At 36.6% G+C, this 72089-nt stretch overlaps 1 long non-coding RNA gene across 3 annotated transcripts; it reads left to right on the forward strand.

Moving 5' to 3' along the window:
• Positions 1-13448: 13448 nt before the first annotated feature.
• LOC131874598 (uncharacterized) lies at positions 13449-47340 on the forward strand. 3 transcript variants are annotated; one of them, XR_009371957.1, is made up of 4 exons: positions 13449-13981; positions 46391-46454; positions 46591-46900; positions 47045-47340. It is a non-coding gene; the product is annotated as an uncharacterized LOC131874598 (long non-coding RNA). The 3 variants fall into 3 exon arrangements; XR_009371958.1 differs by lacking the exon at positions 46391-46454 and having other exon boundaries at positions 46591-46734; positions 46834-46900; XR_009371956.1 differs by lacking the exon at positions 46391-46454.
• Positions 47341-72089: the final 24749 nt, after the last annotated feature.

The following is a 72089-nucleotide window of genomic DNA, read 5'->3' on the forward strand; positions in this document are numbered from 1 at the left end:
AATCACCCATTTCTGAAAAATTGAACATTTCTAGGGTACTATTTCTGGCAGCATTCAGAATGGAATCCGCATTCTCCATAACCGGAGCAGAGCCTACAGACCTAGGGTTTCCCTCCTCCATGTTGTGCTATACATCATTCCTGCTATCTGAGACATAAGGGTTATCCTTCGCTTCTAGCTCTTCAAATTCCTCTTTTCTCTGCTCATCTCCTTCCTCGCCCTCAACCTCCTTCTCCTGCTCATTCTTCGCCTCTTCTTCTACCTCCTTCCCCTGTTCCTGCTCAAAACCACCATTCTCTTCCGTGTCTTCTTTAGCTTCATCACTAACCCTCAATTTCTTATGCAGAGGAAGATTAGAAGAATCTTCATCAGAATCAGAGCCATCATGACCCTAAAAAATGTGGGCATTCTCCACAAAGGGGGCATCCCTATTAGCCCTAGCTTTACCTTTCAAATGCTCATAAATTAACAAAATAAGGCCTTGGTGAGCAATGGGGTAGGATTTAGGTTTCTTGGCATGGTCGGCCAAGCTATCATTAAAGGAAGAAGCCCAATAGAAGGGCAACAAAATCTTTGATCCATGGCAAAAATGGTTAAGGATGACAAAGTGGTAATTGTAAACTTTCAAAAACCTTCCATCAACTGTAAGGTATTCCATTAAAACTTTCAACATTTTCTGCCAGAAAGATTTTACCTAGTGAGGGAGGTAGTAGGACACATTGTCCTTCTTAGCTAGCCGAGCCCTTTCTTCTTCGTTTTTAGGGAAATTCTTGGTAGCTTCCATCGAGAACTTGCGGTCTCTGTAGAATTTGATGCCTTCCTTCTGCAATCTTGTAACCTCCGCCACCAAATCTTCATCTAGCTTCTATGTCTGGCCAAATAGAGTAACTTTATTATTGTTCTAGCCCTTGGCAAAACCATGTGAAACAGACTTCTTACTCCCGTACAGTTTCTCCATGTAATCAGTGAATCCATATCTGTACAACCTTCGCCATATTTTCCTTTTTCTTTTCCAGTTAAGCAGAGGAATGTTGGGTGATGAAACTATCTTGAATTTTGAAACAACATCTTTTCACCAACCCATTATGAATAAATTGTTGGTGAATAGAGTTTGTGGTCATCCCCAGAACATCATTGCAAGATGACTATAGAGATTAATGTATACACCTAAAAATGGTCTGAAGATAGTTAATTAAATACGTAGTTATTTAATTAATCCCCCTTCCCAATTAATTGAATTCACAAGCAATTTGATTAATTTTTCTATTCATCTACTAGTAAATAAATCTACATGATTGATTTATATAGTTCAGTTCATAATCCCCTTTGATTAATTAATCTAAATTAATTAATCCTCCCCTATCTAAATTCATTCTTCTAGTCTCATAATTAGTTAAAACAAATCAAATCATGATTTGTTGAGATTAATTATCTTTTTCAAATATTTGAATTTATAAATTCAAATGAGCACATGGCTCCTAAATTTTAACCACCTAAGCTAACCATCCCCTAACCTAACCCATTCTATCCAATCCTAGGGTCTAACTAACCCTATCCTCTTGCACATCCTAACCTCTTTTATCCTAACCTCTTATGGGTTGGATATTCTCCCCTTGAGACACATGGCACTTTTGCCACATGTCTCCTCCCTTGGACACTTGGCCTCTTATGAGAAAGACTCCTTGACACTTGTCACCACAGAGATGACAAGTGTCCCTTCCTCTAACCTCTTCTCCAACTTTCTCAACCTTGACCCTTGATATCTTCAGATCAAATCTGGATCGTCGATTCCTGCCACCTCAGCTTTGGCCTTGGAATTCCTATAAATACCCCTCATTTTGGAGAAATGAGGATCCCTTGCATTCCTATTTTTTGCATTGTTATCATAGGCATTTTCATTTTAATCATCTAGCATAATCAACATATTGGGTTAATCATGTTGAATTAATCATGTTGAATAGATCATTCTAGCTAAATCATTCATCAATCATCATGCATTTCATATAATTTACACAATCAATCATGAATTAGCTACTCAACTCTTGAGTTGCCACTTTGGAGGTCATTGCTCCACTGAGAGCCAACAATTCTACAAGCTTCAAGGTCCTCAAGGATAAAGGAAGATGTGATATTTGAAAGTAGGCTATGGGTTTGCATCTTTAATTTAGATCTTGTATTTGCTTCCTATTTGTGTTTTATTGTCTCATCTATGTGTATGCTTGTTTCATTTAACCACATCTTTAGCATCACAATTAGAATGAGATATGGGAAAAACATTATGCTATCTCTACCACCTCAACTAAATGATGAAAAAAATATTCTTTGTTAATGACAAATGTCTATTTTGGGGGGTTTTGGGAGTATACACTAGGATATTTGCCATGCTTGTGAGATTGATAGAGATGCCTCATGATCCCCCAATATATTGTTTATTATCATCTATTTATGTGGGATAATTAGTGTCCATATTAGGTTATTGAAATTTCCTTTTAGTTAGGCATTATTATGCTATTGATAGTTGGAAACTAGATATAGATTGATGCATATTATTTTTATCTCTCTTAATTTATAAATACTTTATTTTTTCCTTTTTTAAAAAGAAAATGAGCATTATGTTATTCTCAAATTTAAGAATCTATATTTTCATTCAAAGAAGAACATATAACATTTCATTTCATTTTATTTATTAAAAATTGTATAAAACAAAATATCTAGCCATTTCCAAAAATGATTAGAGGCATATTAAAAAAGAACTGCCTAAGAAAAAATATTATTGAACAATGAATAGTAGATATTACTAAATTTTTTGTCTCCAGAAGAATCTTTGAAATTATATGAACTATAAATTTTCTTACGACAAGAGGCTTTCTTTGTGATTGCTTGAAATTGATAGGAAAACCAAAGTTCCATGTTTTGAGGGAGATACTATTTTATTTATTGTATTTGATCTTTCACTTTTTAAATGAAATTGAGAAAAGAAATTGATTATTTTTTGTTTTGGTATGAATTTTTACACTTTTGCCATTGTAAGGTATTGTTTTGGTCGAATTCATGTAATTTTTTTAGTAATTTTTTTGTCACATTAACATTAGACAAGTCTAACATTGTTTGATTGTGTGTGTGTGTGTGTGTGTGTGTGGATACAATGTGTATATATATATGTGTATATATATACATGTGTATATATACATGTACATATATGTGTGCCTGTATATGCATACAAATACAAATACATATGCATATACATACATACATACATACATACGCATACACATACACACACATACACCCCTTATGATGTCCTTGTGACCCATCCACACCTTACCTTAGGTTTATTTTTATTCTAAGTTGGGGTATGGGTGGGGTGAGTTGTTATAAAATTACTTTTTGTAAGTAAATTGTTTTATAATGGATGTTAAAATGTAAAGTAAAAAAAGTAATTTTATATTTTAACATCCACTATATAAATTTAAAATACTATTAAAATAGCACACATCATAAATTTATATATTAATATTCTATTTACATATTTGCTAATTTTATCTATATGTTTTTTTTAATATTTAAATTATAAGGGAATGCTAGAAGGAGTGAATTTTCGGTGGCTGATGTAGGCATCTTTGTTGGATCTTCGTACGCAGCGTGTGGTGGTGGAGGAGGTTTCCCTCCTCCACATGGTTTGAACTCCCTTTGCTCTCTCCCTTTGCTTTATGTTTTCTCTTAACTCGAATTTACTCCGGCCATTATGACCTCTAAGTCGGATGGTGCCCATATGGCACCTTCTCCCCCTGCTTCTTCCCAACCCATTCTGCAAAACAAAAAATCTTTTAGCGGCGTTGTTTCTAAGGCTTCCTCTGATGTCCTTGAGAGTGCAAAGTTAGTTGCCGCCAATGGAGATGGAGCGTTACCAGAAGGTATGGACCTTGGTTTCGACCTGAACTTTGTTCTCTATTTCCCCTAACGAATCAATGTCTCATGAAATAGCGTTATAAAAAACTAGACTTACAAATACTGCCATCTTTTTGGCCTATGTTGATGTTGATAAATGTCCTCCTTGAAAATTCATGGACGATGGGTTCCATAACTACTGGAATTTGAAGCTAGGTTTTTGAATTTCTTTCTGTAGACAGATTCAAAAAGGGCTCTTTATGATTTTCTTTAACAATCATGAAACACAGGTTGAAATTGTTAAAAGAATGTATTGGAATGTTGGAAAAACAACCTTTCGTGCCCTAGGTTGGACACTGGATGCGATCTCTGATGAAATTTTAGCTCTCTCAAGCCCTCGGTGGGTTTTGGTCCAAAACATTCCTCCTTTCCTCTAGTAGTTTATCCCTCAGTTGGTTGAACCAATTGGTAGGATCATCCGCATGGATGACTCCTCTAGGCTCGTGCCGCATCTTGATGCTAGAATCCTTATTTCTATTAAGCCTGGTATTGACATTCCAAAGGCCCTTAACCTAAATATTGATGGAGAGGTCTTTGCCTGCCCCATCAAAATCCTTGGTGGTTTAAATATGTGTTTTATTTGCAAGAAGGAAGGGCACCTTCACAAAGATTGCCTGATTTTAAGCAAAAAGAAATCTGGAAGTGACCCTAGAAGAAATCACTTGGACCAGATTAAACCTAATTTAAACTCTGATAAATCCCATTCCATTGAAGTCAATTTAGACTCTGGGTTCATTCCCTCAACCTCTTTGGAAACCCCTATTGTTGATTCTTGCCCTAATTTCGAGCAATTTACGACAAACCCCCCCCCCCCACTCTCCGGTTGAAGAAGCTTTGCAACAAATGGAAAATGAGGAAAGTTTCCAGATTGTTACCAATAAGTCTAAAAAAAGTCGAAGGAAAAATGCGCAGCAATTAGCTGTTGAGAAGATTTGATCCACCACTCAGAGCATGAATCCTAAGCATGATGCTATTAAAGATGTCTCCCCAATGGGGAACTCCTTGGTCAAATCCATTAATCCATTATTAAAAACTTCAAAACTCCTGATAAGTCCAGTTGTGATTCCTATGTTGGAGCTGGCCCAGTGAGGACCCCAAATAGCTCAAGACTGGTTGTTCGTCCTAAACTCATTGGTCCCACCCCCTACATAATAACCACTATTGGATCTACTAGGAGTTTTCCAGATAAGGTTTTTAGAGATATTGAAGATGATGTGGTGATCGAAATCATTATTGTTTACTCTAGAAATAATGCCTTCATTCCTACGAATGCTCCCTCCACACAAGTGCCTAGGATGGAGACTGTTGGAGCCACCTCGACTCCTCATGATGGTGATGCTTCTCATATTAAGGAAGACTCGGGTGATGATCCTGATGATCTCACTGATGCTTGTACTAAACTGAATAGGAGAGGGCGCCCCCTGGGTTCTAAAAAAAAAATGAGCAAGAAGAAAAATGGAAGTAAGAAGGACTTGCCCCTCGGTGATAGCAGTCTCCAGACTGCTAAGAGTTCCTAATCCCCCCGCCCCCTCCTTTTTTTTTTGTTTCTCATGAAGTGCATTTCATGGAATATTAGAGGTCTAGAATCACCAGACAGGAAGCAAATTGTCAAGAGGTTCTTGGATTCTCACAAAGATATTGATTTCTTAATGCTGCAAGAGCTCAAAGCTATCAATTTCACCCTCGAAGTGAACCTTAAATTCATTTGGAATGATTCCGTTAAAATTTGTTCTAATCACCTTAGAGGTAAAGGGGGTGTTGGGTTGCTTATCAATCCTAAATGAACAAACCACATTACTAATCAAGGCACTTCCCCTTGCAACAGAGCAGTCTGGGCTACTCTCACTATTAATGTGTCCAATATTGGGATTTGATCCATCTATGTCGCCATTGATTATAAAGATAGAATCACCCTTTAGAATTGGCTTGCCTCCCTACCTAACATCCCCTAGATCCTTGGTGGGGACTTTAACATGATTGAGACTCGGGATGATAAATCCGGTGGGGTTCACTTTGATTGGAAACCCTCTGAGAAGGTTTATTGGGATAAGATGAAACTCCAGATGAATTTGTTTGATCCTCTTGCTAGTAATAAAAATGATCACAAGGGCCTATGGTACACCTGGTGCAATTATGAGCAGGGCATTAACAAAATATATAATAGGCTTGACCACTTCTATGCTAATAAGAATCACTTTTCCTTTATTCTAGATGATTAGGGCAGATTTGTTGTCATTTGGCCCCTACCTCTCTCTGATCATCACCTCATTATTACTCATATCACTACTATTAACCCTCTGACTTCTAATGTTGCTAGGGGTCAGAAGTTAATTCTCAACATGAATTTGCTTAAAGATGTTGATCTCCTTGTGGCCATCAACCTTATTAGCTTGATTAATAAACAAAATAAGAATCTTTCCTCCCATTTAGCCTGGTGGAACATCAATGTCTCCTCTTGGCAAAAACTCCTTCAGACTGTGGGCCAAAAGAAGGCCAAGGATTTTAGATTTGTGGAAAAAACTCTTACTCATAACCTTCATAGCATTGAGTTGGATATCCAACATTCCCCCAATAACCCAGTGCTTGCTTCCCATGTTGCTAAGACCCGTGATGCTCTTAGAAAACACCAGAATGTCAAAATCAGAGGAGCTATGATTAGAGCTCGTAGCTACTAGCTCCAATTTGGAGATAGGGGCTCAAAAAATTTCTTTAACTTGCTTATGTATAAATAGACCAAAGAGAGAATTGATAGACTTTATGTTGATAATAAGGAAATCTTTGATCTTGACAATATTAAGCATGCCTTTGCCTTATTTTATCAAAACTTGTTCACCTCAGAAGACTCTGAGACTGCTAAAAACATGAGGACTAAATGTAGCTCCATTATCAATTGCAGAATTTATGCGAAGGACTCTCTCCTTCTAAGGCAAAAAATTGAGCTTGAGGAAGTTCAAAAGGCCATTACCTCCCTTAGTAATGACAAAACCCCTAGTCCTGATGGGCTTCCAGTCAAGTTCTATAAAGCTAACATAGATTGGATTAGTAAGGATCTGCATGATCTTTATTTGAAAGCTATAGATTATGGCACCCTTGGAGATAATATTAATAAGGGCTTTATTAAGCTTATCCCCAAAGAGGGTGATAAAGCTCTTATAAAGAACTAGAGGCCCATTACCTTACTCAATGTTTCCTATAAAATTTTGGCTAAAATTTTGGCCATCCGTCTTGAAAAAGTCATTCCCAAGTTCATTTGTCCCACCCAAACTAGCTTCATAAAGGGTAGATACATCCTTGAGAACCTCATCACCAGCTGGGAAGCTATGGAATGGTCTAAGGTGTCAGGTCAAAAATCCGCCATGTTTCTTCTTGACTTCAAGAAAGCTTACGATAGAGTCGAATGGGACTTTATCATCATGATGCTTGAAGCTTTTGGGTTCCCTAGAGAATTTTGCGATTATATTAAGGTTCTTCTTAAGGATGCTTCAGCTCAAATTGAGGTCAATGGCTCCCTCTCCTCTCCCATTAGTTTGTCTTGCTCTATCAGATAGGGTTGTCCCTTAGCTCCTGCTCTCTTTGTCATCACCTCTAATGATCTTTATTATCTCCTTAGGGATAGTTCCCTCTCCCCTAGCGTTAATGGGATTAGGCTCCCTAACGACAATAAACTTCTTAATATCTAGTTTGCCGATGATACGACCATGTTCCTTAAGCTTACTATTCAAAACCTTGAGAATCTTAATCTTAAACTTAAAATCTTTGGGAAAATCTCTGGTGCCCAGATCTCTCAATATAAATCTACCTTTCTTGGATGGACGGACTGCCCTCTGGACTGGCTGGAACAATATGGCTTCCAATGGGGAGCCTTGACAAAATTGTTAGATACCTTGGCTTGCCTTTTTCCATCTCCCCCTCCCTCAAGGACGTGTGGTTGTGGATTAGACAAAAAATTGACAAGAAACTTAATAAATGGAACAATAGATACCTCTCTCTTGCCGGCAGGGTCCAAGTCTGCTAGAAGATCATTTCCTCCTATAGTGTTTATTACTCCTCTGCCTGGATGTTCAGTAACTATCAGATCCTTGAGATCCAAAAAACCATCATAAGGTTCTTATGGTCTGATGGCAAAGGGAATAAGAAAATGAATGTTGCAAAGTGGAAATGGTGTAGCATTGATAAGAAACTTGGGGGCCTTGGTCTCAAAGACCTCAAAATCAAAGGCATCACCCTTGTTGCCAAATGGATTTTTCATGCCCTTGATGGTCAGGAACCTTGGAAGGTCCTGACCAGAAGTAATATTGAGAGAGGTGTGCCAAAGTTTGCTAAGTCTTGGAAGAACCATTCCTATGTTGATCTTGTGGCTGGGAGCTTCCTTGTGTCCGTTCGAGGCACTTGCGTATTCAAATCCTTATGGAAAGCATGGGAGCATGTTAGGAAATTATTGGTCAATACTAGTGTCAGCAATAATGATTTTGTTCACGGGGAAAGATCCATTTGGTGGAATCTTTTCCACTCTTCTAAACCTCTTGCCCTCACCCAAGGCTGCTCTACCAAATCCTGGGCCAACAAAGGTATAAACCACTTGATTTACCTTCTTGAGCATGATAACCTCATTTCCTAGGAAGAACTTAGCAATAATTACAATTTACCTCCCACTCAAAAAAGAAGCTGCAACATGATTAAGGCTGCTTGTCTGGATCTTGGCCTGCCTAAGTATTGTAATATTGACTCCCATAGTTTTCTGCCTAAGTGGATTGATGGCACTCTTTTAGCTAAAATTAAAGCCCGAAATATCTATCCCATGCTTCCCTATGACGACTCTGTTATTAGACATGTTAACCTCCTTTGGTATATGGACCTTAGTGAAGTTGCTTGGAAAAAGATTTTTCTCAGAAGCTGGAAATCTCCTATCGCCCCCAATATCAACTACTTTAGATGGCTTATGATCCTGGACAGACTTCCCCTTAGGAAAGATCCTACTACCCTTGAGCTTTGTACCATCTATAAATTAACTGATACCAGTAGACACATATTCTTTGACTGTTCTATTGCTAAGGAAATCTGGCTTATGTTTGGTATCCACATTCCTTTTCATGTTAATATATTTGATATTATCACTGGCTATATTCAAGGTTTAAAGAAATATGCTAATATTTTCTGGACTATTCTTTCTGCTTCTATTTTATGGATTATCTGGAAGGTTAGGAATGAAGACAAGTATTAAGGCCAACCCAGGGTCCTTACTGAGTCTTTTTGCAAACTCATCTTCTACAAAATTTTTGCGCAGGTCTCTATTAATTTGGAGGTGGAGTGAAGTAAATTGATTAGGTTTCTCAATGATAGGGCTACTACTATGTTCGTCTATGAGATGAGAGGTGGATACGAGTGGCGTAGAACTATGGACAACCTCCCAGCCTTTGAAAAAGCTCTTGACAAGTTGATCATGGAGATTAAAAATAACAAGGATCCCTCTTTCAGCCAATTGGAGATGCTCACTCAGATTCAGGATAATAAAAAGATTGTGTGGATGGAAGGCCCTCATGGCTGGATGGCTTACGTTGATATCCTCAATGACATTCTCCTCTGACTACTGCACTTATCTCCTTGTAATCTCTTTTATATTTTTGCTTGGATGTAAGACAACTTTTGTTATGTCTCTGTTGTTGTTGTTGTTTTAGTTGGATCTCTGTATCTAGCTCCTTTTGAGGGTTGTCCTCTTGATCTGTAAAGACTTTCTCTTGATATTTAATATAAAAAAAAATTAAATGATGTAAAATTCTAATATAAAGAATAACATAGAAAATATAATTTAAATATTTACATTCAAACACATTTTACAAATCAAACTATGAATTTGTGAAATAATTGATTAACTAATTAATCATTCAAACAAATTTCAAATATTAAGAATTTATGTATAAAATATTTCTATTCTTATAATTATTCTATTAGATTAAATATTTACCAAATATTTAGATCTTGTTTATTGAGAATATAAAATATTATAGTTAAACATATTGAAAACAAAAATTGAAACTAAAATCAAAATATTATTATAAACTGGTGATTATATATATATATATATATATATATATAGTTAAGAATTCAAAAATAATATTATTATATTATTATATAATACATTATGATTATATTATGTAATAAATAATAAGTTGCATTTACATAACATTCAAATAGATATATGAATAATGCAATTATGAATACTAAATGGGTTTGTTTTAACCAAAGTAATTATCTCATTTGAAAACACTTGAATAAGTCAGTACACATTATAATGAAATTGTGTTTTTTCAAATAAAACAAAAGGTTGATCTTCTACTTTACAAAATGTGATGGAAATAATGCACCAAAAAAAAATCTACACCACAACTAATTTATTAAAGCAACTTCATTTGGCCCATTCATGGGTAGTCTAAGGCTAATCTTAGTGTAGAGAGGGTCAAGGATGTTTGGACAAAACCAGAGCAAGGGTGGATAATAATTAACTTTGATGGAGCTTTGAGGGGTAATCCAGACATCTCAGGTGCAGGGTGCGTTGAGTGTAATGAGGAAGGCAAAATCATATTCAAGGGTGCTCATCGCTTGCAGAATGGAATGAATAATGAAGCATAAGTGCAAGCAACACTACTTGCGGTAGAGTTGGCCAAGAATTTGAAGGCTCTGAAGGTTCATTTAGAAGGGGATTCACAAGTTGTTGTTGATGTGATTGTTAAGGGGTCCTCCCCATGTTGGTGAATCAGTAAGTTTATATCTATCATATGCTCAAAATAACGTACCTTTCAAGATTTTTGAATTTCGCATATTAAAAGAGCAGGAAATGGGGTGGTAGATTACTTGTCCAACATGGCGTGTGAGCTGGACCATTATGTAACCAGGTGGTGGGGGGATGTAGATGAAGAGGTACATTGGGATCGCTTAGGTGGTCGTCAATGATTGGATTGAAAGTTTTTAGAGAAGAAGTTGAAGTACTAGAATTTGTAACAATTGAACTGTGATATCACTGACTTACCAAGGAAGTGTCATTTATGGGGAGATTTGTGAAACTATCCATTAGCATGTTTCCCTCCTAGCGCAGGTACAAGATTTTAATGCAGGCTCCTTTTTAACTCCTTGGGAAGCATGCAAACATTCTTATCATGCTTGAAAGGCGGTGCTTTGAGCATAGAGCATTGATGGCTTTAAATGACCATTATTCCATCTGTTGTGATTTGGTTTTCATCCACTCCGTTTCATTTGAGAGAGTGCATTTTATTCTGTGGCAAGTTTTGCAGATGGACTAGGTAGTCATGGGAGCTAATTTCAAATTGAAGACTAAACCGCAACTTTTCCCATTCCTTGGGCCATTCTCGGAGAGGAGATTGAACGATATGTTTTTGTATAGAGATGAGAGACTGGTAAAATGCATCAAGATGTTGATGTGTGAGAATATTGGGGTGGCAGAGCATCAATACAGGACAAACATTGACACATACTCCCTTATTGTGGCATGGGGTTTAGAATTGGAGCTCTCGCTAGAGCTAGTTAAAAAGGTGGTGGAAGCCATTATTCTAGAGGACTACAAATTGGGGTTAGAAACCGTGTATGAATGGGCCGTTCCTGGTAGAGGATTTGATATTTGCAAAGGAATTTTGAATTTCCACTGAATCTCAAGACATAATACATACCTTTCTTAAGGTGGCTAGATTATTAGCCAAGAGAGAACTTTAGGGAGGAGGCTCAAATTGGGTGGGAGGTGTTAAAAATCTTTGTTGATTTGATGGAGGTGGAGGAGGAGCTGCACTGAGCCATTGAGGAGGCCTGAGTAGTGGAAGAGGGAGAAAATGATGATGTAGAAAGGCGAACAAGGAAGAGGAAGTGCACAAACCTTTCTCTTCATCTGGGTAGTTTGTTTCCTAGATTTTTTCACTATGTTTTTGGTTCGAGGGGTTAATCCCTGATTTTGGTCTTTGAATTTCTTTGCTTTAAGTAGTTTGTATTACTTAGACTTCATAATTTGGCTACTATAACGAGCCATTTTTGAGAGCTCAAACTATAATTTGCATGGCGGTTTGCATAGATGGGTTAGTGGTTTTGTAAAACCGAATGGGTTGGAGGGTGGTCTATAATTTTTGGATGGTGTTTGGTACTTTATGAACAATCAAGAATGTAAAATTTCCTCAATTTAATAAAAATAATACTATTACTAGTTAAAAAAAAGCAACTTAATTTTTTAATCTCTTAGATATCCACTCCTAAAGTTTGTCAAAGGTGTAAGAAGCTCTACAAAGCTCCTTCCATGAGAATAAGTCTTATGAGAAAACTTAAGCATACGTAACTATGACTATTATATTATTGATATACATTTACCAACCACAAGGATTTCTCTTTCAATTTTGACTTCAACTCAATTAAGTCACATGCATTTGAGATTTATTATATTAATATATAAACACCAACAAGCATATGAAAGTGAACTTTTCATACAAGAACGTTGATACAAGACTGTTTTAAAGGGTTTTTTTTATTAGTATAAATGAAAATTGAGTTTTCCAGCTATTAAAATCAAGCATATGATCTAGACATAATTATTGACTATTTAATTTTTGTTAGCAATCATAGAAAGATGTTATTGGTACAAATTGCAAATAACACATATTGTAAAAGACAATTAATGCACACAAAATATAATATACTATAATATATATTAAATAATTAAGAATTAAAATTATATAATATATAATATTATTATATTACATTTTATTATATGATATGTTATAATTAGTAAGGCTAAGATAAATATTTTTGTTACGCAATTCTTTATCATTTTTGTTGTATTGTTCGTTGATGTAATAAAATATATAGTTTATTATTATATGATTATTATGAACAGACTCAATTTTTTCTTGGGATGGAGTGAGACATAATTAAATAAGCATATCCATTTCACTTGAGCATTGACAATGCATATTTGGGTAAATTTATTTCATATTAGATAGTAGTTCTAGCACAATTGAGAGATCACGTTTACTTAATTGTATTGAAGAGGAGGCAAAACATTTGAGTGTTTGTGAGGAAGATAACTTAATGACGTGTCTAAGCATACAAGTGTGCACAAACAAAACATTCTATTAAATTTTTCACAAAGTGATTTAGGTTTGAAATTTAACTATGTCTAGGTTTAGGCTTACAATTCAATTAGTATTAGAGATCAATTAGGATTATGCTTAGAATTCAATTAAAATTGCAATTATATATAAGATTTGAGTTAGGGCTCAATCAATTTAAATGAAATAATTAAAACAAAAGAAAATCAATGACCAAAAATGATATCTCTCCCTATCTTCTACATAAACTTCTCTAAATATAAATATGCTAGTTAAAAAGTATTTAATAAAATATAATAAATCTATTATAATTATAATTAGAATTAAATTATTTGCAAAACTAAAAAGCACTCTAAATGTTGCAAACGAACACATTAGAGCTAGAAAATTCCAGCCTATAGTGATGAGCAAAAGCTACAAAAATCGTTCATCTTTATTGTTTCCCTACACGGTACGCTTCTGATGAAAGACATTTTTCAACTCGCTAAGTAATTGTTTATTGTTTAGCTAATTAAAAAACTCGAGAGCGTGGAAGGTTGCAAAACGCCAATTCAGGCATAATAGAGGCTGCGGCGATATTATTCGCAGCGCGCAGCGTGCAGCGTGCAGCGGGAAAGAGAGGAAGACGAGAAACGAAAATACACAGAATGATGGCGTTATTGGCATCTTTGAGGAGAACAGGTGGCATTGGCTTCAAGAGAGGTGGACTGTCTACTAGAGAGATTCAGAGCTTCAGTTTACCAGAGCTTCCATACGAATACAGTGCATTGGAACGGTTATCAGCGGTGAGATCATGAGTCTGCACCATCAAAAACACCACCAAGCATATGTTACTAACTATAACAAGGCTTTGGAACAGCTTGAAGAGGCTTCTGCTAATAAAGATGCCGAAGCCATTGTCTCTCTCCAAAGTGCCATCAAATTCAATGGAGGAGGTAAGATTAAATTTAATGTTTTTAGTTCTGAATTTGGCTTTGTAGATCAGAGACCTTGGATCTTATAAAGGACGAATGCTCCGGCTGTTAACTCTGGGGATAAATATCTAGGGTTTTGGAAACCTTGGGGTTTTAGGTACAATCTATGTAATAGTTCCTATCATGGGATAATTTTGTTTAAATATTACTAAACGCTTCTGGATCACATTGTTTATCGCACTTGACTTCCAACATTGTCTCTTGCATCGGGATAAAAAGGTAAGAAGCCAGTGCTTGACCCACATGTTGGTAACTGGTTTTTTACTTTACTCTTCTGAGGGTACCTGTTCAGACAAGCTAGGAAGACAGATTGTCCCCAAATCCTAACGCTAACGAGGCTTGCCTGGGCTGTAGGCAGTGTTAAAGCAGAATAGGGATTTGAATTTGGGTTTCCTCTACAGTACCCAATTTTCTATAATATCACACAGCCCTTTGAACTATCGTCATATTGGTAATTACATTACTAATTACAAGATATTTGTTCTAAACTCCTGGAAAAGTTTCGACAGAATTTTAAAAGATAGTGGGGAATTAGGATATTTCAGATTTTCTAATAAATGTTAAAAATCTTTGGATCAATTAGAAAATCTTCAAATCAATTAAAAATTGCCATAATAGAACAAATTGGAGACACAAAACAGAACTGAAATTGGACAAAAACTAATTTGTTGCAAGCAAGCAAACTAAAAATGCACAATTTCACATCAAAACGAAAAGGAATAAATTTGTTTCTCGCTCTCATTTTCAAAACTTGAAAGATAAATGCAATAAATAGTATTATATCTCTCTTTTAGAACATGGAACTTTGACCATTCTATCAGGTACAAGAAATCACAAAGAGAGCCTCCTGTGGTAAGAACACTTACAGCTCACATCATTTCAAAGATTCTTCTACAGACAAAGAGTTCTGCTAGTCTCTACCCTTAAGTGTTTAATATATATTTTTCCTTAGGCAGTTCGTTTTTAAGATATGTCACTAATCGTTTCTGGAAGTTGCTGGATATTATGCTTTTATAGAATATTTAAGCAATAAAATGAAAATGAAATGCTATATGTTTTTCTTTAAATGAAAAGCTATATTCTTAAATTCGAGAACAAGCTAATGTTCATTTAAAATGATCTATTCATGAATTGAAAGACAGGAAAAACAGTTTACATGAATCTGCATCCAGTTTCCAGCTACCAGTAGCATAACAATGCCTAACAAAAGGGAGATACCACATAATCTAAGACGGGACACTACTTAACCCACATAAATGCATTATGATAGACATTCTACAATGAGATCATGAGGCATCTCTTTCAATCTTGTAAGCATGACAAATATCATCGAGGTCATCTCCCAAAACCCCAAAAAATAGATATGTCATTAACAGAGAGTAGATTTAATCATCGTTTAGCTGAGTTGTCATAGCTGGCACAATGCCTCTTCTATATCCTATTCTGATCTCTATGGTCACCTGGCTGTCAGGTTCGGGAGATAACATTGGACTTTATTCACTAACAAGCTTATTCATCGTGGGTTGTTGGAGAGATGTTGTTTTGAAATTCAATATGGTTTCATCATTCAGCATTCCTCTTGCCCAACATGTCATTAGAGTGACCTAAAGGCTTGGTCCACAGAGAGAGAAAGCCTGTACTTGGTACCATACAAATCAGTGTCTTTGAAAAATTTACAGAGGGTATGAAAGTTCTCTTTCCTCCGTTTTTGTAGATTCTCATTACTGTTTTGTTTCTCAATCAAGTTATTAACTTGCTCTTACCAAATCTGAAAGCTCTTTCCAGATTTCATCGAAGTCTGACTTAAGAGCAATGATGTAGTTTTCACCCACAGGCTGTTTGAGATTTGCAGGATTTCAAGAATTAAGGATCAGCATTGGGAGCAGGGGAAGGAGATAGCTGAATTCTAATACTTGAAGTTGAAACCTTAGCAATAAAGGGTTTCAGTGCCTCCTTAATAGATTTGTTGTAGCATGAAGTGTAGACCTAAAGGCCGCCAATGATCCAGGCCTTGTTTAATTTGTTGACCATCACATTCTTATTGAAAATAGTATTCTTGGGTCTTATTGGTTTGAGATATCCCTGACACACTCTCAAAAGAATTCTTTGTTTCTTTTTAGAATCGTTATACTAATATGCATCCAAACTTTGAACAACAGAGAGATAATTAACCTTTGAAGCTCGTGCAGATTGAACACCAGGCATTTTGGAAGACTAATATCCTTGATTTAATTTTCAGCAAGATTCAAGTGTACAGATTTTTAGACAGACTTACGGCAATACAATGATACTGATCTTGTAATTGGTTGGCTGGCAATGACTGCTAAGTACAGAACAAATCATTGGCGTTGGAAGTCGCCAATCCACTCAGAGCTACCCCACGATATATAGAACGCCACTCCAAATAGTCTTTGTCTGTCACAGCTGCCAATAGTTCTTCTGATAGGATTTGTAGTTTGTATATCCAATTACCAGTCTCTGGCTTTGCCCTGTCAGCGACAAAGGCAAAGACATGCTGTATTATCTTCTAGGCAATCAATACACCTCAGAACTGTAATCGTTGCAATTCCTCATCACAATCTTCACTTGCACGTCTCTCCACGATCCCCTAAAAGGCAAAGACATGCCGTATTATCTTCTAGGCAATCAATACACCTCAGAACTGTAATTGTTGTAATTCCTCATCACAATCTTCACTTGCACGTCTCTCCACGAACCCCTGGTTTAGGCTACAGGTTTTCATCTAATGGACTTGCGTAGACGAGGCAGACCATCCAGAACCATGCATACAATGACAGATATTAGAATATAAACCTTTAGTCACAATTTCCTGATCACGAACGGCTTCCAGAATTAATGTTGGCTTTTCAACCTTCATCCAATTTCCACGACCCAGCTCATATACAAATATTAAAGAGCCGGTGAAATCTAGCACACTGACTATAATGTTAATCACAATTTAATTTATTAAACCAAGTGAGGGCTTCTCATCATTAATCGCTAAACATTAGAGAACCATGGCAACGACAAAATAAAAAGATATCCAAATGCCAAAACTATAGAGGAATATAGAATCGGGCCTCACTATAATAATGTGCTAGAAAGGAGTGATATAGAATATAAAGATTACATGTGCCAAGCTCAGATGGTCAGATGTGAATATTCAACCGCAGAAACAAATTATAATAACTTAGTTTTCTCAAAAGAAAATAGCTTTATTTCTGAAACAACATTTGATCCTTACAAATTTGTCTCCAGTGGAGACCTCACAAATTTGGCCCTGAAGTAGAGATTTTTTCGCAAATCCACTCTTTTGGAAGAACTAGGTTTTCGTCCAGCCCTCCTGATCACTGAAGGTTTCCATCCTCAGCGATTAGCTAATGCAAAGCATCAGACAAATTCAACAAATCAAACCTACCTTCCTTCTTCCATCCAGCCTCTTTATAAAGAACTCCAAGAAGCATCTAGAACATTAGGCCGACTTGGCTGACTTAAAAAAAATTCATATTTTGGAGAACTTTATTTATTTAAGTGACAATAATAATATTTTATTATTTAATTGTTAATTAATTAAATTAATTAATATTAAGTCATCTTTTGAATATTTCTTTTATTTTTTTGACAACTTAATAAAAATCAATTTAATTAATTGTCACTAAAAATTGGGGACATGACATGGTTTGTGTGGGAGAGGAGTGGGTGTTTACCACCTGAATTTTTTCAATTACAGGATCTCAAGTCTGGCTTTTCACCTTGTTTAAGAAAGGAAATTTTAGATGATGTTGTGAGATGCACTGCAAGGAAGGGGACTTCTTAGCAGAAGGTGGGGATCATGGAAAGCCTTTTTTGTGTTCTTAAAAGACATAGTTTGGGAAGGGGATATCTACATAAAGCAGAGACATTGAGTCAGTAGTTTTTTTACTATTTGGAAAATCATGAGAGTTACATGTCACCTTTGAATGAAACACCTCTTTGATTTCTCTTCAAATTCTTGCACAAGATAATTCTTTTCTGTTTATGAGATATTTCACTTACCCTTCTAACATCTATTTATACATCTTCCGTGTTTGAGTACAGTCAAGCAGATAGTGGGTTCTCAATAATTAGATTTCTTCACATTATAGTCAAGGTATTCCATAATCATCTTCCTCTCCAAACAGAGATATTAGCATAGAACTTGCATCATAGGCTTCACACATGCAGAGTGCTTTTGAATTCAAGATTCCCCATGCATCCCTTGAGGCATAGCTCAGCATTGGAGTACAGGAAGCCTATGCATATTGTCTGATGCCTAGTAATTTCAACATTGCATTTAGCCTCTGTGATGTCCCCTTCTAGTTGACATCTGTCAGCTGAGTAGATTAGCCTATCATTGACCCTCCTAGCTGATAAGGTTGGGTAGAGGGTCCTCCAGAGTTTGATTCACCACCTTTAGAGCAAGCACTCCAGGGCTGGTCTTCGTTTGAGGTCTCTAGGACTTCGTTTGAGATACTATCTATTTTTAGCAGTCCTGCTATTTATAGCCAGTAGGTTGGGCAAGGATAGATTATGGTTTGGCAATCCCTAGTTCAGACGGCAGGCATTTCAGATGAATACTTAGAGAGATATTAATATTTAATTATTTTTAATTAAATATTAAATGGCGAACTTTAATGTTTTAAAGTTTTAAAAGTCACTTTAAGTTATAACTTAAGTGAGGGTCTATTTCTCATTAGATGGGGCCAGTTTTTATATTAAATGAAAGATGATTTATTTTTTGACACTTCAATAGTCAAAAATAAATAATAAAAGTTAAAACATCATTAAAGGCCAAATTGCACCTTTCTTGGGAATCGTGCCAACCCTAAATGGAGAAGATTAAAGAAGATTTTAGGTCTTCTTTTCATTATGCTAAGTTTTGATATTTTTGTTTGGAGCTCTGAGAGGAGCTTTCAGCCAAGGGTTTCAACAGAAGATTCTTCTACAGTGATCAGAGGTATCGGTACAGGAAAATATGGGATTCTTGTACAACAACATCAGAGGCTGTGAAATATCAGTTGATCTTGCTCTTACAGTTGGTCTCATTCAGGGACCAAGTTTGTGCTTATTAGTCAGAGAGGCACCGTTATTTATCAGTATTTTATTGCTGCAGCAAGCAAGGAAACAAAGATACCCAAAGGAGATATTTTTGATGGCTGTACGACTGCTTGGGGAGTAGCGCCAATCACCTAAGGGGCTGCGATTTGCATGTTGGAAGGATCCAAAAAATAAACAAAATAAGGAGAAGGTGCGCCTAGCCTAGAGTCATCCATTGAGCTACCATACAAGCTGTCTGGGTCAGTCTGGAGTGCGTTATAGCATGCTGTCATAATGGACTGTGTATGACCAGCAAGGAAGAAATAAGGGTTTCCAACAATTCTTGGTATTTTTCAATTCCTATCTTTAATTGTCTGTTTATGTATTGAGGGTAAATAAAGGTTGAATACATGTAATAAGGGTTTGATCAGTTTATTACTGAATTAGAATTGATTTCTAGCGTTTCCCTATTGTTGCTTTTTGTGCTTAAGTTTGTCAAAATTATATTTGCTGCTACAAATTGGCAAAGAACACACTTGAAATGCAACGGGTTCAGTTAAACGTCAGTTGTCTTGGTTGAGGACCTTATAAGGTTCTTACAGCCTCGATAGTCACTTAACCCATCATACAACATGGAACATACAATTCTTTGCAGAGGTAGCAAAATAGTGTCATGTGCCACACATTCAGTGCATTACCAACTTGGGAAAAGTGAGTGGGAAGGGAATTGGCCAGATCAATATTCAAGGGTTTTAATTCCCTAGGACAAACACTTGTTATTTCATAAGAGAATTTGTATCAAAGGGATGAGAACCATCAGTTGCAGAATGAGGTCTATATAGAGAAGAATCTATAGCGTTGTTATGAAGAAAATGATTGATTTACTAATAAAGTTTTGTCAATTCAAAAAACCCATTTTTGAATAATTACATCATCTATAAGAGAGGTACAACCACGTTACAAAGAAGGCGCAGGAAGATTTAGCTGGCAAGGTTACAAAATGTGAAGAGAAGACTTACAAATAAACTTACACATCTCGAATGAAGTTGAATAATGACAAAAGAAATGTGATAGGTTTTGTTTTGTAACAATTTAATCATTTGCCAATTTTGAATAACATTCTAAAGGAATTGGTGTAATGTCCCCTATCAGGAGATAGCCTATTTTCCAATAATTAAACACATCTCATCATACTTATTGTATTTTATTATGCATTTGTTACCTCTAGGGAACAATTAGCATACATCATACAAGGGATAATCAACATAGCCAGGTCTAATCCCTAATCAATCCTAATGATCAATCTTAGCGGAGATTGGGAAGTATCTTTTTTAGGGTGCCAGAAAACCATCCTCCACAAGTATTGCCTTTGTATGATGTAACATATGCCCATTCGACCACAGGCTTTATCCATTGCCTTTGTATGATGTAACACATGCCCATTCCACCGCAGGCCTTATTCATTGCCTTTGTATGATGTAGCACATGCCCATTCCACCGCAGGTCTTATCTACCTTGCGAGGTATTAATACTACCTTTCCCTAACAATTCCATATCCAATCCTCCATGTGGGGCAATAGGTAAAGATTAAGAATTTGGACCAGTAATATACAAATGTATCTTGTATTGCATGTGGTCCCTATTAAATAATTCAACATTGATTATATAATTTGCTATGTCGATATAAAAAAGCATATTCACAAATAAACATATTCAGATGTATATATACATATTTATACAAGTACATATACATATACTTATACTCATGTCTAAGTTAGCAATACAAATACATATACATATATTTATACATATACATATACATATACTTATACTCATAAATATACATATACTAGTAGATATGCCTATATATTTACATATATAATAAACCTATACTTATATTCATGATTACTCCATATAATGGATAATTATATTTATCAATCATTCATTTATTTTTAGTACTTAAATTAGCAACTTATATTTATGAACCATAATGCATACCACAATAATGTTCAGAAATGGACGTCTGCATAAAAGGCCAAATGCCTATATTAATGCAGACTTCCCGTATGATGGCTGATTCCAGATTTATCCTTGATAGATCTGCCTTTCCCAGCTCTAATCGATGCTTGAGAGTCAATTCTTATTAACTGCTCTTCTATCTTATCTGATTGATAGTGATGTCACTAGATGGGTTTGATTCCTTTCCTTTATATCTCTCAATATGAGGGAGGGGTCACATCTCTTCATCATGTATGCCATTTGGCAAGAGACACACCCTTTCACCATTAGTACCCTTTGAAAGAATGCAACTCTTTTTTATTTCTGCCCTTTGAAAGGGGCACAACCTTTCACAATCAGATCTACACTTCTGATTATCAAATTATCCCCCCCTCAAATGAGGTTCTTGTTTTCATTTCATGTCTTTGGACCATTGTTAACTTAATTAAATTTAATTATATATCCTTATATATTTTAATTTAATTTTTAATTTTTTATTCTTTTGTATTTTAATTTAATTATTATTATTTATTATTAAATTCTATTTCAAAGTGGTGACATGACAATTGGTTTCAAGTCATGGAAGGAAATGAGTTATAATGATCAATAGTCATAAAAAAATTGCCAATGCATCAGAAGCTTTCTTGAAGTAGAAGTAAGACCCAAGAATGTTGGTATTGATTGCATCAGAGAGCTTTGCCACACAACCACAACTCATATTAAACAGCTGATGCATATATAGGTTGCAGATCCGGAGATATGACAATTTCAAATGGTATTACTACCAAAACACTTGCACTCTATTCTCCAGCACAACCACAACTTGATCAAGAACGAGTAGTATGGCCAGACATAGGAGAAGCAGCAGAGGAACTTAACTCTGTTCAACAACTAATGATGTTATTAAGGGACCCATTCATAGCACTTCAAGAGGATGATACAATACTCTGTAACATCATAAGGAATCATTATGGAGCAGCTCAACAATCATTGGGTATACCAGTAAGTCCTTTGCATACCCTTCTTCCATCTGCAGGCTTTGTAAATTCTCTTGCAGCCACAGATATGTTTCACAAACATTATTGGATTTTTCTGGTATATTCTTAAAAGTTGTTCTAACTTGCTTTCCAAATTGACATTCCTTACATACCGAATTGTGAGGCTTAACAATCTTAGGTAAATCTCTTACTGCCTTAGTTGTACTGATTTTCACAATGCAATCAAAATTTACATGACACAGTCTCTTATGCCATAGACAACTTTCATCAATATGTGCAATCAAGCATGTCTTCTCATTGTTATTCAAATGAAAGATATTACCTCTAGTTTGATTACTGGTTGCAATTTCTAAGCCAGTTCTATATTACCTCTAGTCTGATTACTTATATTTTAATTTTTTATTCTTCTGTATTTTAATTTAATTATTATTATTTATTATGAAATTCTATTTCAAAGTGGTGACATGACAATTGGTTTCAAGTCATGGAAGAAAATGAGTTATAATGATCAATAGTCATAAAAAAATTGCCAATGCATCAGAAGCTTTCTTGAAGTAGAAGTAAGACCCAAGAATGTTGGTATTGATTGTATCAGAGAGCTTTGCCACACAACCACAACTCATATTGCAAAATCTACATAGCTTCTTAAACATCATTTCAAGCAATCTACCTTCAAACATGTAGAGTATGCATCTCAATGACATTTCCTCGGCCAAAATAGGGACCCCCTAGTAGGGGACATTTTGGGGACTGGAGGATGGGTTGGAAACATCCGTGTGTCGTCCTCAATTTTTTATTGAAATTGGAAATGTCTTGGGGGTATTTGTGAAAATCTCCGAAATGGTGTGGTACCTTACAACTCAGCAAGTTTTCATTTCATTTTAAAAAACAAAAAAGTTGTGGCCCTCCACACCCCCTTACATAAAACCTAAACCTAAACCAAAACATTATGACATTCTAAACCAAAAAGAGAGCTCATTTGTGCATTTGCAAATTGTGAAGAGAAGAAAAAAGAAGAGCACATCTGTGAGAAACCAAGTGAGAGAAGGGAAGAGAAGTGAGGAAAAGGCAAAAGAAGACCAAGTCTCTATCATTTGAGGTAAGTTCATTATTTTTGTTTATTTTTATAAATTATTTTGCATTTTTTTTGCTTTTGTCAAAATTTCAATTACTTAGGAGGATTTTGTTTGTTTGTTTGTTTGTGTTCTATGTTTGCACTAGCAGCTGCCAGTTACATTTTGAACCAAAAATAAAGTAGTGAGCACTAGCAAAAGTTAGGGTCAAGAAATTGAAATTGAACAAGCATGCCATGGAAGTTCTTCAAGGAGTGTGTGTGTTTGAAGGACACCTTGTCCAGACAATCCATTTCAATGCCCTTCTAATCTCTTGAAAAATTATGCAAAGGCCCATTTAACAACAAAAAACCACTTTTACAATTTGCAGCAGCCATTGACATTAAGAAAAAAAATTCAGGGGGTAGTAGAGTATAGTTGTTTCATATTTGCAAGAAGGGCTATAGGGGCAGGTACGCAAGAGTTTTCGTCCATCCTTTAGGCATACCTTGTCAAGGGGTAAAAGCATGTAAAATCATAACATTAGTTGAGAAGACTGAGGTGACAAGGTTGCACATGGAGTGTTAAGCAAAAAAAGGGATTCAAATGGAGTGTTTTGCAATATAGTGGGTCATTGTCTAGTGCCACTGCTATTGAATCTAAAAGTTGTGAACTTGAGAGTCAAAGAGGAAAGAAAAGGTCCACTAGCTTTGCAAGCATATTTAACATGCAATCATAAGATGAAGCCGATACTTTTGTTGCAAAATGTTTTTATGCTAGTGCCATGCCATTTCATGAGGCACACTCTCCATATTTTAAACAAATGTTGAAAGATGCACTTGTTGTTGGTCCTTCATATGTTCCACTTGGAGATAATAAACTACGTACCTCCCTCCTTGATAAGGAGTATTCTAAGGTGAATATAATGATGGAGGAGTTGTGACAAGTTTAGATAAGGGAGGTTTTTTCCATCATTATAGATGGGTGGAGCAATATTAGATGTTGACCACTCATAAATGTCATTTTCACATGTCCAGCAAGCTCTTATATTCTTAGAGCTATTGGTTGTTTAGGGAAGTGGAAGGATGCAAGCTTCCAATTTTAGATTTTTGAAGGACGCCATAGAAGAGGTTGGACCCTCTAATGTTGTGCAAGTAGTGATTGATTCACCCTGAGCATGCAAGTTGGCTGGCTTGATAGTGGAGACTGCTTACATGCACATTTTTTGGATGCCATGTTGTGTTCATGTGTTGAACAATGCATTGAGAGACATTCGGAAAATAGATTGGTTGAAGTTAGTGGTGTCAGAAGCTAGAGGCATTCAGATGTTTATTTGCAAACATCACACATCATTTGCTTTGTTTAGGACTTTTTCAAGCAAGGAATTCGTCAAGCCTGTGGATACTAGATATGCTAGCTACTTTATTTTGTTGGAGAGGATGATTGAGGTGCAAGAGCCTCTACAATTAATGGTGGTTAATTTAGAGTGGGCTAGATGGGCAGAGACTATACAGCTGAAGGAAAAAGTGTCAAACAAAAACTCCTCAATGATGATTGGTGGCCCACAATGAGATAAGATATTGTTGTTTTTTAATGAATTGCTGATTTTATTTTTAACTCTCTGATTCTAGTAATAAATTTCTGATTGTATTATTAACTGATTCATTGTTGGTTTTAGTATTAAATTTGTGGTTTCCATTTTATTATTGATATTAAATTAATAAATTCTTGATTTTATTATTAAATTTATGATTAATAATTTTTATTGTTATAAAGTTTCTAACTTGTAAATTTGCTCAGTTATTTTCATTCTTCATAGATATATTTTCTCCATCATCTCACGATTGTCACTTGTTGTGTGGGTCATTAGATATGCTGATATAGATTCTCCTAGCCTTGGCAATATTTATGAGACGCTTGACAAGCAAGCAATTCATCGTAGTATTGATGTGTCTTTTATACACGATCAAACACAGAATAAAATACCCAAAGGTACCTTATCCTCTCTTGAACAAAGCTTCCCCGAATGTTGAAGATTTCGCCTAAGGATCAATTGAGGCAACTCCAAGGTTCTAATATGTAGGGTCTCTATGTGTGGATAAGCTCTTGTGGTATGATGTGATTATGCTGGAATCACAAGGGGGCTTACTTTCAAATGCCTGAGTGTCTGATTTGCTGGAACTCAAGTTCTATCTACTGGCTGGAAGATAAAGAAATAGCAAAAGATGAAAGGCTCAGAAAGTCTACTCTAAGACCTAGAATGCAAGAAGATAGATGAATGACTAGTTGGAGTCCTACTGGGCTAGGTCTCACCATCAAACTGAACAATTCAACACCAACTCAATGTGATCTTCTAAGGGATGCTTCGAATATGTTCAAATCGTTACACCATCTGATACTGATCACCATTCAAGTTAATGTATGAACAATAGATGCGTAACGACTTGAGATTAAGCTCATTCAATGTCAGTTGACCATGCAGGGCACACTTACAATCAATAAGAGGCTAGGACTAGGTGGATTCCACGCAAGTGCATTCAGTAACTTCTTTCATTCAATCTAATTGTTTACCATCTAAAATGAAGATTCAACAAGAAACCATGCATATTGCAAAGAAATAACACACTTCACCTTAACTTCAATGAAAATGGAGTTCATTTACAATTGAGGCAACAATTTCTTGCCTTTTTCTCCTATTCTATTCTAATTGCTATTTTAATCACTATTCTATCTACTAACTCTTAGCTATTCTAACCTCTATTAACCAACTATTAACCCTTACAAATGAAGAGCCAGAGCTTTATATAGAGAGCTCTTTATATTTCAATGGCTAGGATTACAAGATGCAAACCCTAATTAGGGTTTGTTACAACAAGCTCACCTAGCCAATGAGAAAATTACATTCAAAATTTGAGAACCAATATGAAGCAGGGGTAGGTGCCTTGAAGTTTGTGCCATCACTGGTGAGTCAGGTACATTCAATCTGGACATGTTGATTTGGAGCTATCTGACTGGAGGAATAGTGACTGGGATGCCACCTTGTCTGGTACTTGCTTGTATCTCTTTTGATACTCAATTTGGTGATGCTAAGAAGCTAACTCTGATTAAGTCTTCTGAAAATAACTGCTTCTTCAATGTACCTTTGCACTGACCTCGATGATCCTCCTTCGTCCTTGATGTACTCAATGAATGATGTACTTCCTTGACTCTCATTTGTTTGATCAAGCCTCTTCACGGTTGAGTTACTCCTCCTTTAGTAGCTCATATCGCCTTGAAATGTTTATAAGATCTTTCTTCTTGACATCCTGTGGTTTCTCCATGCGGAAGAATGGGGTCTTTGAGGATGGCTTGGTCTATTACGTGCAACTCCTTGAACACTTGAAGTCCTTCAACTTAGAAGCACCCCGAGTCCTCCTCCATGCATTTGAAGTGTCCTTGATGAATGATGGAACTGGAAAAGGTCGCCCCTGTCCTGGCCTGATCTTCTTCCAACTTGATTTGATTGACCTGCAAAACAAACAAAATATAATTAAGAATACATGATATGTTTATTCTAACATAGCATTTCTTACCTTAAATCATCAACAAGAAGGCATTAGAATCAATTTTCTCTGGACGCTCTAGAAGGATAGGTCCTATAATGAAATTCGCTCTGGATCGTCTCTAGGGACATGCCCTATAATAAAATTCACTCAAGATCCTCTCTAGGGATAGGCCCTATAATAAAATTCCCTCTGGATCCTCTCTAGGGAGAGGACCAATAATGAAATTTGCCTTGGACCCTTTGGAAGGGTTAGGAGCGAAATTGACATTTTACTTGATTTTCCTTCATAAAACTCCATATCTCATCCTTTTTTCATCAAAAACAAGTCTTTTGCCCTCGAAAATGCTTAGGAATAGGTTAGTTCAGAGGCTTAGGCAAGGTACAAGACTTCCTAAAGAAATTCGTTGTGGACCCTTTGGAAGGGTCAGGAGCGAATTTGTTCCTCTAGACCCAATTCTTCCTTCTTTTCACTCATCTTGCTATAGATTTGTCCTTTTGAATCCTTTCCTTGCCATGTATGTCCACCATTTGATGTCCCTAGTGAAGAAATAGGTCTTTTTGGAGGATTTCGCTCTGGACTTTTTGGAAGGGTCAGGAGCTTAGAAAAATTTCGCTCTGGACCCTTTGGAAGGGTCAGGAGCAAAATTTGCAATTATGCTCAAATCCTTCACTTTGTTTCACACATCAATACTCCCTCAATCACACTATAGGGATAAGGTTTATGAGGCAAATTAGGACCAAGAAGGGAGATATAAGGAAATTTGCTCTGGACCCTTTGGAAGGGTCAGGAGTGAAATTTGTCTTTTTGGTCAATTTCCTAACATTTTCATCATCCAATCTTATTTGAATATGCTCACAAGGCATAAATAGGTCATTCCTCATTCAGTCAAGGCGTAGGAGCAAGGATTTGAGGTCTTAGCTAGGGGCAAGAGAGGAGTCTAAGGAAATTCGCTCTGGACCCTTTGGAAGGGTTAGGAGTGAATTTTGCAAAAATGCTAAAATTCTTGACCTTTCTCCAAATTTTCAAGTCTAGGCTTGGTCGTTAGGCATTTCTAAGGGCAAAATAGGTCAATTTTATACCAATCAATGCCTAGAGGACAAGAACTTATCATCCATTGACTTGACCAACTCAAACCTTTAAAGGGAAAATCCTTGATGATAGTCACTCACAAACCTTCATTGACTTCCTTAACTCAAAGACATAGGTCTCAAAAGGCAAGACTCCTAGCAGGATATAAGGACTTCCTCAAACTCAATCAAGACTTAACCTAGAAACAAGAGCAAGGCTTGACCTAGAGAAGGCTTTCAAAGAGACCCTGACTTGGACCACCTACTGACCCACCTCAACTCAAGCAGACCCTGCTATCCTAATGATCTCTCTGGCAACTCTCCACTACAAAGGCTAAAAGCCAAGACCAGACAACTAAGCAAAGAAAACTAACTCTAGAAATCAAAAAGTAGGGGTCCGCATTTGCAATGGGGCTGTGTGAATACATCACAACATCTAGCGCTACCTCGAATAAATGTTCCTAAACATTTTAGAGATAAAGACCCAATCGACACTTAGAACCTCCAGTAGATTCAGTCCAACTTATCAGGCGACTAGAAAATGCACTGAAAGTGGAAGGAGAATCCTCAACCAAATCAAGACACTTGGTCTTTGATTACCCATGTGTGTGCAAGTGTATTCATTCCTCTCGACAAGAGGACTATGACCTTCAAGTTCCCCTGTGTTTGGCTATGTAGTGTATCTAAATGTCATAAGCATCCTGGATAGAGCCTCGCTTCCAGTTAGATGTCTATAGTCCCAACGAGGTTATCGCCGCAATCTCACGAATATTGCTCCATTGCCAGTCGGACGTCCATAACCCCGATGGAGTTACTCGCCTGTTCCCATTTGCCAATTTTGATATTTCATTTCATTTTGTTTCATTTTCTTTTTCTTTTGATTTTTCTCTTTCATTTTCTCATTTTTCTCTTTTGATATTGCTTTTTCGTTCTGTCAATTCCTGTGGTTCATAAGCAGTGAAGCTTACTAGGGTTTGAGGATTGCGGTGGTGCTGAACCTAGATTTTAGATTTTTCACCAATCACAGCTTTGCTTGAAAACCATAATGACTTGGAGTTTATTAATGTGTAAAGATATAGTAACCAAACGATGTCGTTATCAAGACATAGAAAGTGATTCCCTTCCAAGTCAAGTACAAGTCCTGATCAAATGATAAAGCTGGAGAGGAATAACTTCAGATTCAAAGTACTTCATGAATAGATATCTAAGAAATGGACCGAACATAAGATCCAAAATGTCGCCAGTGGGTGAGAAAACAACACAGACGCTTTTCTCACAAATGGAGGCTCCCACTCAAGACATCTAAACTAAACAAACCAACTGACTCAAAAGAAAACCAACCCAAAGCAAACTAAGCTAAAGCGCACACCAAAAGCAAACAACTAACTACCTGAGCCACTCAAGATCATGAGTCAGATGACTCAAGGCAAATTAATAACAAGGCTCAAAAACCTCTAAAGCTAAAACACACAAAAGGAAAACCTACTCTCAAACTATATACAAGACTCTCAGACTTGACACGACTCAAAGAAGCGAAATATATACATGACTTTACATGATTTCTCAGGTTGTGCAATAGGAGCATGGCAAAGGTTATGGTTCTCAGTCGAGCAAATTCATCTTTGAATACGGAAAAACAAGCTCTCACCATGCATCTCTCATATTCAAGCAAGGTTTCATGTAAGATAATTAGTTGAGGTAACTCATTAGGACCATGATCTATCCAAATGCAAGTTGTTTTCCTAAAATCCCCATAATTAAAATCGGAATAACTTTCAAGGCTAGGATTAAGGAAAGAGGCAACCTGGTATTGTTCGTATTCAAATAGAAGTGCATTGTTGGAAGCGAGATCACCAACTGCTTTAGGAGGTCGCCATTGGTGATGAACCATTCCACGAGCATTCATAGTATGTTGATCTTGATTTGGAAGCTCCATTTGAAATAAGCCTAGCGCCCCTTCGAATAGCTTGACATTCTTTTCTTTCATTGTGACATCTTGCATTATCCACCCCTTCGAATAGCTTGACATTCTTTTCTTTCATAGTGACATCTTGCATAAACCATGCATCTTCATGAAATTTTGTAAGCATATCCTCAAAAACTAAGCACTCCTTGATGGATTGAGCTTCAAACATCTCCTCTAGTTGATCAAATATAATCTCTGGTGGCATTTCATCTTCAAGCATAGTCTCAAGAGGCTGGATCTGATGATGGATCACATCACTCACCATAACTTGTTTATCTTGAAAATTTTTTGGCAGTGATTTCATTTGTACTTCCTCCGTGAGATCTTTCAGTGCCCCTTCAAATAGTATGATAGTGATGATGTCTCTGAGCATCCCCTCAAATTGTTCTTCATACTTGGGCTTGCTTACAATGATTTGTAATTCTTCATTCAATATGTCAACTTGATTGGCCTCTTTAAGAATGCTATTTGAAACCTCTTGCAATTCATTCTCAATAATCTCCTTTTGTAGCATGAATGAAAATTCTTCAAGGAATGATTCATCTTCTCCTTTGATTGTTTGCTTGACATTTTGATCTTCCCTAGATACTGCTTGAGCATTCTCAATTGCTTCTTCATCTTGCATTTCACAACATTCTTCTTCAGGTGCAAGGCATAGTGTGCTATCCATTGTAATACATTGATCCTTAGGTGAACTTGTATCTTTCACAATCAGGTGGTGCAGTGATATCTTGTTCATATGTTCTTCTGAATTCTGCTACGAGATGTGCACCCCAAGATTTGTTCACGATGCACTCTTTCTCGGATAAGGCTAGAAATCCAAACTGATACCTGACTTGGTTGATGGCCATTTCACACAATGAGTAAGTAAACTCAGAGTGAGGTGTATTGTGAATCCTACACCATAATGGTAGCAATATACCTTCTAAACGCATTTCACCATTCAAAATAAGCCGACTCTCGATCATCCATAAAAAGCTTTAAAGAGGATCTTTGCTTTCTGGGACACTGAAACTGCCTTCTTCTGCTTCTGGCCTGGGGACATCCCAAAAGAAGATCTTTTCTTGCGCTACCGATTCTATCCTTGATAAGTATTTCAAGCAATGCATTTCATCATGTTCATTTGTCTCATGGATTCGACACTGCCTTGGTCTTGCAAATTCGGAAAATCTGCATGGGTAAAGCTATGTATTCAATTTCCACCAAAGTTGAGGAATATCAACTTGTTGCTCATCATGAAATTGTTGTTGCTCCATTGAGAAATATTTCTTTTTGTCTTTTTTTTTATTTTTTATTTTCTCATTTTTTACTTTTTTTGATTTTCTGGAATAAGAGAGATCTTGAATATCTCAAATTCAACTTGAAAAATCAATTGGTTCCAGCTGCGCAAAGTGCTATCCTTTTTCGCAAGTCCAATTGAAGGGTGACTTCCAGCATCAACTGCTTCATTCATCTATCCACACTTGTGCCTTCCTTGTGCTTCAATTCTGTCGAGCGTTTGAGAAAAGGCTCTCCACCGATTCAAGAGTTCGCATTCGCTCACCTTTCTTCTGCTTTAATTCTGTTGAGAGCGAGAGGAGAGAAAAAGCTCTGGATAACTCTTCTAAATATGACTTAATAAAATCTAGATTTCAGTTGCTCAGTGTTCATCACGATCATGTGTCTTTTATACACGATCAAACACAGAATAAAATACCCAAAGGTACCTTATCCTCTCTTGAAAAAAGCTTCCCCGAATGTTGAAGATTTCACCTAAGGATCAATTGAGGCAACTCCAAGGTTTTAATATGTAGGGTCTCTACGTGTGGATAAGCTCATGGTATGATGTGATTATGCTGGAATCACAAGGGGACTTACGTTCGAATGCCTGAGCGTTTGATTTGCTGGAACTCAAGTTCTATCTGCTGGCTAGAAGATAAAGAAATAGCAAAAGATGAAAGGCTTAGAAAGTCTACTCTAAGACCTAGAATGCAAGAAGATAGATGAATGACTAGTTGGAGTCCTACTGGGCTAGGTCTCACCATCAAACTGAACAATTCAACACCAGCTCAATGCGATCTTCTAATGGATGCTTTTAATATGTTCAAATCGTTACACCATTTGATACTGATCACCATTCAAGTTAATGTATGAACAATAGATGCGTAACGACCTGAGATTAAGCTCATTCAATGCCAGTTGACCATGCAGGGTGCACTTATAGTCAGTAAGAGGCTAGTGGTTTGGACTAGGCAGATTCCACGCGAGTGCATTCAGTAACTTCTTTCATTCAATCTAATTGTTTACCATTTAAAATCTAGATTCAATAAGAAACCATGCATATTGCAAAGAAACAACACACTTCACCTTAACTTCAATGAAAACGGAATTCATTTACAATTGAGGCAACAATTTCTTGCCTTTTTCTCCTATTCTATTCTAATTGCTATTTTATTCACTATTCTATCTACTAACTCTTAGCTATTCTAACCTCTATTAACCATTTATTAACCCTTACAAATGAAGAGTCAGAGCTTTATATAGAGAGCTCTTTACATTTCAATGGGTTTGATTGATTTACAATCAATGGATAGGATTACAAGATGGAAACCCTAATTAGGGTTTTTTACAACAAACTCCCCTAGCCAATGAGAAAATTACATTCAAAATTTGAGAATCAATAGGAAGCAGGGGTAGGTGCCTCAAAGTTTGTGCCATCATTGGTGAGTCAGGTACATTGAATCTGGACATGCTGATGTGGAGCTATTTGACTGGAGGAATAGTGATTGGGATGCCACCTTGTCTGGTACTTGCTCGTATCTCTTTTGATACTCAATTTGGTGATGCTAAGAAGCTAACTCTGATTAAGTCTTTTGAAACTATGTGCTTCTTCAAGGTACCTTTGCATTGACATCGGTGATCCTCCTCCTTCTTTGATGTACTCGATGAATGATGTACCTCCTTGACTCCCATGTGTTTGATGAAGCCTCTTCATGGTCGAGTCACTCCTCCTCTAGTAGCTCATATCGCCTTGAAATGTTTATAAGATCTTTCTTCTTGACATCCCGTGGTTTCTCTATGCGGAAGAATGAGGTCTTTGACGATGGCTTGGTCTATTACATGCAACTCCTTGAACACTTGAAGTCCTTCAACTTAGAAGCACCTCGAGTCCTCCTCCATGCATTTGAAGTGTCCTTGATGAATGATGGAACTAGAAAAGGTCACCCCTGTCCTGGCCTGATCTTCTTCCAACTTGATTTGATTGACCTTCAAAACAAACAAAAGGTAATTAAGAATACATGATATATTTATTCTAACATAGCATTTCTTACCTTAAATCATCAACAAGGCATTAGGATCAATTTGCTTTGGACCCTCTGGAAGGACAAGCCCTATAATGAAATTCGCTCTGGATCCTGTCTAGGGATAGGCCCTATAATAAAATTCTCTTCGGATCCTCTCTAAGGACATGCCCAATAATAAAATTTGCTTTGGATCCTCTCTAGGGAGAGGACCAATAATGAACTTCGTTCTGGATCCTTTGGAAGGGTCTGGAGCGAAATTGACATTTTGCTTGATTTTCCTATATAAAACTCCATTTCTCATCCTTTTTTCATCAAAAACAAGTCTTTTGCCCTCGAAAATGCTTAGGAATAGGTTAGTTCAGAGGCTTAGGCAAGGTACAAGACTTCCTAAAGAAATTCTCTCTAGACCCTTTGGAAGGGTCAGGAGCTTTGGTGAGTTTCGCTATGGACCCTTTGGAAGGGTCAGGAGCGAAATTTGGAAAATAGGGTTTGTCCTTGATAAAGTTTTCTCTTAGCTTGCTTGTTTAGCTTCAAACCATCTTAGGAAAATACCTTGAGGGCAATTTGCTTTAAAATTGTGAGGAAAATACATGTTTTTGAGAAATTCGCTATGGACCCTTTGGTAGGGTCGAGAGCGAACTTATTCCTCTAGACCCAATTCTTCCTTCTTTTCATTCATCTTGCTTTAGACTTGTCCTTTTGAATCCTTTCCTTGCCATGTATGTCCACCATTTGATGTCCCTAGTGAAGAAATAGGTCTTTTTGGAGGATTTCGCTTTGGACCCTTTGGAAGGGTCAGGAGCTTAGAAAAAATTTGCTCTAGACCCTTTGGAAGGGTCAGGAGCGAAATTTGCAGTTATGCTCAAATCCTTCACTTTGTTTCACACATCAATACTCTCTCAATCACACCATAGGGATAAGGTTTATGAGGCAAATTAGGACCAAGAAGGGAGATATAAGGAAATTCGCTCTGGACCCTTTGGAAGGGTCAGGAGCGAATTTGAGGAATTAGTCTTAGAGATCATCCAAACACTCAGACTTTACCCTCTATCACATTGTTCTCACCTTAGGACATGCCAACAAATCACCTTAAGGAAGTGCCTAGTCAAAATGTTGAATGAAAAGTGCATCTTAACAATTTCGCTTAGGTACCTTTGGAAGGACAGGACCTATCTAGGAATTTTGCTCTGAATCCCATGGAAGGGTCAGGAGCAAAATTTGTCTTTTTGGTCAAATTCGTAACATTTTCATCATCCAATCTTGTTTGAATATGCTCACAAGGCATAAATAGGTCATTCCTCATTCAGTCAAGGCATAGGAGCAAGGATTTGAGGTCTTAATTGGGGGCAAGAGAGGAGTCTAAGGAAATTCGCTCTGGACCCTTTGGAAGGGTCAGTAGTGAATTTTGCAAAAATGCTCAAATTATTGACCTTTCTCCAAATTTTCAAGTCTAGGCTTGGTCGTTAGGCATTTCTAAGGGCAAAATAGGTCAATTTTATACCAATCAATGCCTAGAGGACAAGAACTTATCATCCATTAACTTGACCAACTCAAACCTTTAAAGGGAAAATCCTTGATGATACTCACTCACAAACCTTTATTCACTTCCTTAACTCAAAGACATAGGTCTCAAAAGGCAAGACTCCTAGCAGGATATAAGGACTTCCTCAAACTCAATCAAGACTTAACCTAGAAACAAGAGCAAGGCCTGACCTAGAGAAGGCTTTCAAAGAGACCTTGACCTGGACTACCTACTGACCCACCTCAACTCAAGAAGACCTTGCTATCCTAATGATCTCTCTGGCAACTCTCCAATGCAAAGTCTAAAAGCCAAGACTAGACAACTAAGCAAAGAAAACTAACCCTAGAAAGCAAAAAATAGGGGTCCCCATTTGCAATGAGGCGATGTGTGAATACGTCACAACAGGTAGGAATCCTAATTTGGGATTTATGAACAGCACATTAGGCCATTTGTGATGTAGTAGTGGAACACTATGAACACCCCGCTTCATATGACAATCTACGCTCTAAAATTCAAATGGTATGCTACAAGACTTGGGAGAGTGCTTTCATCTGATGATGAAGAAGTGAAAGAAGGCAACTTAATATTATATGTTAAGGTTCTATGATGTGTATGATGTGTATGATGGAGGGACTCTCCTTGGTCTTGTTGCGATTTATCATTAGAACGGGTTGCTGTAACATGCACCCCTGATTTTTTTGAGATTTTGAAATGTTTCGCCAACAACTTAACAATAATTAACGTGCAATATGATAGGTCAACTGCTGTAACAACTGACATTTCATTTAAATCAAGTAAATGTTGATGATATCAACTCCTTATTGGAAAATTTCATTTTGTAAGCATACAACCCTTACATAACATTGAGTTAGTCAAATACAAGACATGTAGTACCTCAATGAGGAATGATAGACAACTTAAGAAGTTTGCAATCACTGAAATGAAATTAACAGGTCTGAAAATGCATTAAACCATCAGCCACAGCTAGGAAACATCCATTGATAACCTCCAACGCCAACCCCAGCATCAACCAAGGACCATCCACATAGATAAAGGTACTTGCAACAGCTTAAACATCCCAAAACACGTTTGAACAATGAATTTGCAGGTCTGTAACTATTATCAGAAATGCCAGGTTTGTTCTAAACACCTAAACAGGGGCGGCTTTTGAACAATGAATTTGCAGGTCTGTAACTATTACCAGAAATGCCAGGTTTGTTCTAAACACCTAAACAGGGGCGGCAAAGCCTGAACTAAGGTCTGAAACTGAAGATATGAGGAGGACAACAGATGAACAAGCTTCTTACTCATCAAACAATCCCGTTAAGTCTGAATAAAGAGTTTTAGCAGATCTGAAATTGCACCAACAACCTCCAGAAATGTTCCAAACACCAAAAACAGGGGCGGCAGGGTCCAAATCTGCTTGAAACTCAGTCAAAACCTGTCCCAAACGAACTCAGGAAAGTCTGCAACAGCTAAGCATACCTGATCGACCTCAGTACAAGCTAATAAACACCTTCAACAACATTTTAATTGCATCATATTGACCATACACAAGTTTCCTAGACAAGTCGCATTCTACAAACTGTGCGATTCCCAAGGAAAAATCAATATCAGCCTAAACACCTGAATACACACCTTAAATGTGGTCGCCTAGTACTTGAAATCAGTTTGGAGAGACCCCCACAAAATTTTATCCAAAATTCTAGCTCCCCACGTCCATTTGAAGGGTTCAACTCTCATGCAGGAGGGTGTGCGGTCTGATCTAAAAACACATAAAAATCTCTGCAAAACACCTTAGAAAATCCCTGATTCAACATCAACACAATCTCCAAAATAAATGAAATTTGAAAACCATATAAATCTTTTTTTTTGAAACCCCAAATCACAAAAACCTTGTGAAAACCAATGTATTTCTCGAGTGAAATTACCAGACCAGCTAGGGTGGGTCTCTCAACACCGAAACCAGCAAGATTGAAGAGGGTTTCCATCCTCAACAACTTGGATGAACTCTTTTGTTCATTCCAATAGCATCTCCTCATGTGTGCAAACATTGAATAAACCAAATGAGAGCCTCAATCCCATTTTTATAACTTTTTGAGAGCTATTTTAGGAAAAAATGTTTTTTCTTTTTTGCTTCTTTCTTGAAAAACTGCTTTTTTGCTTTTTCGAAAAGAAATTTTTGTATTTTTTTGCTGTTTTTTCAAAAATCAATTTTTCTTTTAAAAAGACCTCTTTGAAATATAGAAAACATTTCATGTGCAAAGGCCCCCCTTATGTCTCCTAGTTGTCCACTCGAGGGAAATATACTTTTTTAAAAAATATTCACACTTAAATGAATAATATAAAGTCACTTTATTACTTAAGTGCAATTATTAAAATAATATCAATCACCTTACAGAAAGCTTGCCAAGACACTAGAAATGGAAATCAAAAGCGGAATTGAAGCTAAAGAAAGATGCTTGATGCCAAAAATAGAACTTACTAAAAATAGCAGCATTTTGCAAACTTTGTGGAGAACAACCTAGAAAGCCCAAAACAGTTGCCACCAAAAAGACACCAATTGAACCCAAACTGCTGTCAAAGAACAAGAAACTGAAACTCAAGCTCTCCAAGAACATTGGAACTCTTCCTGCACACTTGGAAACTTAAGTAAAACCACAAAAACTAGCCAACACTCATAGTACAAGATGGTGTACAGAAACTAGCCAACACTCATAGTACAAGATGGCGTAAAAATGGAGACATTACAATTGCCGCCTCCTATCTCACTAGGTGTTGACATTGTTGATATTTTGAGTTTTATTTTCTTCTTTACTTTTTAGAAATCTTATTGATTGACTTCCTCCACTTAGATACTCTTTGTATCCCCTCCTTGGCTTATTCATATTGAGGATGTTGTTAGAATAATAATTTCTTATATTGTTAATGGTCAACTTAGGTTGTTAGATTTCATTAATGTATCTACAGTATTAGGTAGATAGAGTTAGGTAATATCATTAATTTCTACATTGTTTTGTATTTCTATAAATTGTAATCTTTACCAGTTAATATGAACTAAGATAATTTACTAGTGAATCTGATTTTCACATAGTATCAAAGCTAGGGCATGAAACCTGTTTTTCTCAAAAAATCTGCACGTTTTTTAACGACCTAGAGTTTCTGCAACTTCGCCTAGGGTTTTGACCCTTTGCTTCAAGGTGAATTTTTTTGCGATTGCAGATTCTTTTTGGGTTTTTCGAAACCTCAACTTGGTCACCATCAAATTTTTTTGGGTTTGCAGATTTTTTTCGCCAAGGGTTTCTGCAACTTCGCCTAGGGTTTTGACCCTCTATTTCAAGGCGAAATTTTTTCCTGGTTGCATAAGTGTTGTGGTTTTTTCGAGAGCTCAACTAGGTTGTCAGATTTTTCTGCGTGCATCATTTTTTGAGCTCGCAGATTTGACCCTTCATTTTCAGAAAAATTATTTTGATTGCAGATTTTTTTTAGGTTTTTCACAAGGATTTTTGGGTCTTCGTCGGATTTTTTTGGGTCAGTTGAAAATTTTACCTCGAAAACTATGCTAGGGTTTTGAGATTATCTCCTTCGTTTCAACTTAGAATTTTTTTTTATTTGTAGAATCTTTGTGGGTTTTTCGAGATCTGGACTAGGTTGTGATCAATTTTTTTCAAGTATTCCAAAAAATTTATGCCTCGAAAACCATGCTAGGGTTTCAATTTCTGCTTTTGAATCCGACTTGCAAAATTTGTTTCTAAAAACCCTTTGTTTTCATCCTCTAGTTTTCGTGCATTCACCAGTTTGACCTTGGGGTACGCGATGACATCGTTGACGAACATTATGCTCAAAAGCAGCCAAAAGCTCAATGGCCGCAACTACAACACCTGGAAGTAGCGTATGTTGACGATTTTTGAGTACTGATGTCTTGATGTAGTTGTTCTAGGCACGTCTCAACGTCCAGACACTGTCGGAAAAGATCAGGACAAATGGGATGAGCGCAACCAAGAAGCCGTCATGCTCATCAAACTCTCTGTTGCTGATAAGCAACTACCTCAGGTGCTGTACGACAAAACTAGGTAGGAAATATGGGATCATTTGAAGAGTCTTCATGAAACCTCTGACAACAGCAGAACATTCTTTCTTAAGAATATGCTCTTCATGATCATGATGGATGAGAAAACATTTCTTCAGGAGCATCTGACAAAGATCAAGGATATTTGCGATCAGCTAGAAGCTATTGGTCGAAAAATGGAGGAAGAAGATATGGTGGTCATTACTCTGACGAGTCTCCCACACTCGTATGAGCATTTCATCGAAACACTCAATATCATTTCCACTGACGTCGATTTGAAGTTTTCCGATCTTTGTAACAAGCTTTTACAGCAAGATTGGTGGCAACAACAGTTTGGAAGCAGTACCAGTTCTCCCTCCACTGAGGAAGCGTTCTCTGCCAAATCTTCTGCTAATTGAGAACAAAAAGAAGGCTCAATCTTCTTAGCTGAAAGACTCTGGTTCTTCTCAGGACAACAAGAAGAAGAACGTTTAGGGCAATTATTGTCATAAGTTTGGTCACATGAAGGTTGAGTGTCGAATTCGTTTGGCTTCTAAAAAAAAGAAGCAAAGAGGGTCTTAATAGAAAGCAAATGTTGTTGAACACTCCGAGCAGAAAGAATTTGCTTTGTATACTTTTATGGCCAAGAGAACAACAGATCTAGTACACTCTTCTGCCTGATATATTGATTCAGTAGCTTCGCGACATTTTACTCATTGTCGGAATTGGTTCACAAAATTTGAACCATTTTCGGATCCAGTAATCTTTGAAGGAGGAGAAGAGTACAGAGTTGTTGGTAAGGGCACTGTCCAGATTCACTGAGGAGGTAGACATTTAATTTTTCTTTATGTCTACTATGTTCTAGGCATGGAACATAATCTCCTCTCCGTAAGTTTAGATCATGAGGCATTCTCCTCAATTAGATGTTGTCTTCAGTTGGTCCATCTGCAACATCGTTGATAGGGAGACTCATACTGTAATCGCTATGGGACTTGAAGATCATGGTTTGTATAGACTTGTTGATTTCGGTGATTCTTAAGAGCATGCTTTGGTTGCTAGGAGTACATCCATCATAACACTTTGGCATCAATGTTATGGGCACTTAAACACACACTATCTCTCTCAGTTATATCGAGAGGGTTTGGTTGCTGGTCTACCTGAGATCCAACCTCAAAATCATGGAGTTTGTGCAACCTGTCAAGCTGGGAAGCAACATTGGACACGATTCTTGGATGGTGATTCTTGGTGAGCCTCCAAGGTCCTTCAATTGGTTCATGCTGATGTATGTGGGCTAGTGAACACTCCATCTATTACTGGTTGTAGGTACTTGTTATTTGTTGATGATTTCAGTCATAAAATGTGGGTGTATTTTCTAAAAAATAAATCAGATGTGTTCAGTACATTTCAGCAGTTTAAGGCCTTAGTTGAGAAAGAATCCGGTTCTTAGACTGTCACTCTAAGGTTAGATAATGGGGGGGAGTTTTGTTCCAATGACTTCTCTACATTTTGTGCTGCGCATGGCATTAAACACCAACTCACCACACCATACACTCCTCACCAGAATGGTGTAGTTGAACGTAGAAATCGCACCATTACTGAAATGGCTCGTTCTATGATAGAACATAGAAATGTTCCTAAGAAATACTGGGCTGAAGCAGTTTACACTGCAGTCTATCTACTAAATTGGTCACCTACACATGCTGTCAAGAAGATGACTCTTGAAGAAGCCTGGCCAGGACGCAAGCCTAAAGTGGGCCATTTGAAAGTCTTCGGTTCTATAGCTCATGTGTGGATTCCAGACGCCAAGCGTGGTAAGCTGGATTCAAAGAGCCAAACACTTATGTTTACTGGTTACAATGACAACCATAAGGCCTACAAGTTGATTGATGTGGAGACAGATCGTCTCATCTTCAGTTGTGATGTTGTGGTTGATAAGACTATTGGTCCATTCATGCCTTCTACTACTCCTAGTCCTACAACTCTGTTTATGAAGACTTCTGATGTTGGTGTTCGTCTTCCTCTTGGTTCCCATGATGGGAGGGCTTCAGAGCATTTTGACTCTGAAGATGAGGAATCTATCGATCCAGCACCACTTGATTCATCACAGGATTTTTATCCAGATGACTTTGTTCCGGAAACTCCAAGGGATGTTGTTCCTCCAATGCTAGATGTTGGTACTTCTACCCTCAAGCCTAAGTGGTGGGGCAAGACTATCGTAGATCTTCATGATGATGAGCTTATTGAGGGCAGATCCACTCGTAGAAAGAGAATGTAGCAAAATACAGTCAACTTTGCACTTATGGCCAACATTCATAGCATCCATAAGCCCTAGACATATTCCGAGGCTAAAGGCATTCCTGAGTGGGAAAAAGCTATGGAGACCGAATACCATAGTCTTCTGAAGAATCACACTTGGGTTCTTTCTGATTTGCCTCCTGGGAAGAAACCTATCAATTGTAAATGGGTTTACAAAGTCAAGTATCATGCAGATGGTACTTTGGATAAGTACAACACCATATTGGTTGCTCGGGGTTTTACACAGCGAGAGGGCATTGACTACGAGGAGACTTTTTCTCCTATTGCCAAGATGAGTACCATCCGTCTTCTTCTCACCATTGCAACTTAGTTTGGATGGAAACTTCACCAAATGGATGTTAAGAGTGCATTCCTCAACGATGAGTTGCAGGAAGAAGTTTATATGACTCAACACCCTGGCTTCAAGGTTCCTAGTAAGGAACATCAGGTTTGTAGATTGGTAAAAGCCCTTTATGGCCTAAAGTAAGTCCCTCGGGCTTGGTACTTCAAGATTGATCAATATTTGGTTGAATATGGTTTTCAACATAGTCCCTCTCACACTAATTTGTACGTCAAACTTTCGGGTGATGAGATCCTTTTCCTTGTTGTCTACGTGAATGACTTGATCATCACTCGAAATTCAGCACATTTGATTGCTGCAATCAAATAGAACTTGTGCCAAGCTTTTGACATGACAGATTTGGGGCTTCTCCATTATTGCTTAGGTGTTGAAGTGCGGCAGACTAATGACAATATCTTTATTTCATTGTCCAAGCATGCTCGCAGTTTGTTGGATAAGTTTCGAATGCAGGATTGTAAACTTGCTTCCACACCTATAGAGAAAGGGCTGAAGTTATCAACCAAGTCTGATTCACCTATAGTAGATGAAACAAATTCAGACAACTAGTAGGCAACCTCATCTATCTCACTGCCACTAGACTTGACATTAGTTTCGCTGTCAGCTACATCTCTCGCTTCAGGATAGCTCCAAAAGTTGATCATTGGATTGCAGCGAAGCGAGTGTTACGATATGTGAAAGGCACTTTAGACTATGGCATTCTATATACTAGGTGCAACGATCCAAAGTTGATAGGTTATACTGACTCAGAGTTAGCAGGATTGGTGGATGACATAAAAATCCACTTTTAGGTACGTATTCAGTTTGGGTACTGGTGTCGTCACTTGGAGTAGCAAGAAGCAACAAGTTGTGGCTCTTTCCTCGATCGAAGTTGAATACCGGGGAATAGTCAAGGCGGCATGTGAGGCAGTTTGGCTCTGAAGGATGCTCTCTGACGTGCAGATGCCACAGACAGGTCCTTCTCCCTTGTATACCGACAATCAAGGGGTGCTCAATTTGGCCAAAAATCCAATCTTCCATGAACGTACCAAGCATGTTGAACTTAATTGTCACTACATCCGCAAGCTGGTAGAAGATGGATCAGTTCAGTTGTAGTATGTTCTGACAACGGATCAGACTGCAGATATTCTCACCAAGTCTTTGAGTCTGGATAAATTTGTAAAATTTAGGGGGCAATTTGGTGTTTTTGATAGATTGACCATTAAGGGAGAGGGTGTTAGAATAATAATTTCTTGTATTGTTAATGGTCAACTTAGGTTGTTAGATTTCATTAATGTATCTACAGTATTAAGTAGATAGAGGTAGGTAATATCATTAATTTCTACAGTGTTTTGTATTTCTATAATTTATAATCTTTACCAGTTAATATGAACTAAGATATTTTACTAGTGAATCTGATTTTCACAGATGTGAGCATGCAAATTTTAGTGCGGACATTTATAACATATTCAAGTCACTTGACCTCTTTGCCACGTCTACTTAATCATGGTACCATCGTCCAATGTGATTATCTCTACTGCCTTCAATTATACAACTCAAGGGTACCCCTCATACATTTGAGGGTTAGGCCACCATGTTATTTGTAGGGTAGGATTATTTGACTTAGTTCTTTCTTTGAGGTGGGGAATGTGAATCAATTTGTTTGTAGATACCCTATTTATTATAAATGGTAGCATATGCATTGTTGTCTGTAAAGAGATTTAGTAGGCTCCCTATCCAAGTTTTAGTAAGTTATCGATTTGGGTACGAATATAGATACGAAATTGGGTATGGATTCGCAAAATCGACAAAAAAAATAATTTCATTGGGTACGGGTACATCTGTACACACACATATATATTATATATATGGCATAAAATCAACTTGAACGATATAAAAGCAGCTGAGAGCAAATGTAATCTTGAATTTATTTATTTCGTTTATGACAGACTAAAATTAAATCAAAATAAACACTCATATAGTGGATTGCATAGATGCAGCAATTGATTTGATTAATGATGCTCAATTAGGTCTTGAAACCCTCAGAAAATATTGACATTACCAGATCTAGTCATCAAGTTAGTAGGACAACAAAATGTAGTGATAAATAATGCCACTATAGCTATTGGAAGATCTCAGACCTGATTACTAATCAATGTGATAACCAGTTGACCAATAAGAAATCACTAATACCAGTTTCACATCCTTATGACAGTATGAATAAATCAACAAAAATGGAAATAAAGATCAAATTGCACCAATGATGACAGGCTGTGTATTTATGACAATTGCAATTTGAATAGTAGTTTGGGTCATATCACACCCCTTATAAAAGGTTGCAGCGTATATGACATTGCAATTTAAATAGTATAGTTTGTAGCCAACACTACTTTATTAATTTGCCCCAAAATTAGGCACAACAGATGATGAATAATCATTGAGGACCCAGCCACCTGGGAAGGACCTTGGAGGAATCCAAGGGGAATCAGGCTCGGACTAGGACCCGGGCAGAATCAGAATCAGGATCCAGGGGTTTTAGTGAAGAATCGGTAACTTAGAATTTTTATCATCATTACTTGTGATGTTTGGACCTTCCACTTTAGAAGGCCACTACTCTTAGATGTAAGACATTGCATATGGGATTTGAGGCGCGTAGGCTGATTAAACTCCTTTCATTGTATCATATATATAGAATTAGAGTTTCCATTGGTTTAGTTGGTCCACACATAGCTGTTGATAAATTAGCAAGACATCACATACCTTTGAGAAATGCTACTAGGACTCTTTGTGTGTGTGTGATGCTATGCGCCTTGAATATACTTATATACAATGTAATATGCCATTCAATTTTTTTGTAGACAACCCAAGCTATAGCCTCACCTCTCTAAGCTCATTGATATTAGGTTTTAGGAGAGGTACTAGGGAAGTGTTTTGTTTCCTCCCAATATTTGTCCTTACTTGCTTCCACTAGCCTAGGACATTCTCTCAAGAAACTTATTAAATCTTGCATTATAATTTATATAGTGGTGGAGGGTACTGTTATTTGTTTCTAGTGAATTTGTCATTGGCATAGACACATACCAACATTGCCTTCTAGCTTTGGCATTCAACTTGAGTTTTAATATCCATCTGGTCCTTGCCTCTTAAGGGATTCTCTCCTTGCATGGTTATCTATATTGAGCTTTAGGTGTATGTGAATTGGTGAGTTTTAACTTTACAATTGATCTTGGCCATAAGGTTTGAGTAAAAAATGAACATTATTATTTAAGATAAATGGAAATTGTACTCTTTATGGGCTTCCACAATGGGGTTGTCACACACCAAATTGGTGTCTTGCTTGGCAGTGACCTAAAGACTACTTTAACGTTTTCTATAATTGATATAATGGGGTTCTATTGGAGGGGTCCTATATAGGAACCATACCAACATAGTAACTGCATAACCAACATGAAGTATAATAGAGAAAATAGGTAACCAAAGTGATGCACACACCGCTTACATCAAATTCAAATAACTATACAAAAAAATGTCTATCAGATAGAGTAGATCAAAATCAGCTCGAACCCTAATGAGCATCAAATACAAAACATCCACAGACACCTAAAAAACCAGCCATAGAACAATAGATACTTCTTCATAGTTGAAACATAGAATCAACGACTACCTAGAGGAGCCATTTTCCAACACTCAAAAACTTGACCATAAACCCCATTCCTTGAAATAGGAACCACCTCCAATAATGATGTTAACACACCAAGGCTGACATTGCCCCATGCACCTTGACATCTTTGATAATCTTTGTTTGGTGGACAACCCTTGTAAGAAGACATTCTCTAGTAATGGCATCTTTGACCCACTCAACAATTCTAGTGTGCCATTGTGTGAAGTTAAAACTCACATGGTGCATTGACATTCTTAAGTCTTGAAAGAACTCCTCCAATGTTTTTTGGTCCACCCTTAGCTCATGCCCATCTTCCTACAATTGCAAAATAGAAGCTTCAATCTGAATGCTTGATAATAGTACATTACTTGGCTCCCTTCAAAAGGATCACCACCTTTTACATCATCCTCTTCTTTAACCTTGCACTAGGAGCTTCAACAAACAAGCCCTTATCTCTTTGTTCACAACGGCCTTAGAGAGTCTCTCCTTGAATTCAGTGAGAATCATAGTATGACTGAAAGCATCCCATATCTGCCAAGCCTTTTTCCCCTAAAATTGCCTTCACTAGCTGCAAATGGACAACATCTTTACAATCAAAAATCCTTTTTAAGTAGTGATCCAGGGGGACTCACCACCTGCCATTGTGTAAGAAACACAAAGCCTTTGCTGCAATAAGACACCTGCTCTTAATATTCACACTACACCCAAAGAGCCAGCTAAAAAGAAAATTACCTTAACTTCACCTTAAATTCATAGCCTCTTTTAAAGCTTTGGGCGTATGTGTATTGACAAGTTTGGCTTTACCATTAAGCTTGGTAATGGAGAGAAAACTTAGGAATTAAATAATGAACTTTATATAAGGTAAATGGAAAACAACTCTCTTATTGGTTTTTTTAAGGGGGATCTCATATGACTAAATTGGTCTCACTTGGGGGTGATGTTTGTTCTTGTAAATAATGGATAGTGTTTAGACACTTTGATTTTGCTCTCATTATTGTTGTTTTGATGTTGTATGTGTCATTTTTTGAACTCATGGGCGTTATTTCACCACAGTACATTTGTGTTTCAATGAGATATATTTGTTCATTGCCTTTAATATAATATAATTTTTCAATTCTTGTAGTTTTTCTCTATGATTTACAATTTTGGTTTTACACTCATTTGACTTTACTCTTCTATTAGGTCTTTTATTTTTATCTTTCTTGTTCATAGACGTTGCAGTCACTCATCACTATTGTTATTATATGTGCAGGGATCTTATATGACTAAATTTGTGTCACTTGGGGGTGATGTATAATGTTTACACACTTTGCTTTTGTTGTCATTGTTGTTTTGATGTTTTGTCTGTCAGTTTTTGAACTCATTGGGGTTCTTTTTCACCACAACACGTTTATATTATATTGAGATATATTTGTTCATTGACTTTAATATAATATATTTTTTCAATTCTTGTAGTTTTTCTCTATGATTTACAATTTTGATTTTATGCTCATTCGAGTTAACCATTCTATTAGGTTTTTGATTTGTCTTTCTTGTTCATAGACTTTGCTGTAGGAAATCACTCCTTGCTATTGTTATTGGAAGTGGCTAAACTCAACATAAAATGGTAGGCCGTACAGTTTTCAAAAATCTCAAAAGACAATGGATTTTTACAAAATTTTCAGGAGTTAAATCTTCATGCTCTGCATCCCCATTACTGTTAAACCACAAAAAATCTGACAAAAAAACGCTGTGTTTTGCAGATCTGGGAGGTTATTCAGAGTGCCATTTTGCGTGAAGATTAGCCTGTACCACTGTTATTAGTTGCTTTCAAGTCCAATTGACATACAGTGGTTACATGTGGATTTTAATATAATATAATTTCATATTAATAGCAAAATTGACCGGTATTTGTTTGCTTTACTATGAGACATTTCCTTGACTTCTGTTGCTTTTTTATCCCTTACAACTTATGGAGTCCATCTAATAAAATGTTGGTGATGCAGTATAAAAATGTACGACCTGATTATTTGAAGAACATTTGGAAGGTGATTAATTGGAAATATGCAGAGGGTGTGTAAAAGTATTCAAATTTATGTTCAAAATTGGAATGTTAAGGATTTTATCTTTCTTTAATTTCTTAGACAATATTCAATGCTATTAATGTGTGCTCTCTTAGTTATTTCTGATCATGAATTTAAACTTGTTTGGTTGCAGGTGGCTATAGATAATATTTATTGATTTCGATATTATCTTCAGCATGCTTCACGACACATATATAGGCATTGCCTTGACCAGACATGTCAGACATGCCCGATCAAGACATGTATTGATCAAGGGTGGTGCCTCTTCGTGGAGCAAACCGATAACTATCAGTTAATATCAAAAGCTGATTTATAACAAATGCCAAATGGTTTGTGATTAAATGCGGTTTCCTTATCATTGTATCCGATAATATATCGGTTAGATTCTAATGCAATTTAATCATTAACCAATCACCAATCAATTTAATCATTAACCAATCACCAATCGGTTTTACTTAATGCTATTTTGTGTTAATCGGTGGTAAATGTAACCCGATTATGAATCGGTATAAGAGCAAAAATATGTTAAGGTGATAACTATTGTAGTTATCATATGATAACACTAATTAGTGTTGTCATATGCCAACTAGAATAGATATGCAGAACCGATTACAATCACAACATATAAATTAAATCATTGCATAGCAAATACGATCATATCTTGATGCTTATAAGGATGATTACAATTTCTACCATTAGTATGTAGATTTATCGATAGGATAGATGATTGAATGAGAGACTTCATTTATCTCTCATTCAATCATTTATCTTACCGAAGCTATATTGTATCAACACTCCCTCTTAGCTAGGGAAGATAAATAATCATCTAATTATATAACATCACATTTCTCATAATAGAATGTATTACATGACTTCATAATACAAATGATCAAGTCACATATGTTTGTGACATGATGTATCACATAACACGTGATGCAAAAGCATATCACATCATCTCATGATATAGAGATATCACATAACACTTGATATTAGCATCGCATAACACGTGATGCCTTGGATATAAAATAATTTTAGAATATTGAATTGTCTTATATCCAGGTTATAGTATGTGCACTGACATTATGTCACACAATGTCTACCATAACATATCATGACACATCCATGAGTCAAGATGATATCAACATTACAAGATTGTCACCTTGTAATTTTCAGTACAAGTGTTCATTATCTAAAAAGTCGTCACTTCTTAGAAATGGACATAGGGGGAGGAGCCCACAAAGTCATAACACGACAAAAAGAAGTTTACACATTAAACATCTTATATATTAGTACAAATTATAAAGCAAATTACAATTCAATCATACCAAGTCCTTTCCTGAAGTGTTCAACTTTTACTCTGGATAGAGGCTTGGTTAGTATGTTTGCTGTCTGGTCTCCTGTACTAATATACTGCAAATGAATCACATTCCTATCCACCATGTCTCTCACATAGTGGTAAGGAATCTCTGTGTTTGGATCTATCATGAAATATAGGGTTCATAGAGAGTTTTATTCAACTCTGGTTATCACAATGAATTATAGTAGGCTTTAGTGGCTCACCGAATAATCCCACAAGTAGTTTTCTAAGCCATACAGCTTTTCGTGCAGCCATGGAAGCTGTGCGATATATTCGGCTTCTGTAGAACTCTGAGCTATTGAAGACTATTTTCTGCTAATCCAAGATATCGTGGCTAAACCCAAACTGGAGTAGCATCCCGAGGTGCTTTTCTTGTTAGTCACACTTCCAGCCCAATCTGATTCAATTAACCTATGAAGATCCAAATCAACTTTCTCATACTTGAGTCCATAGTTAAGAGTACTTTGAAGATATCTCTTAATATGTTTCACAACCATAAGATGTATCTCCTTAGGTTCACACATGAACTGGCTCAAGGCATTTACTGGATAACTGATATCAGGTCTAGTATTGACCAAGTACATTAACGATCCAATCATCTGTTTGTAGAGAGTGGGATCTATCAATGGGGAATCTGCTGTTGCTTCCTTCAATTTGTGAAGATTAGTTTCCATAGGAGAAGACGTGGGTCTACAGTTCATCATACCAAATCTCTTCAATATGTCTAAGGTGTATTTTCCTTGATTGAACACAATATTGTTAAATTTTTGCCAAACTTCCAATCCAAGAAAGTAATGTAGAAGGCCTAAATCCTTCATATCAAATTCCTTTTCAAGGTCTTTCTTATATTGTTCAATAGGGTGATCTTCTCCTGTAATCAGAAGATCATCAACATATAAGATCAATATCAACATATCACTTTTGATCCTTTTGAAATATAGATTTGGGTCTACATCATTTTTTGAGAATCCCAATCCCTGAAGATAGTTGTCAATTCATTCATACCAGGCCTTGGGAGCCCGTTTTAAACCATATAGGGCTTTCTTTAATCTGCACACGTGTTTCTGTATTGTGGATCTCAAACCCTTCTGGTTGTTCTAAGTGGACTTCCTCCTCAATTTTACCATTCAAGAAGGCAATTTTCACATCCATGTGATGGACTTTCGAACCTTTGGCTGGTGCAATGGCCAGTACTGCTTTGACTGAGGTGTACCTAGCAACTGGAGCAAATGTCTCATCATAGTCTATCCCTTCTTTCTATGAGAATCCCCGGGCAACAGATCTGGCTTTGTGTTTCTCTATGCTACCATCTGCGGCATGTTTGATTTTGAACAACCACTTGGATGAAACAACAGATTTCCCTTTTGGCCTAGGAACAATTTCCCACACATCATTGTTAAGTATGGAAGTATATTCTTTAGACATTGCATTTTTCCAAACTTGATGTTTAAGAGCTTTTGGTACACTGTAGGGTTCTGATTTGGAGAGATCATTCATAAGGGCTACATAGCTAGAAAATCTTCGGGGCCTCTTACTTTCTCTAAAAGTCTTTGAAGGAGCTGCAAAGTCCCTTGCATCCTCCATTGTTTTGTGAGCCCATAGAGGTCTTTTCTTAGGGATTTCTTGGGAGGATTCTGTACTTCATTTTCTTTTGAACACTCCCTCTGAATCTCAGGAGTGGGATCTTCTTCTAGGTCTGAAGATAGAGCATAGGTTTCAGACTCAATAGAGTATTTAGCCCTTTTTAAGGCTATGTCTTCTTCAAATATAACATCTCTACTAAGTTCAATATTGCTATGTCCAGGTACAAAAATTCTGAAAGCTTTAGAGGTTTCACTATATCCAACAAAGATTCCTTTTCTTCCAGAGGGTTCTAGTTTTGTCCTTTTCTCTTTAGGTATGTGAAAGTAAACATGGTAGCCAAATATTCTAAAGTGGGTGATATCTGGCTTTATCTCGGTGAAGACTTCTTTAGGGGTTTTGTCTTCAATGTGGAAATGAGGATATCTATTTTGTATGTAAACAACAATGTTGGAGGCTTCTGCCCAAAGGTGAGTTTCTAAGTTCTGATCAAGGAGCATGGCTTTGGCTGCTTCTACAATGGTTCTAATTTTCCTTTCAGCAACCCCATTTTGTTGGGGGTTGTAAGGAACAATGAACTCCCTCTTAATCCCAGATTTTTTACAAAACTCCCTAAAGATGTCTGAGGTATATTCCCTCCCATTATCGGTTCTTAGGACTTTTATTTTCTTTCGAGAAGAGTTTTCAGAGAGGAATTTGAATTCCTTAAATCTCTTGAGAATCTCTTTAGATTCTTTACGTTTAAGGAAGTAGATCCAGGTCTTCCTGGAGAAGTCATCAATGAATATTATATAATAAAGGAACCCTCCTAATGATGGAATAGACGTTGGCCCACATAGGTCAGAATGAACTAGTTCCAAAACATTGCTCGTTTTTATAGAACTATTCTGAAAGGAACTCTTGGTATTTTTGCCTAGGGCACACCCTTTACATGTACCAGAATGGTATTGTTTTAACTTATGCAAACCAATTACTAATTTTTCCATTGAACATAAAGCACAAAAGTTTAAATGACCTAATCTTCTATGCCAAATTTTATTAGAATCTACAATCTCATGAAGTAGGGCTAGGTTAGATTCAGTACATACCTCATACAAATAGTCTTTTGTATGTCCTAGGGTTATAGCCTTCTTGATGGAAGAGTTTTGTGGCCATACTAGAACTTTACTATTCATGAAGGTTATTTTGTACCCATCATCTTCAAGTGCAGATATGGAGATTAAGTTCCTCTTGATGCCAGGAACGAATAGGACTCGAGTGAGTTGGAGGGATATGCCCGTCTTCAGCTTAATGGTGCAGGTACCGACACCTTTCACTGGATGTGCAGAGTCATCACCAATGGTTACTTCTTCATCAGTTTCTTCCAACATGGAATCCAATAATTCTCTTTACCCAGTGATGTGTCTTGAAGACCCACTGTCAATGATCCAGGTGTTAGATTTATTGGATACTTCGCTAGAGAGGGCAGAGTAGAATACATGCTTCTCGGAGTCACGTTCTTCCTTTTTCACTTTTCCAAATGTAGCTTGTTGTTTGATTCTATCCAGACATCTTGTTGCATAGTGTTTATATTGATCACACCTAAAGCACTGAATGTGAGAGTTGTCTTTCTTAGACGATCTTTTCTCATGTCGATTCTTTCTCTTCTTGAAATGTTTCTTCTTGCTTTTCTTGTTGGAGTTGGTATTTAGGACATGCAGTTCTTCATCTATGTTCTTTTACTTGATCCCCTTTTCATTTAACCTTGACTCCTCTTGAAGACAATTTGCTCTTAGCCTATCAAATTTCAAATATTTAGCCCTTGCACTAATGCCTTGGATGAATGTTTCTCATGTACTAGGCAACCCATCTAGAGCAATGAGCGTTATCTCTTTGCTGTGGATCTCATATCCAAGTGTTGTCAGTTCATCCCTTAGGGCTGATATCCGCATAAAGTATGCATTGATTGACTCTCCTTTGTTCATACTTATATGATTTATTTCCCTTTTTAGAGCCAGGGTTCTACTTGCATTGTTTATCTTGAATGCACTTTCGAGTGCTTTGAACATTTGATAGGCAATCTCATGTGTTGTTATTATTGGCATAATGTGATTTCTCACTCCATCGACAATGATCTTCATGGATTTTTCATTTCCCTCGATCCATGCTGATTTGTCAGGTTCATTCTTAGGTTCTTTAGATTCAACTTTATTCTCTTTTAGAATCATCTTAATTCTGAATTTCCATGTTGAGAAATTGTCGCCTCGTTCAAGTCTATCCTCAAATTTGATAGCATTAGCCATGGAAATGTGATGTCTATATCCTCGATTTGAACTTCTCAAATTTGAATGCCTTAGGTTCGATCACCTTGGCTCTGATACCATGTAAAAGTATTCAAATTTATGTTCAAAATGGGAATGTTAAGGATTATCTTTCTTTAATTTCTTAGACAATATTCAATGCTATTAGTGTGTGCTCTCTTAGTTATTTCTGATCATAAATTTAAACTTCTTTGGTTGCAGGTGGCTGTAGATAATATTTATTGATTTCGATATTATCTTCAGCATGCTTCATGACACATATATAGGCATTGCCTTGAGATCAAGGCATGCCTTGACTGGACATGTCTCATGACATGTCCGATCAAGACATGTCTTGATCAAGGTTGGTGCCTCTTCGTAGAGCAAACCGATAACTATCAGTCAATATCAAAAGATGATTTATAACAAATGCCAAATGGTTTGTGATTAAATGCGGTTTGCTTATCATTGTATCCGATAATATATCGGTTAGATTCTAATGCAATTTAATCATTAACCGATCACTAATCGGTTTATACTTAATGCTATTTTGTGGTAATCGGTGGTAAATGTAACCCGAATCGGTATAAGAGCAAAAATATGTTAAGGTGATAACTATTGTAGTTATCATATGACAACTAGAATAGATATGCAGAATCGATTACAATCACAACATATAAATGAAATCACTGCATAGCAAATACGATCACATCTTGATGCTTACAAGGATGATTATGATGTCTACCATTAGTATGTAGATTTATCAATAGGATAGATGATTGAATGGGAGACTTCATTTATCTCTCATTCAATCATTTATCTTACCAAAGCTACATTGTTTCAACAGGGTGTATATGAGGAGGCCAAACCATGACAGACACTGTTTTGAAAAATTGGCGCAAAATTTGAATAGTTATCTTTATTGATAAATCTTTGGTGTCTATCAATATAGTAGTACAATATTGTTTAAATTGTTCATTATAACTTTGATACCATGAAGTAAAACAGGCTTTTAACTTTGAAACTCTTAATCCTTCAATAAAATATAGAAAGATCTTATGTATTACAAACTGGTATACTCTGGTTTATTTTATTCTTTACTGATTAGAAAACAGTAGACGAAAATTTTGTGCATGCCAAGTTGTCCATATAATTCTATAGAAATGTTTGTTCTAGAAATGTTTTTGAGATAATATATGAGGTTCTATTAATGGTGCCTTGTCCTTGAGATTACTAACAACATACATCAGAAAGAGTGAAACTGCAAGAACAACCCTTCTATTGGACGTTAGCTAGACTACTACTTAATACATATAGCATTGACAAACTTGAAAAAATAATTTAAGGACATTCTACTACTATACCCAATCAACTGATGTTAAATAGCAGTATAAAAACCATATACCCAAGACCAAAATAATACATTGTAAGTTGAACTAAGCATCTGTAAGCACCCCCATTGAGACATACAAGTGTTGGGAAGTGCTATGAGCCATCTATCATATGCCTGATGATATACTCCAACCAACTCCACCTAAGGAACTAATGGCCCAACTACATTATCCAACCCATTGGATTTGAACCCCTTAATAATTTTAATCCTCCGACCAACCCTAGCCAGTTGATCATTTTCCAAAAGTGGTATTTTTTAACCAATTGTAAGCTTCATTATACCTTTATGTTGAGAGATTGCCATATGTTTCATAACCTTATGAAGGTCTGCATGTCTACCATTAATTCCTAGACTGTCTTATCCGTTGCCTTAATAATTAATATCCATCTCCAAACCACCCATAGTCTTCTTGCCCTTGACTTCTTCCTCTGAAATGCTTGCTTGGATACGCAACATCTCTGCCTGCTGAAAATTGTTCTTCAAAGTAGGGCGTTTCAGAAGGTCCAACAAACTCTCTCTTATTGTTGTATCATTCACCGCCACCTTGACTTTAAGAAATCATCGAATACTGTCCCTCTGTAAGGAGTAAAATAGAATAATACTTTTTTGTTATGCTTCAATAATACTTTATTATGTAGTTAGTCGACCATGTGGGTTCTCGTAGGAGTGGTTGTCAGTTATGATGATTGGTATCTTGTTCAACAACCAAGTACTATTTATATTGCAGTGTAAGGGAACCCATGTAGTGATGATCATGCACTAAATTTTTTGGATGCAATAAAAGATATCATTTTGGCCTATGTGAATTCTGTATATTCGGTGAATTGCTGTTTAAATTTTATCTGTATATTTCCATTCTGTTGCTCTGTAATTCAAACTGACACCATAGGAAGCAAACACCCTCCCATTGTTGACCTTCATTTCCTCAGGGGTCAAGGATAACTTCAATAACTTTTAACTTACCAACATTGTTCTGATTAATTAAGAAAAACAGGTTTTTAGGACCCGAAACCTTTAACAAAGGAGATTAAGATAAGACAATAAAAAGTCCAGAGCTTATAAACCGCTTACAAAATGACTGGCAAAAAAGCCAGCAAACCAAAAAGACAGCTAAAAATAAAAACAACAAAGAAATAGGGAAAACACTACACAACTATAGTCTTCAGCAGGTCCTTCGTCTTTTTCACCAACTGGTCATAGGTGGCCCCAACAACTTTGAGATCTTCTAGGTCCTTGTTAGGTTTCTTTTCTTTCTTTTTGTCTCTGGTTTGGGTTCTGGGTCCGTGAGCATCCCCTGTGCCTTCAGTGTCCGGGTGAATATCCAGGGTCTCCTTCTCTTCGTCCAGTTTGTTGATGAGAGTATTAGTGTTGCTAGCAGAAATCTTCAGGATGCTTAAACTTTGTTCAACAATACTCTTCAGGCACTCCTCAATTTTGCTGACTTTATTGGCGGTACCCGAGATAGTTTGATCATTAGCGTCAGTAAGATTTTTCCTTTCCAGCAGATCTTTCTCTATTTTCTCAAATCTGGGGTTGAAGGAGTCTCTTGTGTTTTCAGCTTTTGCAATGGTATTTTTCAGGTCCTCAATGTAATCAGCCATAGTCTTCCCTTCCCCAATGTTGATGGTTTCCAAAATCTGAATTCTATTGTTGAGTTTTTTATTGTCATCCACAACTTTCTTGTAACCAGTTATTAGCCACTCCATAGTATCCATGAAACCTTGCATACCCTCTAGAGGAGGGTTAGGGGGAGGATCAACCTTACGAGGGATATCCTGTTCCTTTTTTGGGGAGTCTCGAACAGTAGTTGTTTCTTCAACCCTAAGAGCCTCGCCCGTGGTCACCTTCTCCAGGTCCTGTTTGGCTTCCGAGGTCCTTTCCTGTTTATAAACCTCCAGCTCCTTCACATTCTCCTCCTTCCTCTTGTGCTTATTTCTAGTCTGGGTGTGAACTTTAGTTTTCTTTTTCAGCGAACCTTGAGGGTTCTCCTTCTCTGAGTCTTCAGAGACCTCCTCCTTAGAGGAAGGGCTAATCTCTCGTGACCTCCTCCTCCAACATTGTTACTGTTGAATTTTTTTTTGAGTTTGTGACTTGTGACCTTCCCATGCCAAAATGGGTCACGAGAGCCTCCACCACCCGCCATTATCACTGAACCACAATAGAATCATAAAAAATTATAAGAGAATACCAATGTCACGAACAACACACAAATGATACCTCAAGCTATAGCCAACATATGGTTCATATTGCCCACATGCTCCACACTAACTTCCTATTTAATTATTGCTTGTTTGTATGTTGATATTTAAAGCTTATACATGTGAAGGAACACATCCGCATGAGCACTGCGGCCAATGATCGCACACTTAACTCAATCTAGACACTGAGGTTTCGCCAATCTACCATCTCATGGTTTTCCATGTACATCTCCTTTTGTTTCAACCCTTCATTTGCTAGTAAATCAACTATATGATTTTACTCTTGGAAACAATGCCACACTTGAATAGATGCAAACTTAATTTTTCAATAAATAACATTCTAGAACTACCTCAATTTTTGAATTAGGATATAGATCCCCTTTTCATTGCATTTATCGCTATTTGAGAACGCCTTTTAACTTTTACACCCGTGTACCTCACCACATATGCAGCTTGAAGGCTTGCTAGGAGGGCTTCTACCTCAACTTCATTCTTGGTTTTAACCCCAAGTATTTGGAGCCTCCTAGCACAAAATTACCATTTCCATCTCTTATCACAAAGTTCACTACTCCTAGGTTCACTTGACAAGCACCATCAAAGTTAATTTTAACTCTGTCAACATTCATCAGTTTTCTTTTTGACCATTACTATACTTTAGTAATCCGTGAACATGGTGTTGTAGATTGTTAGCATTGGTTTTCTTGGTTCTATAAATTGGATCAAGTTTTCCAATGATAAACCTGAAGACATTATATGAATAGTTTTTATGAGAATACATACTTGGGGGAATCTATATGGGCTAGTAATTCTTGATGTAATGCCTACCAAAATACCCCAGAGAAATATAGCTAAAAATATGCTAATTTAATTTTTTTAAAAACAATACAACACATAACATCACTTAAGCAATGTAGTGAGCACACAACAACAATTAAGTGTTATGAACATAGAATAATTCACTCAAGTTATTCAAACAATCATGCAAGCGGAATACAATAAATCATTTTTACTACTCCCTAGGGTATCTCAACAACATTACTTAATCTACCTACATAAGGAATAAGCATTTACTTTCTTCCAGTTCAATACCTCATAATCTTAATCATTATACACACATAGGTGCAACATAGCAATACCTAACACTCATGATATGCAATCTACTTAATCTTTCATTTAACATGAGATTCTATCTTTCAATGCACATCTATTTCCCTTTTCACTTAGATTCATTTTATACACCAAGTCCAAATGTTCCTATTACCTGTAACCAACCTTCGACTATGGACATCACCATTCATATATCAGGATTAACCCTTACATTGCATTAACATAATTTCCATTTACGATTAACTTCCACATAATCATTTATGATTCTATGCTTCTAGCATACTTATTACTTCATCATGATTCCTAAAGTACATAAGACAATACTCACAAACCATTTAACCCATAGCTCGTTTAATACTCATAAAATCTCTTACACTATATCAATTAACCTACAATCATCTTATTAACTACACGAATTCATCTCAACACAAACTAAGGTAAAATATCATAATTCCATAACAACTAATAGCATCCACCAAATGGAGATATAATTCTTAAGCTATAACACATGATACATTCTAATCTTTTCCTAAAAGACAAGAACTCATTTAATCGTCTTCCCATACACTTACTAGTAATTTCCATTAATAAGATTAGCAATTCATTCACTAAGGACATCCATACAATATTTTCATAAGGAACATTCAACTTCATCCCAAGCATTATAAGATTTTCAATCCTACCATTAGATCACTAACTACGAAGTATGATGATATAATTTCAAATTCTTTAATCACAACTCATAAACATGTCCTAAAATATCTTCCAACATTACTCAAAACTCATACATCCTATCAAGACATAACATTTCTTCTACTTAAATTATTAGTTAAAGACATTATTTTAGATCTAATACCATTGTCATAACATTTACACCATTTTACTTTAACATGGCTTATCAAGAACACGAAATGCATCATTAAATTCTAAACCACCATACTTATCCACATCTCATGCATCCATTTCATTTAATATAAATGTGTTACAATACCACTCAAGGTTCATCATTACAATCACATACCATAATCAAAATCTATCACTATATCTAGAACAACATAGTCATTCCTCATACACATGATCTCTTTTACAACTATTACATAAGAATTTCATTACATAAGTCACATCATCATTTACATTCTTGTTGTAATTATTATCCATGAATAATCTAAAGAAGCATCTTCATCCACACAAGAAGAATCCAAAGAAAGGAACATCCCAATGGTTTAAAAGTACCAACTACCTGACCATGTGGAACCAAAGGAACCACCCCTCGTGCACAAGGTCCCAACACACACTCTACATCTAGGTTGACACTCAAAACCAAAGAGACTAACCAACAAGGACTCTCAAGAAAGAACTCACACAGAGCCACAAGAAGAAACTCCCAGAGGCGTAAAACTCATGAGGACATAAATGCATCCAATAAGCATAATCATAAATCATAAAGGGGAACACATGTAGGAGTGGAGTGTCATCACATGCCATCCTCATAACATAATAACACAAGGCACTAGCCTGATGGACATGTGGAGCTATCTCAACCTATGAGAGACCAAGGGAGATTAGCTTACCATCTTCACGACCTTCTCATGCTTATCCTAAAACATCCTCCCTAGGACATAAGTCGTGAGACTCAAAACTATTCATTATCTTGTTTAAGTGAGTTATAATTTTCCCATCCCAATTAATTCATTATCAATGTTATCACTTGTTTACAAATCATAGAAAACTCCAATGTGCCCTAGTGGTCTAGACTTCATGCATCCTTACAAGGAACCTCATGCCAACCTATCTTTCATGACCCCGGTCATCACAAGGAAGCCCACTCCTCCTAACATGGCCCAACAACACATCACAAGAGGCTCTACCAACATAAATACATGAAAATAATACTCAATGTAGCCAATAACTTCCACATGTACTCTTACAACATATGGAAGGCTACAACAACATCAATATAGCAAAATGAGCCTCTTGGCTAGCAATCAACAAAGGCATATCAAGCCATTAAATTTGCTGCCATTAATGAAAGTAAAACCACAACAAGGCCAACTTACTTGTTGCCCCAAAACAACAACACTTCCAACTCACCAATCATAGCACATCAATATGGATGAAAGTACAATTCTTTCCCCAAAAACATAGGAAGGTAAATATGCTTGAAACCAACAAAATACATCAAATAAAATCAGATATAAAACTAGAAATCATCAAAACCCTCAACAATGCCTCTGGTACAAGAATTAATCCGGAAAGTTCTACATAAGAAAGCAACTACCAAATTAACCTACAGGAAAAATTAGTCCAAGCCTTTAATCCAATTTAAATCCAACCACCAACAATCTTAAAATTAATCTTAGAAATTCATTCACCAAAGATGCCAACCCCCGTGAATGCACAGGAAGGCCTATTTATCAAAAATAATAAAAAAAACAAAAACAAAACAAAACCAAGCAAAACCATGCTCCAATCAAAATACTTCAAAAATATTATATTCCACACCTACCTTCCCAAAGTTCAAGAAAATAAAATATATTTTCTACCTACCATAAACTTCCAGCCAATCAATTCCAAGGGTAGGTAAAATAAATTAAACCATTGACCTGGGGTGAAAATAACTTTTAAATAAAAGAATACAAATTACCTCTTTTTAATTACTTAATGGGTAAAATAATATTACCCAATAAATAAAATTCACTTCAACATTAAATAAATAGTAAACACTTGAAGGCCAATATTAAATAAAAACTTCATGCACGACATAGACTCAAAAAAACACAGAAGACTTTCAGCAAACTCAGAAATACAAATATTTCCCACAAACTATAGAATAAAACCTTACCACAAATTTATGCCTTCATATATTTCCTTTCTCACTATAGAAATTTTAGATTCATTTCCCCAAGCCCACACATTCAATATGCAGAATACATCTCCAACCTGCAATCCCGTGTTATGGAAGAAGCTGAAGAAGAGATTCCACCAGCCAAACCAAATCCAACCCAAGCTCCAGCCAAAATCCAAGAGAGAAGAAAACCAAAACCAAGAAGAAAACTTGCTGGAGAAAATTTTCTAGAGAGGAACCATCCCAAGCTCTAGCCAAAATCCAAGAGAGAAGAAAACCAAAATCAAGAAGAAAACTTGTTGGAGAAAATTTTCCAGAGAGGAACCAACCCATGAAAAATTCACGGAAAAGAAAATAAAAAGACAAACATTAACCAAAAACCCTAGTCTCAATCTCAGCCAATCAAAATATTCCAATCTATAATATAGTTTACCAACCCCACCATATAATATAATTTTACCTCCCTTTTTAAATTCAACCAATAAGAGAAGAGGGCAGGTAAAGTAAATATAAATCATGCTTTTTACAATTTGGTGGGAATGTTTTATCATTTTATTATTTATACAACCCACTTAATATAAAAGTCAAACTAATAAATAAAACATGAGCCACAATTAAATTAATTAATTGGGGAAATTAAATTAAATAAACCAAAGGCTTATAAATGAATTAATGAATTAGATAAATATTAAAAGCCAAATAAATATTAAACCATATGCGATTAAATAAATAAATACCAATAAAGGTCAAATCACAAATAAATATAAAACACATCATAAGCTAAACAATAAAAATTAAATAAATATTAAATCATCATTAAAATAAATAAACATTTAAATATAAAATAATCAAATAACCTAAAAGGCAAGAATCCAATATATTAAATTAAACATTAGATAACCAAATAATCAAATCGCTATTAATCAAAATAATTAAAATAAACATCATTAATTATTTAATCTCGCATCAATAATCAAATAGTCAATCTCAACATAAAAGGAATAATCAGCCAATACTAACATACTTACAACATAGAAGAAACCTAGCTTACTAACTATCATGATGACTTGCGCCAAGACATTGACGACTCACAGTGAACAACTTAGACCTAGAGTATGTGAGGGGAAATTGTGCCAACTCCGAACCACATACCATTGGGATTTAAAGACACACTCAGACCTGTGGAGCCAGGTGGAGTCGATGTCTAGTACCTGCAAATCCTGCATCCACAAAGCAACGATATATATATATATATATATATATATATATATATATATATATATATATATATAGATATATATATATAGATAGATAGATAGATATATATATATATATATATATATATATATATATATATATATATATATATATATATATAACAGATAAGGGTTAGAGAATTACAATGACACATCCTGCTCGCAATGAGTGATGTGGAATTGTCTCTATCCCGAAAACAGTCATACAACAATCAAACACACCATAAGATCAACTCATCATAGATAATAATTAAATATGGTTAGTACATAAAAACATCATCAAGTGCATGATTAGTATTATTCACGATTATAGTAAGGCATGTAAAATCCATCAACAATTATTCTCATCAAATCACATGATCAATATAATATTTTGATAGTCAATCACATAATAAACATATAGTGTCTAATAAATCACACAATCATTAATGATAGTATCAACATCCTATAAATCATCTGAAATAGCCTATGCCCAATAGTGTCTATCACGCATGAATTAAAGGTCAACTCTAGTCAAACAAGTCAAGTTAAGGGTGGACACTACACTTGAACAAGGTGTGCTAGATTGTTAGCATTGGTTTTCTTGGTTCTATAAAGCGGATCAAGCTTTCCAATAATAAACTTGAAGACACTATATGAATAGTTTTTATGGGAATCTATATGGGCTTTTGTCTGAGAATATAAAACTTTTATGAATGCTAAAAGGCACTAGCATAAGTGGCTACGCAATGTCCTCTTTTTAAATGAGACTAAAAAAACAAAATATAAAAAATAATATAATTAAAATTTAATTAAGTTTAATGAATGGTCAAAAGGCATGAAAGAAGAATTGTGACTCCCTCAAACATGAGATATAAAAGGGAGATCATTTGAGGACATCCATAAATCATCAATGCGAGTATGAAGGAAATCAATTTGAAAAAAAATAATTATTCATAAAGGCAGCAATGAAGATTGGTGACTCAATTCTTGTGTAGGGTGGTGACTCATATCTTGTGAAGGGTCGTGTCAACTTCAAGAAATGGGTATAAAGGGGAAATCAATCCTCCAAGCAAAGAATGAAAGATTAATAAAGGGTGAATCATCAATTCAAGAATTCATCATTAAATATCAATTTTTTATTAGCTATATACAAATTCAGATATCCATTCAAGAACCAATTTATAAAATCATATCATCAATCAAACAATTATATGAACTTCAATTATTCATATATCGTATATTCATATATAATTCATCAAGTAACATTTAAGAATCCACTCATTAACCCATCAAGAAATGCCAATAAAGAGAGATCAAACAATCAATATATCAATTTTGTATTCTAGTTAGTACTTGTCAACCAAATGGGGTTTGGGCTGATGGGGTGGCCTAAGGTTTGGAAGGATAGGGTCTTTTCCTACTCTTTGTCAAGTTAGGGACAAGGTCCTTGGTATTGTCACTGGACGACATTTGGGCTCATGAGTTGATCTAGGGTTTAGAGGGAGGGGTTCTTTTCTTACCTTCGACAAACAAGGGATGAGGTCCTTCGTTTTGTCATTTTTGAGCTAGGGATGTGGTCTTTTAGCTTAGTGTATTTGCAAGGTATTTATGTGAAATTCATGATTTGATCAATTCAATATTGTGCTATGATTTATTGATTTGAGTATTGTTGATCTTTGGCAAGACAATTTGAAGAAGAATTATTGCAGAAAAATAGGATATGTTCTACTTTTAGAATTATTCATAGATGTATAAATATAATACAATTCTAATATTGTGTTGGAATTATTGTTTTAGGGCAAAATTCAGGAATATCCCAAAAAGGGACACTATAGGCCAAGCTGCTATTGAAATGGTCTACTATAATATGCTAGTAAAAAAAAAGCCTAAGATAACCCCCATCGCCACAAGGATAGGGCGGCCACTCAAGTACCAGAAAAAGCTTCACATTGATTAGCAACCATTCATTGAGAGCATAACACTAACTAGCAACCATGGATTGAGAGCATCACATAGTGAACAATCAAAATTCTAAATGCAATAGAGCCATAAAGCTGATTTGGTAGTGACTAAAGATCACCCAAACAACACCAAAATCCCATACATCCAACCAACCAACACTAAAAAAACACAAACTACCATTAGTTGATGTCAATGCATGGCCCATGAGCCCTTGGTAGACATAATAACAAAGATGCTAACGCAAAACTAAAAACACAACTAACCTCCACAATCAATTAATACTCCAATGACCAATCCATAAAAAGAGGCAACACCCCAATCAACAATTTCTTCCATAGTAGAATCTGTTGGAGGTATCAAAGTTTCAGCTTTAGAGCCACTGTGTTTGTGTTATGAGCCTAGGGCTTTAAGGCTTTACAAGGGTTTCAAAATGCTGAAGTTATCTTTGTTTTTCTATGGGCCTTGTTATATTTTGATGTTGACCATTGATTGCCGGTGTTCATGATTTAAGTTGTTACTTGATAGGTCCATGGTCATGGGTTTACCGACCTTGTGTGCCTAGTTTCCCTTTTGGGTTGGTCGTTAAAATGTTTCATGTTTGTATTTTCCTCCGATGCCTAGGTCACAATGTTTAAAAATGTCTTAATATTTCCCTAGGCCACAACCCCTTTACCCTTCACAAGTCTCTATGTGCACAAAAGTTTACTTAAAATAATCATCTTCATAGCTCTGGTCACGCGGGATACTGAGAAGTATTACTGCTAATAGGAAGACTTGCCCCATAGACTTTCTCATTGGCAAGGATGCCCGTGAGGGCTAAGAAATCAGGACGGTAGTAGTGCAAATGCTTATCTCCCATGATGTTGTTTTAATGAAATGAAAGGGTAGCTGGATTATCCTACGAGACAATGGGAACTAAAGAAAATATGCCAAAATCTTTACCCTTCTGGGTTCATGGGTTGCGCTCATAAACGTCGCAAGCTTAGCATATGAGCAACAAACAAGTCTTCCTGCTATCTCGTGTGACTCTCCAAAAAGATGAGGGCATCCTTATCCTACAGGAGTTAAAAAAGCAGAATATTGGTGCTGCGGGCTAAATGTTGAAAGGAATTGGGTGGCCCCGCCATCCCGCGGGAGCATTGGTGATGTTCTACCAAGAATGAAGAAAAGTGAAGACATTATGTCCCATATGGGAGAGCAGGAAGAGTGAGGTTTTAATGACCTTCTTATCTCGCACAATTGAAAAGACCCTACAAAAGATGATGCGGGGAAGGAAATGGCCTACAGGTATATGCTCCCCGCTATCATGCGACAATGATGAAGAACAAATGCCAATAAGCCCTTTATTGAAATACAATGCCCACGTGGGCTGGCAAGAACTATGGGGATTAATGAAAGATGTTATCCCGTGAGAAGATGAAACAAAGGGAAGTAGTGTTGCAGGGAAAGAGGTGGTGATTGAATGCATTATTCCCACTATCGCGTGACAACAAAAGGGTTAACAGCTAGGGATTCCCTTGCAACCAAGGGGTAGAAGATTAATGTCAATGCAGGACAATGGGAACAAAGGCGATTAGAAGAAGCACATGCTCCGCAGGGTTTAGATGCGAATAAGAAATGTGGTGTGGTGAATGGATGGTTAAGGGATTCAATACTCCCCGCCATCCCACGGCGATGAAGACAAAAATATAGAAGCCAAAGAAGAATCAAGTCAAATGGGATGACTTGTGGGGCAACAGGGAACGTATGAAAAGTGAACAAATGTTACCCCACAAGGGTAAAAGAAGCTTGTGAAATGTGATGCAGGATAAGAGGGATAGAAGGGGATGGTTGTCCCCGCTATCTCGCACTAGTAGAATGTGGTATAGGAAACAAAGAATGATGCATTCTTTTGGAATGAGGAGATGTCCAATGCCGGCCAATGAGATGTGCAGCGATGAGGAGGAGGATCTTCCCCACAGGAAAATAGTTCATTTTAGGAAGGTGATGTGGGGTATTCAAAGAAAGAACATAGTTCTCTCCGCTATCCCTTAGGAGAACATAAAAGGGCAATAAAGTTTTGATTTCTCAGAATTTAAAGATGGCCAAAGGAGATTGATTACGTGCCATGCCAGCAATGAAAAGGACAATTAGGGGGTAATCTTAGCCATTCGTTCGTGCAATCAACAATCGAATTCAAATTTCAAGCCACCAACCTTAGGTGCCATGCACGTATGAATTAATGGCGATCAATGTATGCTCCATAAAAGTGAATTTCAAGGGTCATTTGCAAGCACACAACATCCATAGAGTAACTAGAGTGATTTCCAGGTGATCAAAGAGCGAACCAGTGCATCCAAAGCAACCAAATTGCATCCTAAACTAGTAACTGATAAAACCATACATTGTCATTCTGAAAAGGTTTTCTTGAATTGTTCAAGGGTGGGGGGGGGGGGGGGGGCGTTTAGGAAACAATTTTGTTAATTGCCCTAGTTGTGGGAGTTTGCTGTTTGCTTGAATTGTGTTATTCTCATTTATATAAAGTGAAAATGGTATCCTCCTTAAGCGCTCCCACCTCGTCTGCCTCAAAAGAACAAGCTGCAACAAGCTCCTTTGACCTTGGAATTACCCATGCCATCCCCTTTACCATAGTTTACCCACTGCCTGAGATTGCTAATGTACCTGTGAATAATCCAATCCCTCCTCCTGCAGCCACTACTGCCATTGAAGTTGAACCAAGCGCCCCGTCGAAATAAAACCCTCCTAAGCCAAAAAGGAAGAGGGTAGATAAGACTGTTGTAGTCTCCACTGATGATGAATCATCAGACGAGCCTAACCCTCCTCCAAAAGCAAGAAAATATACCCCAAAGAGGAGAAAACCTAATGCAAAGCCCTTTGCCCAAAAGTTGTCTATAGAAGCTTCATTTGTTGAGAATCCACCTACTGATGAACAAAAACTACAAGGAGAGGCTTCTGAACCTAAGAAGAGGAAGGCTACTACAAAGAAGAATACACCCAAAGCTTCTAAGAAAACACAATAGACCTCTGCAGAAGGGGAGCAAGTTCCTGCCCAATCTAAACAATCCGCAGAGCCATTAGTTCCATTAGCCTCTCCAAAGACTACAAACAAAATTGAGGAGGAGGTAGAGGGACAATTGGAGGAGATGAAGCATAGGAAGAAAAGAGAGGGAAGGAGCCTCCACCAAGATTTGTTAGAGTTTTTTCAAGGCTCTACAATGCAGGAGGACATGAAGGTTGCATTCGGAGATAATGAATTAGGATGTAGAGATGCCCACACCACTGATAGAGGGTGGGACATATTTTACAACTTCTATGGAAACAGGGATAAGTCTATCCCAGTGAAAAACCCCATGGAGACTAAATTTGGGGAATTTGGTGATCCCTAATGTTTTTGTGGAGCCAATGTTGATTAGGGAATTGGCCAAAAACTATCAAAATCAAAGTATGACAGTGAAAACAACTACATGCCTTGACTTGGTGGATGTATCAAAGGAGGCTATCATTGAGTGTTTTGATTAGGATAGGAGTGCTCTTAGAAGAATAGACAAGGATAGGCTAAAAAAGGAATACTATGCTAAGAGGGACTTCTACAGACAAAAGATTTTACCCCTCTTTTTAAAAAACATGTATAAAGGAGGAAAGAGTTTCCTTGTAAATTCAGAAATGGAGCCCATGGACATCACCCTTTTTGAAAACTATTTTACTAAAACCTACTATGCCCTTTGTCAAGTTTTGGGAGAGGACTTTGGATTCACAGTAATGCCAGTAGATTACATGATGATGGCAATAAGAATCCAACATGCTGATTACAATGAATTATATGATTTTGCCGAGATTATTCAGGATAGTTTGCACGAGGGCTTGATTAAAGAAAGGAACCTCAAGCAAGGATTGAAATTTAAAAATTATTTATTGTTGTGCCATTTAATTCTTTATTAGAATAGACTTGGATGGGAGGAGTCCTTCAAGGTAAACCTTTTTGAGCCAAGTACACATAGAAGCTGGTCAGTGCAGAGGTAGACCCAAACATGGGATAGGGGTTCAAATATTCAAATTATTGTACATTCTTTGATTACTTTGTTATGAGAATTTTGACGATGATGGGAGTCAAATTAACTAGTCTCCCAAGGGACATTGTACAAATTTTAAGGGTCAATAGTGCTAGGGATGAAGGCATAAAGTATGCTAAGGGTGCCTTCACCCATAATTTTGGAGATTTCTTCTATTCCAATTGTTCATTAATAAGGGTGTATGGATGCAATCAAGCACCACATATTTTTCCCATCACAGTTTCACCTAGGCTTGCATTCATTGAGTTTATTTGGCAGATGTTGTGGTCAGAGAAAGAGAAAATAAGAATAGAAAGGAATGGGAAACATCTTCCTCAGATGGTGAGATATAATGAATTCAATGTAGGGTGTGACACCCTGGATAAAGTGTAGGAATTCTTTGTAAATAATTACAGGCTCAAGGTGGTCAAGCAAGACATTATGACCCTGAAGGCTACATAAATGATGTTAGAACAAATAAGCTGAGGGTGAGGGGCTTCACCCACCATTTTGATGAAAATGAAGACCTAATCAGAAATGATTATCCCTTTGAAGCCTTGCAGAGAAGAAGGAAATGGGATTATTTGAGCAAATTGGAAGGAGAGAGGAAAGAAAAGAACCCGAGTTCCATGGATTTTGTGCCAACATCCATAATGACTTTGCCATGATGTCTTACAAAGTCAGAATGTTTGACAAACTGATTGAAGATGAGTTGGCTAGGAGGCAGGTCAAACAACCTGACAGGGTAGAAGAAGAAAGTCTCACATTTAACCCCTCAGTAAGATATAAGGGGAAGGTAGTTTTAAGGGGAGAATCTTCAAAGGATACACCACAACAGGGACCCCAAGGAGAAGAACAACCAACTCCCAAGGTAATTAGGAAGGTGGAAAAGGGGAAGGCAAAGATCTCTGACTTTGTTGATATAATAGTAGAAGGAGACACCAATGTACCACCTCCATCTCCTCCTCATGATGCATTCAGGGAAGACGAAGCTTCCAAGGTTTTGGTTGATCTAGACAAGGCAACCATCCAAAGTGTGATCACTGAAGATGATGTCACAGATGAGAGGGTCATTGCCTCCAAAATTTTCATGTCCGATGACAATTTTGTTAATATAGATGAATTTAAGTCTTTTTATCCGAAGGAGAAACTCAAAGATCTATCTGAGGAAGAAATCAAAATTTTTGATAAAAATAGTGTCAAATGTACTTCTAAAGAGGGAAGAGAGTTAGTGAAGAAGAGCGATATTCTCTTGGTGTTAGGATGGGACCTTGAGAATTTTTTTCTCTTAGACCAGGTAATGAGGCAAGAGGACCCAATATATGCACAAGAATTTGGGGAGCATGGGCTAGGAATAAATCCAAGTTTAACCACTTTTTCCATATGGTCTAAAGCTCCTACTATGGATAAGTATATTGTTTTGAAAGGAGTAGAGAATAAAACATGTGATGCAGTGATTAGAAATATTTTTGATACCACTGTAACAAAGGCATCCCCTATATCTATGCATGTTGCACATTTTACAAAATTAGTTGTAGAGGAACAAGAAAAACAACATGAAAGGCTCAAAGCTTTACATGTTGCATTAAATGTTGATCATAAAAGGATTTTCATTGAAAATGCTAAGTTGAAAAGTGACTTAGCAATAAGAGATTCAACAATTGGTCCTAAGCCCGAAGAGATGGAGAGGATGAGAGAAGAACTACAAAAGAAAAAAGAAGAGGTTGAGAAAAAAAAATTCGACATTAGAAAATCTACAATTTTGCAGATCTCAAATAGGGTCCTTGACTGTCGAGATGAGGTCCACGCCTCTTATTTTGTAGTGTCACAATTGATAACATTCTTTCATTCTTTCAACTTGTTAGGACCACATGGTTCCACAGGGGGCAATGATTAAAATATTCTTTTTGCAATAAAAAATGATCCTACAACACCACAACTTGTGGGAACCACATGGAAGAATTTCAATTTATTGATTAAAGAAGTCCCCCATGTAGAAGAAGAAAAGAAGGCTCTGACATAAAAGATTGGATCATATAGAGGCCTGCAAAAGTGGGACATTCTCCCAATCCTGATAGATGAGGGACAAATGAAAGATCTCACTGGTGGAGAGATGATTTTGCAGCTGCAGTAAATAAGGTTTTGGACATGTTGGCAGAAGAACCAAATCAAGAGAATGCCTACAACCTAATTATTGATAAAATTATTGATGTGGACTCCCTCTATCATAAGTTTTCATTAGAAACAATAACTATGCCCTCTCTGAGAGTTAAAGAGGCAATGAATAAGTTCTAGGGTCTGAAATCCTTTGTTTGGCCAATTAATGATAGATATCTGGCACAAGAAATATTGTTCTTTAGAGGAAGAACAACTAGAGGAGGAGTAGGTAAGATCATATTTATTTCTCCAGTTATAGGTTGGCATTTTTGACAATATAGATACAAATTCTCAACTACTTCCTACCAGTTGAAATGTATCAGACCCAGCTTCGAGAATTTTGATCATAACTACAGCTGATGCGAGTGCAAATGAGTAACCTGATAGACTTCATCAATAGTGCGGCTCTAGGCTTTATATCAGGTCTATACAGGTTGCTGCATTTAATGAATCCTGAAGATTTGATATGCAAAGAAAACTTAAGCTACTTAAACACATTTTGTAAAAGATAGTATTAGGATTTTTGACAGATGTCACAATCAACTTGAAGCTTGTTTTCTCCCTTAATGTTATAAAAGGGAATTCAGGACCATTGTGAAGATGATGATAGGATGATGATGGAATGATACTCTAACTCTGAGAGTTTTTATAATGTACATAGGTCATAAGAAATACAAAGAAGGATGAACATTTCCCTTCTACAGATGTCCACTTGAAGTGTAAATTCTCATTTTGATGATTAATGAAAAGGAGATCATTTCCTGTGAGTCTCATATTTTCTGTCCATGTGTTGTATGAGCTTTTATATCAATGATATATGAGTTTGTCTTTTTCTAGTAGGAATGTGTAGTTGAATGTTGGTCTCCTTCAAAAGAGTTAAATTCTATCTTCATACTACTACAATACATGTTTGATTGGAAAATATTAGTCATTCTGTTTGGTTTTGTGAACAAATTATGCAAGTTATAATATGTTCAAATGGGGGTTGAATGTGTTTATTTTGGATGTTGATATCCTATAGATTTGACTCTGTTCACCTTATACAGGCACTGATCAAGTTCAAAGCTCTCAGACTTGAATCCTTATTTCACCTTTTATATTCTTATTTCACCTTTTATATTTCCATAGTACGAGTAGTTTTAGTTTAGATAACCAATCTCAATGCATGCATATGAAGTGTGAATCATGGTTATAGCCAAAGCTGAAGGTTTATCTTATTTTCCTTGGTATATTTTCATTGAGATATCTGTTTTATGTAACAGTGTAAACCCATGAATAGTTATGAGAATCATTAGACACTATTAAGGTACACCCGCCTTGGTCTTGTAGAGCTAAAAGTGCTGAAGATGCAGTCTTGGTGACTAAATCTTGTTCGTTGGTCAGATCCAGCCTTAGACTTGTTGATAGGAATGCGGGTTTGAGGATCTTTTTATTTGGCAACCAGTAGATTGGTGACTCTGTTAGGGAGTTAGTGTGTCAAAATACTCATTGTATCTTCCAACCCAGTAGCTTGTCTGAGTGCTCAGAGTCATTGTTGTAAACAAAAGCAAAGAAAATTACCCCCATTTTGGGTGGCGACTTCAAAAACATATTGAGCTTATTGAAGATTATGAAGTTCATATGAGTAGTGATAGAGGAACCACTACTGGTACATGAAGGAGTGAACATATTGCTAGACAGAAAACTTTAGACAATAAGCGTAGCTCAGACTGAGAAGCAGGAGGTGGGGAACAAAGAGGCCACCACACAAATTGAGCTACAACAAGCAAAAGGTGGACTCTCAAAATGAGAGGTAATATTGAAACCCTAGCTATTGAATATTTTAGAACTATTAGCTCAGAAGTTCCTCTAAATATAGTTGAGAATATTTATTAGTTGCAAGTTAGGGATAAAGGGAAGCATATTTCAGAAGGATATTATTCTGCTAGGGAAGTAGAGGATACCAGTAGTGATGACTCACCTCTAAGGGAAAGTGTCTTTGCTAGTCATACCTTGCCAGCCATGGATAAGAATATTTCCAACCCCTATTATGAAGATCCTATCCAAGCTAAAGCTAGGAAAGATCAATTCTATGCTGAGATTGAAAGGGTTAGACTTCAGAGAGAAAATGAAGCTAGGTATGCTGAGCAACTGGCCAATGCACAAGCTGACTTTAGTCAAAATACATCTCACTCACAATTATAAAGTGTCCCTCCCTTGTACATGAGTTTTCCTCATTTCAAGCTCCATTCCAAGCCAATCCCACTAATTCAAATGTGTGTTCTACTTCGGCAAACCCACCTACAAAATCAATAGAGGAGTTTGATAATATGACGAAACTATAAGGATCTGGTCAACTACTGAGAGGGGGGGTGAATCAGTAGATAGAAAATAAACTAGACTTTCACCAAACAAAATTTCAAATTTGAATCAACTCACTAAACTAACTGGTTTAGTCACTGTATTCAAAACTGCAATAGCATTGTCAAACTTTATCGGTTGACCAAAACATCAATGATACAATGCAACAGATCTGAAACTCAAATACCATTTAAGAAAAATATTAAACCACTTCACTAATATCAGTAATAGCTCATCTCAGATCATTTCCGGTCATATAAACATATCTAAGTGGATTTACTAGTCATTCATATCAACCATATCAAAAATACATCCACAAAATCATTCACCACTTGACACAATGATTTTTCATGTGGAAACCCAAATGGGAAAAACCACGGTGGGGACTGTAGCTTGGAAATCGGAAATCATCAGAAGCAAATCAAAATACTAATCTAGCTCAATCATGAAAGCTCAAATGCAATGATCAATCCTAAACACACTCAATAAAGACATGAAAGCAAAATATTCAAGATTAAAAGCTAAGCAAACCAAATGCAGATCTGAATATCTCCTTCATGTGGCTCCATTGTCCTTCTTTCTTCTTCAAATAGCTTTTGTTGTGGATCTCACCTACTAGTGCATGATCATGATATGAAAGCAAGTAGACAAGATGATTGCTCAAGAATACTC

This window comes from Cryptomeria japonica, chromosome 3, assembly GCF_030272615.1.
Source record: "Cryptomeria japonica chromosome 3, Sugi_1.0, whole genome shotgun sequence".
Classification (NCBI taxonomy): Eukaryota; Viridiplantae; Streptophyta; class Pinopsida; order Cupressales; family Cupressaceae; genus Cryptomeria; species Cryptomeria japonica.